This window comes from Fistularia commersonii, chromosome 25 (assembly GCF_037954325.1).
Source record: "Fistularia commersonii isolate RoL2024-O1a breed Wild chromosome 25, RoL_Fcom_v1.0, whole genome shotgun sequence".
Classification (NCBI taxonomy): domain Eukaryota; kingdom Metazoa; phylum Chordata; class Actinopteri; order Syngnathiformes; family Fistulariidae; genus Fistularia; species Fistularia commersonii.
The window spans coordinates 10,076,058-10,139,298 of record NC_141308.1 but is presented as its reverse complement, the minus strand read 5'-3'; the positions used below and the strand labels follow the sequence as shown (position 1 = coordinate 10,139,298).

The 63,241-nt window shown below is 43.4% G+C and overlaps 1 protein-coding gene across 5 annotated transcripts; it reads right to left on the bottom strand.

The window, feature by feature from the left end:
* Positions 1–8,805: 8,805 nt before the first annotated feature.
* Positions 8,806–61,139, bottom strand: tnk2b (tyrosine kinase, non-receptor, 2b). Of its 5 annotated transcripts, none has more exons than XM_086173023.1 (18): positions 61,039–61,139; positions 32,927–33,104; positions 31,867–31,937; positions 27,692–27,979; positions 26,562–26,714; positions 25,433–25,596; positions 24,522–24,641; positions 22,151–22,277; positions 21,843–21,989; positions 21,018–21,112; positions 20,648–20,842; positions 20,355–20,446; positions 19,315–19,359; positions 18,556–18,995; positions 17,228–18,400; positions 15,361–15,456; positions 11,973–12,103; positions 8,806–10,442 (listed from the first exon to the last, which is right to left on the bottom strand). In XM_086173023.1, the coding sequence occupies exons 2-18, from the start codon at positions 33,087–33,089 to the stop codon at positions 10,436–10,438; spliced, it is 3,507 nt and encodes a 1,168-aa protein (XP_086029149.1). In that variant the 5' UTR covers positions 33,090–33,104; positions 61,039–61,139; the 3' UTR covers positions 8,806–10,435. The 5 variants fall into 5 exon arrangements, with proteins under 5 accessions (XP_086029149.1, XP_086029146.1, XP_086029150.1 ...); XM_086173020.1 differs by lacking the exon at positions 61,039–61,139 and adding an exon at positions 45,652–46,285; XM_086173024.1 differs by lacking the exon at positions 61,039–61,139 and adding an exon at positions 45,652–46,277 and having other exon boundaries at positions 26,591–26,714.
* Between the last annotated feature and the right edge of the window lie 2,102 nt (positions 61,140–63,241).

The following is a 63,241-nucleotide window of genomic DNA, read 5'->3' as shown; positions in this document are numbered from 1 at the left end:
GTTTCTTTGTTGAACAGGGTTTCTTTCTTCCTGCTGTTGCATTTTGGAGGAATTCTCATTAATCTCTTGCTTATTTCGTGAAAAGAAATCATGCCATGTTCTTGCAAATATTATCATGGTTTCAACGAAAAAGAAAACAAACAAAAGCAATTCCAGTTTCTTAGTTTTGCCAGTCAATTGAAAATTAAGGGTGATTTAGTGATTATCAATTCTTTTTTATTGTTACTTACGGGCCCCTCTTCTACACATGTCATGAGAGCTCAATAATCCCTCTAGTGGTTTTTGTTGGAAGTTCATGTAGGCATCTGAACAATCTGCTGTTTTCACTGTATACTCTACATTGAAAAATAAGGAGTAATTCAAAGGGAAATACAGAATTCCATGACAAAAAGTACTTTTTAATATTGAGAAAATATCCCATATCCCAAAATTAACTACAACGTCTCCCAACAGATACTATTTATGTATGTGTTTTTTCAGGCTACTTTGGGTGTAATTTCTATCAAATATTGTTCATGGATTTTTTTTCTATTTTAATTGATTTCATTTTATTTAGTTTTATTTATATATTTGATTGTTGTTTTTTTTTTTTTTTTTTGCATAATTTTCTTGCAATGTCTTACCTTTCATAAGTAGGGTCATGTGAGTGTTTCACTGATGCATGAGAAATAATTCACCAGTAATTAGATAATAAAAGACAGAATGACATAACAAAGACATTCAATTAAGCAAAGTCATCTAAACTGTGTATTTATTTATTCATTTATTCATTTATTTATTTATTTATTATTTGTGTTGCTGTTATTTCTTGCCTGCAGAAATGAAAATGAATAAATGAATGAATCACAGTCCTGCATTTTCTTCAAGTGAGCATGTCAGTTTGTTCTTAAGGGCGATTTTGGGCAACGCATCACCAAAGTACAGAAAAAGAAACAGAGAATTTTGAAAATCACATTCGAACAGTGTCACGGCAGATCTGACCATTGTAACTGCCTCTGAATGTAATGTCCAATCAGGGTGCAGTTCAGCTATTTGGGGAACTGCCTCTTTTTGGGGAATTTTCAGTCAGGTTGAATTGACTAAATTGCACTCATCCTTGCACCTGCATTTTGTGAGTTGCAAACCAAGCTGCACCCAAATGTCTTATTGCACTGCCACTGGTCTATTGCACTGTTCATATTCATATCTATAATCATATTTACAGTAATGTTCACATCTTCCTACCAGCACATGTCCAAAAGCACTGCGGACAGCAAAGTAGGAATTTCACTGTACAGGGAAACATGTTTCTACACTGTACATGTGACAATAACCACTTTGAATCTTTATGCATGAAATGTTTCAATGGACCGGTTCAAGGTCATATCCTCCCGAAAGGCTCTCCGGCGACTTTTGTGTCTGGCTTATTTTTTTCAAGGGCTAGCTTGTGGTAGCTGATGTGTGAAATGGCGTGAAATGGTGTGAAATGGCGTTACAAAATAAGATCCCGAAGGAAACCATAATTTGTACCAAGAAAGATTTTCTTTGCCGAGCGGTACCAAATGATCAGCAGACCAGCACCGCTCCAAGGGTCAGGGGTTTGGGGGACCAGAAGTGTTTTGGGTGTGCGAGAAGACCTTTGCCCTAGACCAAATGTACATATTAGCAGATTCTTTGTCATTTTGACTTTGTCAAGTCACCATTGCAAGTGAGTCAACTTTTGAGGAGGAGTTGAAACTTTGCTGTAGTTCTTCTCAGAATGACTCGTCCCCCCACCAAACTGTGTCGGTTGTGATCTCGTCAGACGGCGGCGGCAGCCCGGGTTCCCCTCCACTTCAAAGCTTTCTATCCAAGCACCTTCCGAGAGTCTGGATGTGTTCCTGCTCCGCCTCTTCCACCCTGGACACCCCAGCTGGCGACCGGCGGACAGCGTGCAGAAGACGCTTCCCTCAAAGGCGTCCCGTCATTTTATTATGTATAAAGCAGCCTTTTATGTGCACCTTCCCTTCTACAGCCTCCACACCGGGGTCAGATTGTCAGCTCTTCGACATTCAACTCGGCTTCAGTTGAAAAATATCAATAATGTATTACTAATTTCAAATACAAAGGTACATTTATCAAATGTGCAATGAGGTTATTTTATTATTTTCTATTTATTTTTTTCAAATGAAATGTAATTAAATTAAATTTATCTATGTAGTTATTCCCCTCTTTTTGCTGCCGCCTTAATGTGGTGGAGGGGATTGCACATCCCAGTGATCCTAGGAGCTCTGTTGTCGGGGGCTTTATGCCCCTGGAAGGGTCACCCAAGGCAAACAGGTCCCAAGTGAAAAGTTCCTCATGAAGAGTGACAGAATTGAACCCAGTTTTCTCCTGCCTGGATACAGGTCACCGGAGCCAGGCCCGGGGGCAGGGCTCGATGGGAAGCGCCTGGCGGCCGGGCCTGCAACCATGGGGCTCGGACGGGCACGGCCCAAATGGATGGCATGGGTCCGTCTTCTCCCTTCTCTTCGGTGGGACCTTGGCGGTCCGAACCTCGGCTGCAGAAGCTGGCTCTTGGGACATGGAATGTCACCTCTCTTGCAGGGAAGGAGCCCGAGCTGAGAGATTCCAACTAGATCTGGTCGGACTCACTTTGACACAAAGCGCGGGGTCTGGAACCAAGCCTCAGGGGGGGCTGGATTCTTTTTCACTCTGGATTCGCTCCCAGTGAGCGGCACCGTAATGTATTATGTTATCTTACCAAACTGGGAATACGTTAATATGCTGCAACATAAAATCTGGATTATTACCCAAGCTGTTCTATGCATCGATCGACTGCTTAAAACAAAGCTGAAACAAAGTGTTCGCACAACCCAGTCGCTGCTCTTTGTGCATGAGAAACATTGGTATTTCTTTTGGAAAACACAAAGATTTGAACACCGCATGCATTCATGCATCCAGAAACCGGAGTTTTTTCTCGCACACCCAAAGCACTTCTGGATAATTAGCTCACTCAGAAATCAGTTCAAGTACAAGTGCAGTTTTACCACATACTTTTGAATACTTGTGTGTTGACAAGTGTATGTGATTGGTATTGCAATAAACTCAAAATGTTCAAAGCACTAGCTCAGGTATTTTCCATTCAGCACATCAATGTCAGACACTTAATAAACTGACATGACAGCAATATTAATAGCATTATCTTCTACAAATTTTATCCAATGGAGACCCTGAATTGCACAGATATGTGTTTGTTTATATGCCGTGAAAGTGAATGGCTCTAGGTCTCTCTGGACTGGAGTGACTGGCGACTGGTCCAGGGTGGACCCGGCCGTCACCCCATCCCCAGGACGTGCAGAACAGGCGGAATATATGAGGAATAAATAAATGAATAATAAATAAATAAATAGAAATATATTCTTTTTTTTACATTTATTTATCTAATTCTAACATAAAAATGTCAAAACAATAATTTATAAGAAAGCAAATGAGAAAAATGACAGGAAAAACATAGATGGATAGATATATAAATGCTGAAATTGAGTTTCAAAGGGAAATTTGCACATCAACCCGCACTCAAACTATTTCATTATTTTTAAATTGTGTGAGTGAAAAAAAAAAAACACAAAAATCCTGAATTAATATCAAAGAATAAACAAGAATAAGCCAAAATGAACACATTTTGAATTTTCTCGAAAAAAATTCAAAACATCAGCAGTGAATCAGCAGGCTGCGAATTGTGTGTGTAGCCATCAATACAGAGGCAGAGAGGGGAGATTAAATTAGATCCAGAAACAAAGCAGCGACACTTCCCTCGCTCGGTCCAGTCACCAATCTCACCCTGGAGACGTTCTCACTCCTCTCAAGCTTCTCAAATGTCTCCGGTCCTCAGGCGCACCCCCTAACACACACACACCCCTCACACACACCATCATCTTCCTCACCGAGTGGCACGTGTCTTTGCTTCGCCTCACACTCCCTGCTAACTTTTCCGCCCAGAACAACAAAGGAGACTGCCGGGCGGTCGGGGGGGGGGGGGGGGGGGGGGACACAGAAAGAATTCTGGAAAATAAAGTTATAAAAAGAAAAAAAAAAACAAAACACACACACACAGAGGAAATGCAGTGATATTCTATAAAACAAACTGTATAAATATATGCAAGAGAATTTCCTCTTCAGGTGGCAGAGGGTGCACTTATCTCCCTTACCTTCAGTTCTCCTCCTGCCTCCACCTCCTTTGCCGATTTCCAAGGTGCCGTTTGCTGAAAGCAATAATAATTTCTCGTGGGATTCCGATCGGCAAAACAACAAACATTAATAATTTGCCCCGGACCTGAGTAATGGTACCGTACACGCCAGCTTAAGCGTATCTCCAAGATGAATGGAGGGCTTCCCGGGCCTCTCATTAGGAAGCTGAACTTCCATAACTCCAGTGTAAAGATGGGTAGTGCAGTGTGTGTGTGTGTGTGTGTGTGTGTGTGTGTGCCTGTGCGCGTCAGGGTCAACTATTGCACGCCTTCTTCGACCCGGTCGTCAAATTTATATCGCAATAAAGTTTTACCAGCCAAGAGACATTTTTCATCACTTCGATCATCTTCGAACCGAACAGGTTCCCGATGTCCCGATGTAACCGTTTAGCGGCGAAACACCTCGAACGACACTGACGATTTTGATAATACGATATGAAGGTCGATTGACGCGCGGCGCGGGATTGATGCGGTTGACACGTGCAAAGGTTTATTCTCTCGGTGCATCAAGGTCTCGCATCGTCGGGTTGTCGATGATCACAAACACAAACACAGCCTAATTGATTCAGATTGATCGGTCACAAACACACACACATGCGTAAAACGAAAGCAGCTGGAAGGAGCTTTAAATTCTTTACGTTCTCCTGATATCTGCTACCGGCAAGGCCACCGTCTTCTTCTCCTAGAATAATCCACCGTGATCATCCGTGCAGATTAAGGAGCCCATAATCGACATTTACAGCCGACCGAGAGCTTAATAGCATCATTGTTCTCCTTAAGCACCGTCAACTGTATTGGATTCAACTAAACTATTCCGGTCGCTTGGTATAAAACAAATGTGGAAAATTTAAGCCTTCTCTCTCTCCAGGAATCCCCCAACCCAAATATTTTTATGGAGGTGCAGAACCTGCAATCGAGGTTTCCAGATCACATGATTAACTTGAGCTCTGGCCGGCGATTCAGTCTCACAGCAAGACAGTCTATTCTGAGTGTACGTCTCTATATGATGCGCGAATGAGAGAGTGAATGGTTGGGCCTCTCGCCCGATGACAGCTGGGAGAGGCTCCAGCCCCTCCCCTGCAATCCTGATTTGCAGAATAAGCAGTATAGATGGTGAATCAATGAACATGAGCCCTAAGGTTGAGCCCCCGAGAGGCACTTCCTGGTCCCGCTCTTCCAGAATTATGCAGACGGGCCAGGAGCGGGTCGAGCATGGCGGAGTGGAAATTATCTATATTTTACAGCCATTGTGAATCCTAGACTGTTGAAAGAGTAAAAAAAAAAAAAAAAAAAAAAAGGGAGGAAAGTGCTGCAGACCAGGATGGAGCTTTTCAGAGAAAAAAAAAAGATTTCACAAGTAGCTTGAAAAGGAATGAGAGACAAATATGCTGAGTTTGCGGAGGTGGACGTCAAGGCCCGAATAGGATTTTACACGAATGTAAACACAGAGAGAGAAGCGACTGTGGCTGAATGGCCCGCGTTTTTTTGGCACGGTTGAAATTCTGAAATGCTTAAAGAGCCTCAAGATTGAATAACTTTGCTGCCATTCACATAGCGGAGGGCTAAGCGTCGTATCCCAAGTGTTCTCGCCCCGCCGACCCTGCCACAAAGGCAGCCGTACCCTCATGTCAAGTGATTTTCGCCTCACGCCTCACTGAGCAGCTTATTTCAGACGTAAGCAGATTTCCATTCCGCGTCCCCTCGGCCCCTCCGCGGGCACAAAGTGTAAATAAAGGGCAAAATGGATTTTATACACAAGGAGGCTAAAACTTGCAAAGTCATGTAATCATTTATCTTCATTCCCTTCAATTAAACGTCCCATTTGCATACAAAGTGTTTTATTTGCTTTTATCCCTTGCGAAATTGATTACTGCAATAGACTTTTTACAAATGCTCCCGAACAGAAGACCATCAGGCAGCCAGTGATGTTCTTGCCGCTGTCCGCCGGCACGGCAGCTCGGTTTAGAAGCCACGACTGGTCGAAATCCATATTAGAGATCTCAAACGATCAAACCTGTATTATACTTTCAAACTGTACCCCCATGCACACTGATCACGTTTCCCTTTATCTACTTATATCTGCATTTTGGTTTTGATTATCTTCTTTAAACATTGTTTTGTCTCTTGGAAAAAATAAAAATAAAAATAAAAATTAAAATAAAAATAAATCTGTGAACGTGTGTGTTTACATATACAGTATAAACATATATATATATATATATATATATATATATATATATACTGCTCAAAAAAATAAAGGGAACACTTAAAAAACACATCCTTGATCTAAATGAATGAAATATTCTTGCATAAGCTTGCATGAAGAAAAGATGACCTGGACCAGTGGAGATTTAAGTAGAGGGATTAAAATGATGGAATGTAAATGAATAAATAACACCCCAACAATGATTTTCATGACAAAGCAGAGGCAAAACCAAAACTATAAATTCACTTGTGTTACTACACTGCTCAAAAAATGAAGGGAACACTTAAAAAACACATCCTAGATCTAAATGAATGAAATATTCTTATGAAATACTTTGCTCTTTACACAGTTGAATGTGCTGACAACAAAATCACACAAAAATGATCAATGGAAATCAATTGTATCAACCCATGGAGGTCTGATTAGGAATCACACTCAAAATTAAAGTGTAAAAACAAACTCCAGGCTGATCCAACTTTGATGTAATGTCCTTAAAACAAGTCAAAATGAATCTGTGTTGCTTCCTGAGTGGACACTATGATTTCACAGAAGTGTGATTGACTTGGAGTCACATTGTGTTGTTCAAGTGTTCCCTTTATTTCTTTGAGCAGTATATATAGCTATGTGTATCTACCATCGGTATCAAATGTGCTTGATATATAAAAGTGTTCCCTTCCTCTTCACCTTTTGTTTTAAGTATTCTCACTTTATTTGACATTGCTTTGCCGTAATGGCCCACCTGGAAAGTGATTGACGGCTCGGTTCCCGGCCCAGGAGTCAGAGGAGGGAGGTTCTGGTCCGGTGGCGCAGCAGATATCACACTGACACGGGCAGCGGGCGAATGTCAACGTGCATACTGGATGGACCTGCTGCTTGTCTTGACAAAACTTTTTCTTTGAAAGTCATGCAAAAGTGACAAATGGTCCAGGATATTAAAAGGTGCTAGCAACTGATTTACTGCAGTCTATTTAAAATTGAAAAAAACAAAATCTTGGCATGCCAGAGTGAGTGGTTGCGCGTCTTTTAACGTGGCCCTGTGATTGGTCAGTCGAAGCCCGCCTCTTGTCCAACGACAGCCGGGATAGGCTACTTCCCCTCCGCCACCGTGAGCGCAGGATAAGTGGTATTAATGAATGAATGAACTGATAGGTTCCTAACTTTGTCATTTCTGTTTGAAAAAGAGTGAAAGTTCATTATTTTCCAGCTCAGATCCCACTAAAAGAAAACTGATGAATCATGGAAATATTCTTGGCGGGCCTACAGGCAGAGTCCAGCAAATTAACTCACTTAATGCATTAGGTAAACACACATCGTCTCTGTTAATACGAAACGGGACAAATACACCATTGAGGCAATTAACAATTTGTAGAGCCTGATTAGTTCAGCTTTCTCTTTCTTTTTAGATAATTAACATTTACCACTGTCAGAGTGAAACTGATGTTTGCAAACAATACAGGGTCCTATCCTGGCCCTTTGAATTGGATTCGGAGAAGTAACCTGAAGGTGGTGAAAGTGGAGGAAAAACAAAAAAGATTCATGACCAAGAGGAGAGGTAAAAATAATTAATTCTTTAGTAAAAAATACATTTATAAATTCGGCAGCATGAATACTCGTTTAACATTTCCATCAAACCCAGGTGGAGGAACAGCCACTGTTCGATAGGCAGTCCCAAAAAGAAAAAGAAAAGAAAAGAAAAAAACATGGCGGGAAGCAAGAAACATAATGGGAGAAAGTGTTGAACTGGACTCAGACATAAGAAATAAAAATAAAAAGAATAACATTTAATTACTTAAAAATGGAGACAGTTGGAAACAAATTTGGCAAAAAAAAAAAAAAAACAAATGAACAGTTTTCTAATATCAGTTTCAACACCACAACAGAAGGTCGCTTTGGGTCGATCACAACGCCACGAGGTTCACGTCAGTCCTTCTAACATCTACAGCAGCTCGGTGTAAAGACGAACAACACATTAACAGCTCCGACATTCCACCTGTCCCGCTTTGAATCGAACAAAAAAAAAAAAAACAGCATCGCCACGGAAACTACTTGTGCCTGACGGGTGTGCGAGGGGCGGCGTCCGTCCAACTTTTAAGGGAGGGCACTTGATCACGCTGAGAACACCATGAGAGGAGGGGCTTACGGCTTCTGCAGCCTTATTGCACACAGGAGAAACCCTAAGCAACGTCCCCAATCATAAGTACATTTGTCAATTCTTTTATATGTGAAATGTTTCCTCCACACATTTTCAATCTCATTTGAGATGCTCCAGAAGTCTGTGTCCGCGAACAGCTTTGTGCCAGATGTGACAATATTTTTTTTTTTTTTATGGACACACAGAGAAGGAGCCGTTAGGAGTTCTATTTTCATGGATGGCAGTGACGATTTTTTTTTATTTATTTTTCTTTTTTTTTTTCTTTTTTTTTTTTAAAAAGCATTTCTTTTTTAAAAAAAAAAAAAAAAAAGAAAAAGAAAAGAGCACATGCTGCGGGGATGTTGTTGACCGCATAAAAGTTGATTTTAAAGCCGTGGTGTCTGGAATGTCTTTTTATTTCGCTTTCTCTTTGAACACGGAGCGTGCGGGCCTGAATTCTCTGTTGACTGCCTCTCACACACACACACACACACACACACACACACACACACACACACGCACATTGACACTGAAAGCTGTGCTGATGCAGAAACAGCCACGTCCGACTCCTTTACGGGGTGAAATTATCCCCCCCTACTAAAAGCTGCTGACCAATAAAATACAGCAGTGGCTCTAAGTGATTATGATGGGGGTCAGATTTATGCCTGGGGCTAAATTGCACTACATCGCTGTTACTGGCTACAAACTCAGTCGAAGCGGATGCAGCAGCTTGGCAGGAGTTTTTTCACCGGGGGGGCCGGGGAAGGGACGGCAACGCAAAGTGCTTAGAGGCGAGGAATTTGGGAGAGTCGTCTGAGGAAGCAGGAGGCTCTGGGTCAATGCCTCCAATCCCCCCCTTTTTATCTTTTAAGGAGATTGTAGAAACAATTAAATCCTAAAAAGTGAAGGAAAATTTGCCAAGCCGTGAGGACGCTGTTGATTTGCAGAATATTCTATAGTGACATAAATTCATATTGAGTGGCCAGCATGATTTATCAGCTGACATCAGCCTGTCACACATAGATGGAGATTTTCTTTTTACAATATGTTATTATTTCAGCTAGAAAAGGACATTCGGCCCAAACATCAGTTCGGCCTTTATGTGCTGATAACAGCTTTGGCAGACGTTATCTCAATCGTAAATTGAAACCAACAATTCAATGCGTTGACACGTCGTTCATGATAAGTCAGACGTTAACATCTTATTTTCTAGATTTCCAAATAATCATGTCTCAATACGAATCCTCAATGTTACCCATGAGCGGTGACAAGTCAATGTACCATAAAAGTATCGGCTTGACTCGAGCTCTTAATCATTTTTCTACTCCCGAATATTGGTATCCTATCACCGCACATCAAAATCTGACTCAACGAAATACATTGAATTTGAATTCAAATGCGTCGTCACTATCCGCAGAAAGGCGGGAGCAGATTTGGCGGGCCGCACATTCGGGTTTTTTCTCTCCTAGCTTTCATAAGCTTAAAACAGCAGAAGGATCACGGCGCGTTACAGCAGTTGGTCAACAGAGGAAAAAAAATTTGGCAGTGATAACAAGGAGTCCGACAGAGTTTTGTAGCATCAAGAATCTGCGATTTTATGTGTGTGGAGGTGGTGGGGAGGCTGAGAGTTCTCCGATGTCGTTTCGTGATGATTATCTTTTTGGAAATTGAAAACTTCACACCAAAGTCACAACACGACCGAGCCCGTCTGGTATTTTGTGCTAGCTCAGTGAAAACAATGTGCTTAATTCTTCCCAAGTCAAATAACAGTCTCGTGATTGGACGTGCGGCGGAGGCGTCGGATGGGAGGTTTCCGGGATACGAGCCACCTGCTCCCATGTTTTCTCGAGGATGAAGTTCCAATCAGAGCTCGGCAGCTTGAGATTTCTGTCACCGTCTGCAAATATGAGGAAGATTTGAATTAGATAGGGGGGAATTGTGAGATGAAATGCTAAATCCTGAATTAATTACGAGAATATTTATGATGTCATCGGGGCTGAAAAATGAACACACGGCCGTTTTAGCGACGCTGATAAATCCTGTTTGACCGTATCAGCTCGGGTATGAAACCAATGAAACTGATCTCCATCTCCCCTGAGTGTATTCCACTCATAATGGGAAATCTTGGAAGCTCTTTTTCTTTTGATTTAATAATTTCTCGCTATTTTTGAGGTAAATCGGTGCAGATTTTAGGTAAGTTTTAGCTTTTTTTGAAGGTGATTGAAAACAGATTTTAAAGTAAAATTTAAGGTAATTGATTGTTTGTTGATGTTGTTTTTACTGCAATGTAATTATTATTATTGCTGTCAGTTTTTTTAGGGCTTGCAGTTATAATTGTCTTTATGATTGTTATTGCTGTTGTTTTTCATGATATCATTATTATCATCGTCATTAATTATCATTATTATGATTATTGCTAATCATAATAATAATAATAATAATAATGTTATCATTATTATTATTATTATTGTTATTATCATTATTATGGTTGCTGTTATTATTGCTGAATTGTATGACCATTTTTTCAACATTTTTAAACTGAGCAGTTGCTAATTTTCCATGTCATTTACAAATAAACAATGAAAAAAATAGAAATAATTCAAAAAAAAAAACAAAGAAAAAAAAGGGACCGATCTGAAAGTTGGTAATTAAATCAGGTATGACAATTTTAATTTAAGATAATCCACCATACAGGCACTGGACTATTCTAAAAATATCCTGATATACTGAGCTTCTGCTTTTAAAGCTGGATGTGTCAGAAAGGACTGCGGTGTTAAAAGGTAATACATTAATAGCTTTAATTTTATTTCTCAAAATTCTGAGGAGCAGCCAGAGTGCGAGGGCTAAATTTCCGGCTGGGTTTCACCCAGGACTCAGAGAAACTGCGATATCTCATGTTATCAGACTCCTGTCCGTCTCCTCGCTGTGCGCCCGCTGATAACTTTTCCAGTTCGCTTGCAGCAATTTATATTTTAAGGAGGGTCACGGAGCAGATTTTAATGATAAAGATGGACGCGATAAAACCGGCCTCACGTCGGGGGAGGCAGACGGGGCCGGGTCGCAGGTGGCCGGGGCGGAATCCTGCCAAACAACGTCCCGACGAAAAGTGTGACGCCCGGTGGGATTATATGGTGATCACGCAACATTTTCCAGCAGGTAGGAAAGAAATACAGACCCGAGGTTCCCGCTTGACCTACTTTCAGATCGGAGCTACTTCAAATATAAAGTTATGGATCATGACATCATTCGGATAATATGCGGACAAAGGGGCTTTGCAAAGTTTGTGGGGTTTCATTACAGATTGTATCGTAGCAGCCGGACTTGCCTAATACGAGTCATAGAGGTTTTTTTTTTTTTAATTTCATCTTGATAAGAAATAATTTTGAAACAGATTACGTGAAGAGGAGCCGTGACGACGCGGTCGTACCTCTGCCTGGCCGAGGAGCCGTAGTTATCCAGCATCTGAGTGCCGGCCACCTCCAGATTCCAGTCACACATCTCCAGCAGCTTCAGACACTCAGACCTGCTACTCAGACCCAGACAGAACAGCTGCTCCACCTGCAGCCAAACGCACGACAGAGTCAAAAACAGTCCGTACGAAAGGCAAGGATAGGACAGGCTCCTAGGTTTAGTCATTGCATAACTGCCTTTGGAAAAATCTAATCATTTAAGACCGAATTCCAGATGGTTAAATTGCTTTTTTTCCCCCCCTTCACCTTCTGAACTGCAACTATTAAGAAGCACTAAAGTGTTCTCCGGTGCCCTGCGCTCCAGACGTGCGCTGCGTGGCAGCCAACGGCGGATCCAGGACACAGATGCGTCTGACTAGACTAGAATACTTCTACCGCCGAGGGGACCGGATTCCTCCCCGAAGGCTCTTCGACGGCATGAAAAAAAGAAAAGCAATACATTCAGCGGCTTTCAATTGCTACCCATTTAATGTTACTGTAAATAAAAAAAAAGGTTAATTACAGAGAAGCACTCTGGGGCTGAACAGGAAGCTGCTGAAGTGGATCTCGGAGGTACTTGATTTTTCAATTTAATCGAGGTTTTATTTTGACTGACTGCAACCAGAAAGCTGCGCTTGTGCTAAATCGCCGGCATCAGTAACCAACCCACACGGGGCTGATTTAGGAAGCTTTGAATGCAGCCGCCGTCGACGTTATCTGTGTTTGTAATAAATTTCGTAAGCAGAAACAAGTTGAGGGAATATAAACTTTTACAGTTATTAAAAAAAAAAAAAGCAGGCACTGTTAGCCTGTTAGCGCTTCCGCCTCACAGTTCGATTCCTTCACATATAGAGTTTCTACGTTCTCCCCGTGTCTGCGTGGGTTTCCTCCAGATTCTCCGGCATCCTCCCGCATCTCAAAACCACGCAGGAGGTTCTTGGAGACCCAAAATGTCCCGGACATGTGAACGGCCTTTGGTTCTACAGGACTGTCTCGGAAAAATAGAATATCGTGATAAAGTTCTTTATCTTCTGTAATGCAATTAAAAAAACAAAAATGACTTTTTCATGATATTCTAATATTTTGAGATAAGATTTTTTGAGTTTTCTTAAGGTGTAAGCCATAATCGGCAATATTAAAATGATAAAAGGCTTGCGATATTTTAATGGATTTGTAATGAATCCAGAATATATGACGTTTTTGTGTTTGTAATTGCATTACGGAAGATAAAGAACTTTATCACAATATTCTAATTTTCTGAGACAAATGCCACTTTTCTAAAAGAAAAGTGAATGAGTGAAAGGCTGTACGTCTCTAAATGACATGGAAATGAGAGAGTGCACGGTTGCATGTCTCTACATAACATGTGAATGTTTGTATGTCTACACGATATGTAAATGAACGAGTGAACGGTCGTAAATCATGTAAAAGAGTGGTCGACTAGGACAAGCAGTTTGGTTAATGGATGAACGAATGAATGAAGAATCATAGTTTTTGTGCATCTTAGTTACGACACGGATAAAAACATTTTCTCTCGGTGAAAAGCTGAGATGCGATTCGAGCAAAAATTGAAGCGGCGCTCCGTGAAAGGTCCGACCCCTCTCTTCCTCCTCTTTTTCCTCGTCTCTATCAAGCTGCGACCGTCCAGAAACCGACGTCGGGGTCATAAAGCGCGAGGAAACGCTGGAGACACGGCCGGACGACGATGAAACACAACCTCCGGTGCCTCCATTTGAAAACAAACAGCTGTGACTGGAACTGCGAAGGCCAGCAGCCTCGGCAGGCCTTCATTGATTTAGTGTAAAGTAAATGAATTGACAAGTTTTTGCTCGCTCCAAAAAGAAAAATTCAGTTTTAGGGGAAGCGCAGTTGTATGGGCAGGCGTCACGTTGGAGTTTCAATTCCCAGCTGGTCCTGTATGCTAATGAAGTGTCCTTGGGAGAGACACCGAAACCCAAGCTGCTCATGATGGACTGGTTAACGCCGTGTACGTGCATGTGTGTGAACGTTATTTCTATGCCCAGCACATAGACAGCACCTTGTGGCACATTAAACACTTACTTTTCTACTTGTTATTATTTACTATGATCTGACAGTGTACATGACAGCGGGGGGACCACAATGCTCTATGGTGTAGCACAGGGATGGACAAAGTTTTTGGCTCAGGGGCCGCATTGACTTTTAAAATTTGACAGACGGGCCGGGTCACCACAAGATACGATACATATAAAAAAAAAAAAAAATCGCATTTGTTAACAGTACATATCAGACTCGTCTGACATTTGCTTTGAAAATAAAACCAGCTTGGTTTCGAAGGCTCTGACGTTATCTTGCGTTTCATGCACGAACCAGTTTCTCTGGTTTGATTATTTCAAATAGGAAATAATCTCCAGTTTGAGCTCCCACATTCATTGATCCAATCACTCACATCAAGTATGAATTCTTTACCAATCTTTGGTGGGCCGGATTAAAAAGACTAATGGGCCAGATTTGGCCCGCGGGCCGTAGTTTGCCCACCCCTAATCTAGAAACAGTGACAATGACGAAAAGACGGGAGGCAGAGCTGGAGGTCACAGAGATGAAGATGTTGAGGTTCTCTTTGGGAGTGACGAGGATGGATAGGATCAGGAATGCGTCCATCAGAGGGACGGCTCATGTTAGAGAAGGTCAGAGAAGCCAGAATGAGATTGCTGGTTGATGTACAGAGGAGGGATGGTGAATATATTGGTAGACCGATGCTGGAATTGCAGGTCTAGAGGAAAACCAAAGAGAAAATTTATGGACGTAGCGAGAGACGATATGAAGCAGAGGAGGATACAGAGAAAAGGGTTTGATGGAAGGTTGTAGTGACCCCTGAAGGGAAAAGCCAAAAGGAAAAGAAGAAGGTCTGACTAAAGAAAAATATTATCACACGAAAGAAAGTCCCAAAATTCTTCACCCAACGTTTCAAAATTTTCTGTGTATGTGTGTGTGTGTGTGTGTGTATGTCTAAGTATCTGGACAGTGCTAGCACGCACTTTTATTGAAATAATTTGTGGAACCAAGCTACATGCAACCAGAAGCGTTACCACATCAGGCCTCATCATCAGTGATCATCTGTGTTTGAACTACAGATAAAGCAAACGTGGCTTTTAATATGTGCACGCTTTTGTGTGTCTGTGTATGTGTGTGCGTGTGTGTGTATGTCTAAGTATCTGGACAGTGCTAGCACGCACTTTTATTGAAATCAAAAATCAGAAGTGTTACCACATCAGGCCTTGTCATCAGTGGCCTGTGTTTGAACAACAGATAAAGCAAACATGGCTTTTAATATGTGCACGCTTGTGTGTGTGTGTGCGTGTGTTAAAACACCTGAATCGCGCTCACCTTCAGGTAATGCACAGCTTTCTGAACATTCCAGTTGTGATTCTGGAGGGCGGCCTGGCACTCCTCTATGGTCACGCCATGAACCGCCTCCTGCACCTGGAACACAAAAATGGCAACACAAAGTCAACACATATTCAGACTTTACGGAAAAGCGTTTTTACCCTTATAGGATTCCATCTTGTCACCAAACCTTTCTACTAATCGCACTACTTTTACCGAGTTATCAATTTTCTCCAAGGCAAACCCGATGAGACAATAATTATATCTGCGTAAAGGGACCTTCAGGGGGATCGCTGCGGGAATTCATTTGTCTCACAGTATTTATCTTTTATTTATATCAGGGGGTTTTGCAGAAGTAGGTGTGGCGTCCTGGGGGGAGGAGGGTTCTACTTTACCTGAAGGGGCCTCAGCATATGAAAGAAAATTACATTTAGATTAGTCCCGATAAGGGCATTATATAGATCTGTAAACAGGTTGTTGCGAGATTAAGAAGAGTTCTGTAGTTTAATAGTTGATAAGAAATATAATCTACTCCCTCTGCCCTTAGTACTACAATGAATGCTACTGCAGACAGTGTAAAATTCACATTATTCGGCTGATAACCAATATTGGGCTTTTTTTTTAAGATTTTTTTCCCCTAAATGGACAAAAAATAGGTTCAGAAATAGGTTCTATTTATAATTATAATCAATAATAATGAATATTTTATTAATTCCTTCGCTGCATTGAACCAATCATGGATGAACCATGAGCAGTGGGACAGACTAGGAGGAGCCAGGAAGCGCTGCACACACACACACACACACACACACACACACACACACACACACAAAAAAAAAAAAAAAACACGCTAACAGACAAGGAAAAGCCAGTCAAAGTGGTAACAGGTGGGTAACGGTTAGTGTTCGAAAAATTCCTCACATAGATGTAAACCGTCCTATTTTGAAATTTGGTCATTTTGATTGACAAGTCTTGTCCCAGTATTATACATGTTAAATTATTTACTTTGTTGGCAGTGCAACAACAAGACAAGAGGAGCAACATATTGCGGTATCAATATTCTGTCCTCTTAAAAATCTGGTCCGTCCACATCGGCGCCATCAGATTTTCACAAATGTAAAAAAAATAAGGAAAGTCAGACGAGAGAACTTAATACGTCCTTGTTTTGGGTTTTTTTTTTTCACCATAGGGAGGAGGTAGGAGAGTGCAGGCCAAGTTTGCACACGACCGATATTCCAAACTGACCTTTCTCTTTGGACAATTAATCCACATCAATTTGTTAACAGTATGAAAATCAAATTAAGCCGTGAGACATTAATCATGATTTGTTTCCGATTTATTCCGTTCAACGAAAACAATTTTTCTTTTTCCTCTCTCCCTCAACACGCTCACAGACACATGCGCGTAATTGTCTAAATGGCCAATTCATAAAAATTACCCTCTGTTGCCCTCTTGTGATAAATGTACAATCACTTCCCTGGCTTGTACTTGCCAATCTTTATTTCTTTTTATTTCTAAAGTTACATTTAAAAGACACATGGGAGTCTACTCCTCCAAAACAAATGGTTCGCCAACGGGGAAAGGCGTCGAATGAGCGCCAGACGCTATTACATCACATTTAAAGCATTCTCATTACCTCCCGGCCCGAACTGAAATAGGATACTGAAATATCTCGGGTCCTATATAACGACAGAAGCTCATTCAAGTCATATTTTGGGTAATTTACAAAAAAAAAAAGAAAATATGAGGGACACATTTTTTGAGGACGTTGTGAAACGATGGGTCAACGAAAAGGAAATATAACCACGAACAAAGCATTTAGTAATAAATCAGTCATCGCTTTTAATGAACATCAGCGTGACCTTACTGTTTTGACTCTTTCAGCGGAGGTCGCCTCTCCGTCCGGCCTGGTGCAAACAGCCGGACCCGCAGGTGCCGTCGGTCCGTCCGAGCAGACGCGGGGGAGACTGACCGACGTCTTCATCCCTGATCGTGTCCCGCCGAGACCGCTGTTGTTATTGGAGGAGGAATTAGCCTTCAGCTCTCCTTGCTGGACGAGCCCCTGGCCGTGACCGTGTCCCTGTAGCGCCTGGCTGCTGACAACCATGGGTCTGACGGTGGCGGTGTTCGCCTGCCGCACGTGCCTGTCCTCCGTCGGATTCTCCGCCTCCCTGAAGAAACGGTCGTAGCGATCCAGGTACGGCGGCCTCTCCGGCAGAAGGTAATAGTGGGTGTTGCTGACTTTGCGTCCGTCTCGGACGATGGGCAGGATGCAGGGGCCCTTGCTGCCCTGGTCCTTCCCCTGGGCCTGGATCACTTTGGGTGCGGCGTATTTGGGATCGGAGGCGAAGCTGTGCGTGGTGGGCATGAGTTTACCTGGCGAGGTGGAGAGGTAGGAGCCGTAGGTGTGTGAGGAGGGGCAGGACGTATGGGGAACCTGCATGGCAGGGGGGCTGACGGAGTAGATCCTCTGCTGGGGGGAGCCCACCGCCAGGCCCATCGGACTCGGAGTCCTGGAGCCCGGTTGGGAAAAAGGATCCCTCGGAGGGATCTGAGGGGGTCGGTCTTGGCCGGAAACGTCCTCGGTGGCGTCGGCCGGCGTGGGCGACAGAGAGAGGTCTCTCGACCAGCGCGTGGACGAGTAGTCGCCCCTTTTAATGGGTCGAGGGGGAATGGGAACACGGGGAGGGATCTGGGGTTTGTCCTCGTTTGAGGACGGGGATCCGTCTTGGGGCGTCTGAGCAGACGTGGCTGCGTTCTGCGGCGGGGAGTCGGAGCAAACGCCGCCCGCCGCGGGCACGTTGAGCCTCCTCATGCACTCTTTCTGCAGCTCTTGAAATATCTCCGCAGACTGCGAGAAAGAGGTAGCCGGACCCTGGCCGTGCCGGCAGGGGAGGAAGAGGTTGTCCTCCAGGCCCGGTTTTTCCGGACCCCCGGAGGACAAACCCCGGCCCTCCGCCCCGCGTCCGTCCCGGTCCGGAGTCGGTACATCTCTCTGCTCCTCGTCCTGCTGCTGCTCGGCGCTGTTAATGGAGCTCACCTTTTGTGGAGAGAGAAGATCGACATCTTATATCCGATTTGAAAACCCTACCGGTTCATATTTTCCGCTTTTGTTTCTATTTTATCGACTTATTTTGCCTCAGAGAACAAGGTTCTGATCATTTGAAACAAATTCTCTCGCCTCCTGCCATATACCTCCATGTCGTCTTCATCCTGAGCGACGTCGTCGTACGCCGGAGGCGGGGGCAACGGCCGAGCGTCCCAGTCCACTACGGGCGTGGGGTGAAGGGGGCGGGGCAGAGACCGAGACGGACTCTGGGGCGGCGTGCGGTCCAGGATGTTGTCGGCTTCCAAAATCAACTTCGCCAGCGACAGGACCGGAACCTCGACCACGGGGGAAGGCGTGGGCGTGGGAGTGGGCGGGGCGAACTCCTCCCCGAAGTCAATAAGGGACACCTCGCTGTTGGGGCAGTGGGCCGAGCCCAGGCTCCGGCTTCCCGCCTGTTTGGAAGCGGAGACCCGGGCGGCGGGTTTCAGTTTGAGGCCTTTGACCGAACCCGTTTTCCGAAGCGACAGTTTTCTCAGTCCCGAAGACGTCTGCTCCTCGTCTTCATTTACCGAGTCATAGGAAGGCTCTGGAACGAAGGGGGGAAAAAAAAAAAAAAGTAAGGGAGGGGATGACAAGATCAGATTTCAAACGCACTCCCAAATAGATTGTACGTCACAGCAAGGACACCGCAGGCCAATTAGAGGGACACGTGGTCGGAAAGATGAAGACACAAAGGGAATAGGAAATAAAAAAGCAAGAGGCCGACTCACTGCATAAGAAAAAAAAAAAAAACAAGCAAACAAGCAAGAACAATACGGGGGATGTACCTTTGAGGAGCGGAGCTAGGAGGGAACAGAGAGGGCAGGAGCAATGGGTGAGGAGCTGCTGAGAGAAACCAGACTTACTCTTGATTAACACCGCTGGCTGAGGAGGGCGGGGAGGAGGCTCCTCTGGAAAAATCAAATCAAATACAGCCGTCGCAGAGGAATAGAAGAAACAGAAAAGGAAAGAGAGAGAGAGAGAGAGAGAGAGAAAAGCATGACACCAAGCAAAGAAATAAAGATTATAAGAAAAAAAAAAAAAGGGGCGGTGGGAGGGAAGGTAAAGGTCAAACCCAAAGCTTTTCAAGTTAGTTTCAAGAAGAAAAACAAGAACATCAAGATGCCCGCTGGCATCGCAGCAGATATTCGTTTTCGGACGGAAATAGGAAGAGCAAAGCCAACAGGCACGTCGGCGTTAAAATGTCGTTTTAACTTATGTTGTCTCCGAAGAGCAGCAGGTTTTACACCCCCGGGTAGAAGCCGGCTTTTTCCGTCCCGTCCGGCGAACGCGCGTCTTCTACGTCTCCGGTCTGCATCGACCCCCCCGAGGGGGGAAATTAATCCGGCTTCTCGGCTGTCACCTACTGTCGCGGTTAGCGTTCTGTCAGGTTCTGAGGGGACGTGTTTTCTTGGTTTTCAGGAAAAGATACTGAAACTGTCGACCTAAAACCATGCGAAGCTGCAGATGGGCGATAAATATCGATTGCGAGTTTACCCTTATAGCGAATATCCTGGCTATTTTGGAGCATTATAAATGGACAGTCTAAAACTTTCTTTTAGAGAAGTGGCATTTGTAAATGATCAGAAAAGTACCGTCATTCTCGAAAGTAAAGCACTTTGCCGCGATCGGACGAATCGTTTTCGCAGTGATCGTACGATTTTAGCCACTTTTCTACTTTTCATTCTTTCATTCACTTACTCCCAAGGAGGTTGGAGCCTAAGAGTCGGGGATCGACCGTTCAGAAAAGCTCGAACCAAGAACCTTCTTTCTACGAGGCGGAAGCGCGAACCACCGCAACATCCTAGACTATTTTTTCATCCCTCGGCTCATCGACCCATATAAGAAGACGGCAACGGTTGAATTCCCGGCGAATCTCGGCATTCCCTTTCGATTCGTGACTCACTTTTAGCTCGTCCCGGGAGCTGAGTGGGCCGGGCGGCACTTAGGTCTAAACCAAGAACATCAGGAGGATCCATGGGATTCCCGAGGTAGAGACTGAAAGAGGGGGGGAGAGACATATTATGAGACGAAAGCTGGAAGTCTGCAGGCGAGAAACGTCAATAAATGAATTGCTACGCGCTACCGCCATCTACTGGTGAAGGTGTTTAACGAGGCGACGGCGATGCTTTTCGAGAACACTTGTCCACCGATGAGATATTTATTCTGAATTTGAAACTGAAACGTAAAAGTCTTTACTCATCAATCCTGTCGGGGAAACCCCAGCAGCGGTGGGGGTTGGAGTCGCCGTGCCCCGTGTGGATGAAGCTGTTCTTGAGCGGCCGGCTGATGTCGTGAGCCGACAGACCCGCCACCGCCGTCACCACGTTCCGGGGAAACTGCCCGACTTTGAGGGTTCGTTTGTTTTGGCCTCTCCACCAGTAGTTCTCGGCCCTGAGTGGAAACACACCAATTTTTTTTTTTTTTAGTACTTCCGGTTTTGAATGTATATTTCCATGAAGTCCACACGGGGAAGAGCTGTTATCGATAAAAATCGCTCTTTTACGACTCCTGTGTTGTAAATGAGGCCGAAATGATTTTTGAAACAAACAATTCTTTTAACACCCACCTGCCTTCTATGATGGTGATGACATCATTAACCTGAATTAAGAGTTTGTCGGGCTCGTCGAAGTCCTGCAGAGCGCACATGTCTGTTGGCATGGTCTGAAAAACACGGATTACAATTATCCCAGGGGTTCTCAGGTTAAAATTTCCTTAAAGATAAATTGTAATGGCAAGTGCAAAGACTGCTGCAGTTCATACTTGTTGCCACCGAGTGGCGCCAAACCCCAATTTGTGTAAAACGGAATTTGGAATTTAATGGATGGAATTTAAATGAATAAATAACACCCCAACAATGATTTTCATGACAAAGCAGAGGCAAAACCAAAACTATAAATTCACTTGTGTTACTACACTGCTCAAAAAAATAAAGGGAACACTTAAAACACACATCCTAGATCTAAATGAATGAAATATTCTTATGAAATACTTTGCTCTTTACACAGTTGAATGTGCTGACAACAAAATCACACAAAAATGATCAATGGTATCAACCCATGGAGGTCTGGATTAGGAATCACACTCAAAATTAAAGTGTGAAAACAAACTCCAGGCTGATCCAACTTTGATGTAATGTCCTTAAAACAAGCAAAATGAATCTGTGTTGCTTCCTGAGTGGACACTATGATTTCACAGAAGTGTGATTGACTTGGAGTCACATTGTGTTGTTCAAGTGTTCCCTTTATTTCTTTGAGCAGTATATATAATCTGAGAGCATGATAAGCGGATATTGCTTATGAGCTTGTATGTTACTGTTTTATATAAAGGGGTGGCCTTTCACCCTCCTAGGAAGCCAAGAGAAACCCCATGAGGACGGGCAGGTGTGCTGTACCTCCAGCAGGAACTCTTGCAGGGCGACAAACGTCGGCCTGTCGTCCGGTTTCTGAGCCCAGCACTGCAGCATGACGTTGTAGATATCCTGCGGACAGTCCTCCGGCTTCAGTAGACGCTCACCCTCTTTATCAATCTTATGCAGGATCTGGGATTTAAAAACAAAACAAGAAGAAAAAGTATATTTTTCCATGCCGTTAAAGTGTCTCCAAAGCAGATGTATGCATCCATGTATCCATGTATGTGTGTGTATGTGTATGTGTGTGTGTGTGTATGTGTGTGTGTGTGTGTGTGTGTGTGTGTACCCACCTGGCTCCCGTTGAGGCCCAACCAAGGCTCCTGGCCGTGTGTGAACATCTCCCACAGCGTGACTCCGAACATCCACGTGTCGGTGGCGTGAGAGAAGGTTCTGGTCTTCAGACTCTCGGGCGCACACCTGCGGCATCACGGACAAACATTCACGTATCTGAGCAGCATTTAACACTAAATAACATTATTTTGGAAAGGTGCGTAAATTAACACAATTTAATGACAAAGATCAAAATGGACTTTAACAGGCAATTTAATAAAAATAGGGGCATAAAAGGTCCAACAGGGTTGTTGAACAAACAGTTCTTCTGAGGCCTGCTAATGGGCTCAGAAAATTAGAATATTGTGATAACGTTCTTTATCCTATGGAATGCAATTAAAAAAACAAAAATGTCACACATTCTGGATTCATTACAAATCAACTGAAATATTGCAAGCTTTTTATTATTTTAAAATTGGTGATTATGGCTTACATCTTAAGAAAAAACTCAAAAATCCTATCTTAAAGTATTAGAATATCATGAAAAAGGGGCATAAAAGGTCCAACAGGGTTGTTGGACAAACGGTTCTTCTGAGGTCTGGTAATGGTCACAGAAAATTAGAATATTGTGATAAAGTTCTTTATCTTCTGTAATGCAGTTAAAAAAAGCAAAAATGACTTTTCATGATATTCTAAAATTTTGAGATAGGATTTTTGAATTTTCTTAAGATGTAAGCCATAATCGTCAATATTAAATAGTAAAAGCCTTGCAATATTTCAGTTGATTTGAAATGAATACAGAATGTATGACCTTTTTTTTTTTTTTTGATGATCGGCGTCCACAATGCACAATGTTGTATGTCGGACTCGTTTCCGGAGAGAGTTGTACTCCGCCACGGCTGCCCTCTGTCACCGATTCTGTTCGTAACTTTTATGGACAGAATTTCCAGTCGCAGCAAGTGCGTCGAGGGGATCCGGTTTGGTAGCCGCAGGATCGAGTCTGCTTTTTGCAAATGATGTAATTCTGTTGGCTTCATCGGGCCATGACCTCCAGCTGTCACTGGAGCAGAATGTCGGGATCAGCGCCTCTAAATCCGAGACCGCGGTGTTCAACCGGAAACGGTTGGAAAGCCCACTCCGGATCGGGGAAGAACTCCTTCCCCAAGTGGAGGAGTTCAAGTATCTCTGGGTCTGTGAGGGAGGGATGGAGCGGGAGCTGCGTCTGCAGTGATCCAGACTCGGTATCTCGGTATCGGTGTTTCGTGGCGAAGCTCTCGATTTAACGGTCGATCTTCGGTCCCACCCTCACCTATGGTCACGAGCTGAGTGTAGTGACCGAAAGAACGAGATCGCGGATACAAGCGGCCGAAATGAGCTTCCTCCGCAGGGTGACCGGACTCTATCCCTAAGAGATAGGGGGAGAAGTCGGGTTATCCGGCAGGAGCTCGGAGTACTGTAGAGCTTCTGCTCCTCTGCATAGAGGAGTCAGAGGAGGTGGCTCGGGCGTCTGGTCAGGATGCTTCCTGGACGTCTCCCGGGGGAAAGGTATGGACACGGTATGGAACCTGGACACGCTGGAGAAACTATGTCTCCAGGCTGGCCAGGGAACGCCTTGCGGTCCCCCCAGAGGAGCTGGACCATGTGGCGGGGGAGAGGGAGGTCTGGGCCCTATTCCGGATAAGCGGGAGGTGGATGGATCATTTTTATACTTATGGAAGTAAATAGAGGCGCAGCGATTAGCGCTTCAACCTCGCAGCACGAAGGACCCCGGTTCGATTCTGAAAAGGGGACCTTTCTGTGTGGAATTTGCGTGTTTTTCGCCCACGTCTGCATGGATTTCCTCCAGGTTCTCCGGTTCCCTCCCACATTCAAAAAGCATGTAGCAGGTTCATTGGAAAAAATTAGGAAAATTGCTCCGAACGAGTGAGCGAGCGAGTCCAGGGTGTACCCGGCCTCTCGCCCGATGACAGCAGGGATCGGCTCCAGCATCCTCCCGCGACCCTGAGCTCAGGATAAGCGTCAGAAGATGGATGGAAATAACTAGTAAATAAATAAAAAGGCACTTTGAATATTCGATCTGTCCGATGACTAAATAGTTCTAGATTTCGAAGAAGTGTTGAGCAACTACCAGTACCATGGTTACCAGATTTAGAAGTATAATACAATATACAACAGTGTCACATACAAATGTAATGTGATTACAGTTATATGTAACTAACAAAGTTATATGAAAGCGGTGTTGCTGCCCAGTTCTGCTTATGAGTCAAATAAAGAAATTAGATTTCGTCTGATTTTCTGCGCTGAAATTGATCGTATTCCCGCTCTTGGCCCGTCAGTGCGGCGTTCCCAGACTGACTCCTGTTACGTCGCTCCGCCCGCGGATCCACCCACCATGCGAAAGGGACCTTGCGGTGCTCCTGCATGACGTAGTGCTCGTGGTTGTTGGGCAGCGCCCTCATCAGGCCGAAGTCGCCGATCTTCACTCTGTGAGCCGAAGCCAGCAGGATGTTCCTGACGGGACAGAGTGACTCTTATAGGCATTTTGTTTTTGAAAAAACCTTATGCTCAGATTTTAAAGCATATTCACAAATGCTGATGATTCTACTTGTTGATGATGATGTCATTCAGTTATCTATTTTATCCTTGTTGTGTCTGTCACTTGTCTCTTCTATTTATAACTATATTCACATTTATTGATATTGTTATTGTTTCGCTGCTGTGACAAACGTATTTCCCCAATGGGAATCAATAAAGCATTATCTTATCTTATCTTATCTTATCTTATCTTATCTTATCTTATCTTATCTTATGATGCCGAGCCTGCTGAAGCAGAAATCTAATTTCTAATAGTCGCACGTCCAAATTTAAATTTAATTTTGTTGTTATTGTTTGTTTTTATTGCAAGGTATTGAAAAGACGGTCCGCATCGAAATTGCTTCCACACTGTACAAACTCAGTGAGGAAATGTTTCCGATAAAAAATAAATAAACTGGACGGGAAAAAGTGGAAGAAACATATTGCTACGGTTATTAAAATTGGTAAATCCACTCTTTAACAAGGAGAATAATAAAAAACGTTGGTTTTTAGAAGCATTTTGCGGCAGCCCTTATGTGAAAGTAATTCATTCGGGCAAGACCTTTAACCACCCGGCCAAAAACAGTGACTCATTGCGGGCCGAGTCTCCCGGCAAATGGCCTTTAAATGTCTGGGTGGAGGAGCAATAAGAATGAAAGGCATTACAAATAATTTGGAGCGCAAGCAAAACTTAAAAAAAAAAAAAAATGAATAAATAAAACAACCACCTCGCCGCCAGATCCCTGTGGATGAACCTCCGCTGTTCCAGATAAGCCATGCCGCAGGCCACTTGCACGGCATACTGACACAGAGTGTGGATCAGCACCGGGCCCTGAGGACGGACGCAGCGCAGACGCTCCAGCAGGGAACCCAGAGGAGCCAGTTCGGTCACCTGGAGAACGCAGAGAGACCCAGAGAGAGACAGACAGGGAGAGGATGTGGGTGAAAAGAGGATGGGGTGCACGTGATTAATATTTTTAGTAGTTTCATGCTAAATCACGAGCAAATTTTCAAAATAATTGCCGGACGAATCCAAGATGGCTCCTTGTTGATGTCACTGACTCGCTAAGGATTTCTCAATTATTATGACTTACAAAAATGCTAATTGACTCACTTTATTTTACTATGTATCTAAAAAGAATGGACTCAATTTAAATGTCCACAGTATTATGACTTACAAAATGCTAATTGACTCACTTTATTTGACCATGTATCTAAAAAGAATCGACTCAATTTTAATGTCCACAGTATTATGACTTGCAAAATGCTAATTGATTCACTTTATTTTACCATGTATCTAAAAAGAATGGACTCAATTTAAATGTCCACAATATTATGATTTACAAAATGCTAATTGACTCACTTTATTTTACCATGTATCTAAAAAGAATCGACTCAATTTAAATGTCCACAGTACAGCTGTAAGATGGTTTTATACATATACGGCAATAGACTTTCTCTCCTGAGTGTGAGGAAAACATGACAAAACAAAGAAGAAAGAATAACAAGAGATGCGGCAAAGAGTTTATCATGACGGAGCCTGTAAACTATGTTGGCAAGAGGGTTGAAAGCACAGGAGGGATGTCATCCTTTATTTTCATCCTGCGTTCACCCGCTCGCCGCCCTTCCTGTGTCTGCCCTTCCTCCATCCTCCTGTTCCTCTCTTTAGTTCTGACAAAAGCCTGGAGACTCCTGACCTGATTTCCCCACCGCCGTCTCTGGGTCCGTGAAAGGCCGCCGTGCATGCGTTTCACGCTACGCGTGCGTGTTTTTTTTGGTTTTTGGTTTTTATTACTCATGCACCCCCCCCCCCCCCCCCCTCCGATCTGGGCATGTGTTTCTGTGTGTGTGCGCTACCATCTTCATAGGGTGTGTGAGCACCACACCGTAGAGGCGAATGAGGTTCTGGTGGTCCAAGGAGTGCATGGCGTTGACCTCACAGATGAAGTCCTCCAGGGCATCGGGCTGACTGAGCACATCTGTCTTCAGACACTTCACGGCTACATTGAGCTGGAAACAAATGGGAAATATTTTGGGTTGAATAACAAGGTTGCATTGAGTCACACTCTGAAACGCCTATTTTTTTTTTTTAATGTCACAGAATCGGACCAATTGCATTTGTTGACACTCTGTCAGACACCTGCTTTCAATTACTGCTGGAACCCGATGTTTTCTGTGCGGTTTATTTGTCCCGCTGCAGAATGATGCAAAAACAGCCCGGTGGATTTTCTTGGCGAAGCGCAAAGAGCCGAAGGAAAAAAAAAGCGTTCATTTTAAGAGCGTTCGGATGGTTCTGGGATTTTCTTTCACAATGTGAAAGTGGAGTTTTCCCTTTTTTTTTTTTTTTTTTTTTTTTTGAATGAAATGCCTGAAGCTCAAGCGCGCAATCACACACTCCGGGCGACGCAAAGCAGTTTTATATATGATCTGGGTTGATGTCTTAAAGCAGATGATTAAAAATCACTCTGAAAATTTTTCATACTTTGAGAAGTAAAGATGGCATGTCTTGTTTTCATCCCTTTGACCAAGCATGCGGACAGCATTATTAATTTTTGCACAACATCCAGGTAAATAAGATAAGATAAGATAAGATAAGATAAGATAAGATAAGATAAGATAAGATAAGAACAACTTTATTAATCCCGAAGGAAATTGTTGTGCCAGAGTTACAGAAAATATAACAGTAATAAATAATAAAAAGAAAAAGGCAGAATTAGAAATAAAATAAACTATAAACTATAAAGTGTCTCAGTGAAACTATAAAGTGTCTTAGTAACAAGAGAGGTAAGGAGTGCACAATAGTATGATAAAGGAAAAATTGTCGTGTACTGTTATGAAATGAAATATTGCACAGTTCTGAATATTGCACAGTGAAATGAAATATTGCAGTTTTTGTTTTTTTAGGTTAAAGATAGGTTTTTATGGTTGCTTTTAGGTTAAAGATAGGTTTTTATGGTTGCTAAAATTAAGACAAAGGGTCTCCTTACCACCTTTCCCGCAGGTGTCAGCCACTCCCCCCTCTTCACCACGCCGAAGGATCCGTCGCCCAGCTTCTCCAGCAGCGTCAGGTCCTTCTCCTGGATGAGGCAGGTCAGCGCCTGCTGCTGCTGCTGCTGCTGCTGCTGGCCGTCGAAAGGAGCGCTCCCGCCGGGCTGCGAGGTGAGAACGCCGTCCCCGAGGCCGAGGGGAGGCGTCGGGGACAGCTTGCGGAAGGAGGACGCCGGCTGGCCCTGCTGTGGAAAGTCTCCCCCGTCGGGACGCTTAGCGCTGAACACCTAGAGAGGATGCGAAGGAGGAGGAAGATACTCAATGTGTACAAGGAGTATTATATACTGCTCAAAAAAATAAAGGGAACACTTAAAAAACACATCCTAGATCTAAATGAATGAAATATTCTTATGAAATACTTTGCTCTTTACACAGTTGAATGTGCTGACAACAAAATCACACAAAAATGATCAATGGAAATCAATTGTATCAACCCATGGAGGTCTGGATTAGGAATCACACTCAAAATTAAAGTGTAAAAACAAACTCCAGGCTGATCCAACTTTGATGTAATGTCCTTAAAACAAGTCAAAATGAATCTGTGTTGCTTCCTGAGTGGACACTATGATTTCACAGAAGTGTGATTGACTTGGAGTTACATTGTGTTGTTCAAGTGTTCCCTGTATTTTTTTGAGCTGTATACATTTTAGCGCTGATAATGTCTATAAAAGAAAATATACATTTACTTAAAGGACATATAAATAGGAGAATATCTAGAAAACCCGAATGTATAAACTAGGGGTCGGCAACCCGCGACTCCCTGTGGCTTTTGAAAATAATTTACAAGTATTTCATTAAAATGTATTTTATTTAAGTTTGCTTATTTTTAAAATGTAATTTCAAATTTGAAGATTGTGGTCATCTTGTATCACGTAAATATAAAGTGTCAAAATATTTTTGTTGCTCCTAATAAGCGACAAGACGCGCCAGTAAAAGGATGACAGCGCACACAGGACAGAGAGGACGGCACTTTGGTTTGCTGCCGGTGGATCATTTAAGTTCGGCTTTATTTTCATAAATACAAGAAGTCCTTTGATTAAAAGTAAGTTCAAAATGTTTTGTTGCATGCAGATATGTAATTTCATTTTCTCTGCAGTTGTTGATTGATTTAAAAAAATGCAACACATATTTCTTTATACATACCATAAAAGCAAAAAAAAAAAAAAAAAATTGCATTATATGCCATATTAATTCATTCTAAATTTCAAACAGTAGTGCAGCGCCCAGCGTTTTCTTTACTTTGGGGAAACGGGTCTAAATGGCTCTTTAAGTGGTAAAGCTTGCCGACCCCTGTTACAGACACACAGCATAAATAGTTTACCTGAGTCGATCACACCACATTCATATATTTTCCTTATATTCAGTATGTAATTTTTGGCTGGGCTCGGGGAAATCTTGTGCTGATTTGTACGGTTGGTTTTACTCTGTGGTTTCCGACGTTCGGGTAGAAAACATGCCAGAGGAAGAACTACTAAAATAACAAAGCGACATTTGCAAGATGAGGCTTTATGTCTCAGTGCAGGCGAACGTCACTTTTTTTTTTAAAATCCGTTCTTAATGTGTTTAATACAGACCGAACCGATGCTGCGAAATAATTTCTGCAGCATTTATGTACTGTTAGCTCTGGTGAGCCTCGGCTTTGGCCCGACCCTTTACATGCAGGCGCAGGGACAAAAGTGTACTATAAGAACTGAAACACCTTTAAGCGGGAGCTAAATATATCCTCCAAAACAAACAGAGAGCCTCCACAGTATCTGTTTCCTGTTTCGTCCTCCACACATTTGCAAGTGCCCGAGTGTGCGCACACACACACACACGCACACACACACACACACACACACACACACACAGCAAGCAGACCACTTTCACATGAGACACCATTCATGATCCCTCTTATCTGGGGCTTCAAGGAGCGGGTTCTTTACCCACTGCAGTTTCATTCACACACACACACACAAGTGCAAAAACACGCTTAATGGACACCTAAAACTATTCTCTGTGAACACGTGTTGTCGAATCTCTCGACGAAAACCGATGTCTCGGCGGTGGACGAATCACGCCCGCACCAAAACGTGCAGGAAAGCACACTCGTTCACTTATCAAGGGAATGCAAGAGAGAGTGGGAGGGAGAGAGAGAGGCTCTTGGCTGAGGTGCTGACAACACAGCAGGGATTACTTAGCTGTCAGGAAGTACTCATTGGGAAGCACTATTAGATTAAGCGACCAGAATGATTTTATGTGAGGAAGTGTGTTTTGTACAAAACCAGAAGACTTTTCCGTCCCCCGTACAATGCATGTGTTGTGCTCGGAAACTGTGGGTAACTTTTGGTTTAGACGCTCTAAATAAGCCTGTTCAGAATCTACGAAAAACTCTAAGCCGCTGTCGAACAATTGCGTAAAAAGCACGAAGATGCTTTTGCGGCGAACGCAACGAAACGCACACTCGATGAATTATTGCGTAACCGTACGCAGAAACGATGCCGTCAGTCAGAGAGAGGTGTCAGTGAATCCTTGAGGGCCAAATATATTTGACCGGCCAGATATAAACAGTAGCAGGCAGTTTGCGGTTTCACATTCACACTGGACCAGACATGACATAATGTGGCAGACCTTTTTTTAAAAACACATCTCTGCGGTCACTGTGCATGAATCTGAATGTCTGCTGCGTGTGTGTGTGTATGAATGTGTGTTTGTTTTCTAAGGGTGGCAAAGCAGCTCACCCCCCCCAACACACACACACACACACACACATATACACACAGGGGGCTGAGGAAGCAGATTACTCAGGCTGTATAGCTGGGAGTAATTATAGATGGCAGTCATCGTCCTCTAGGCACCACATCTTCTATCTATGAGTGTGTTGGCAGTCCTCAGCGCGCACACACACACACACACGGTACTGGTTACTGTGTCCAACAATTTGTGAAACAAAACCTGGTTGCCTTCAGAAAACACATTTCCTGCAATCTATACTTTGCCTCAGTGTGAATGGGAGCGCTGGAGTGGTTGATATTATGAAACACAGCAAGCGTGATCTACCTCCACCTAAAGGAAGATACTCCTGTTTTCTATTGACTGAGGATTTTATAAACTCTGCTTGAAATGTTTTTTCGGGCCTTCGCCTAACAGCGAGAAGATCCCTGGTTCGATTCCGACGGGTTTGCACGTTCTCGCCGCGTCTCCTTTGGTTTCCCCCGGGTTCTCGGGTTTCCTCGCCCAGACATGTGAATGAATGGTCGTATGTCTCTATGTGAATGAATGATTTTATGACATTGAAATTACTGTATGTCTCTTTATGACGTGCCGATGAGAGGGTGAATGGTTGCATGTCCCTATGTGTGGCCCTGCGATCGACCAATGGGTGGTCCAGGGTGAACCCCCGCTCACCGCTCAGCCAATGACAGCAGGGATAGACGCCCCCACGGCCGTGAGCGCAGGATAAGCTGTTTGGATACTAAACGAATTACTGATTTTTTAAAAAATTTTTGGGAGGGTGAGCCTATGGGTAAATGTGGCGTTGCATTAACCAGAACACCATACATTTACTAACACATATTGTAAACGGCTACAAAAATGCCATTATAATTGTGAGAATTCACATTTTTAGAATGCATCCTTCCCAGAAAAACAGAAGGCTACAACTAGGAGCTGCAGAGTCAGCACTAACCCGCTGCAGGCTCAATACATTTCACCTCACTATCACAAGAAATACTGATAACAGTTGCTTTAAATATGATGCTAGACCCAGAACTAGCTAACAGCTTAAAAACCCTTTTGTATATAAATTTTTCATGGTACGATAGGCTTTCTGTTTTGTAATGATTCTCAAAATCAACAAACACTATATAAAAAATTATTATATAAATAAATATGAAAAAATAATAATTTATAGTTAAATTAATGTAAATGTAATCTAAAATAAAGAATATTTTCATTTATATTAAATAAATAAAGCAAGTGGCCCTATGTGCAAGGGCAATTCCAATGCAAAAGTGAAGCCCCTTCTTCAGCATATATATATATATAGTATATATAGATATATATATATATACTGTGTGTGTGTGTGTGTGTGTGTGTGTGTGGAGTGTGCTCTAATATGTTCACCATGCCCCACCTTGCTCATCCAGGACTTGCGCTTGCACATGGCTTTCTTCCTCTTCACGGCCTCCCACAGTCGTCTCTGTCCTTTTAAACGACAGAACAACAGGCTAAATATCACGGCAGGAGCAAAAAGCAAAGACCTACTGCATCAGTTTTTCAGCAACCCGACTGCATTTTGATATAAAATCATTACCGAGTCCCTCTCTAAGGCACTCACGCCGCGGCGATTGGGGGCAGATGATGATATATGATGGAAAAGAGGAAACAGAGTGAATATATGAAGGAGGGGATGTGAGGGGATGTGAGGGAATGTAAGATTAGCGGAAGTGGGTGTAATTTGTCCTAAGTGGCTCTGTCCCTGCGGCACCGGGGGGGGGGGGCTTCCTGAGTGAATCTAGTTAATTCCTGGTACCGTCTCCTACACAACACACACACACACACACACACACACACACACACACACACACACACACACAGAGGAGAGAACTTCCCTTCCTACCATGCCAGTTGTAATGTAAATTACAGTTTGGACTATCATAGAAATACATGTAAGGTCAAACAAAATGTAAATTAAAAATTAGATGTATTTAGGTATGTCAATTTTTTTTGTGTGTGTAAGCAGCTGTGCTGCACACTTTATAATTGGTAGCTCTAACAATAGTTGATGTGAAATTGTTCACGACAAATAGTGTCATCTTAATTTCCTCTTTCTGTAGCGAGACATTTGCTGCTTTTGAGCGCCGCAAGAGATACGGGAGACATTTGTAATAGCGACCTCTGATGACATGCGATGAAAAAAACAAAACATCAACCATTTAACTATATTTTCATGTATCAAGTAGATGTTTGGGTGATAAGGCAAAATAAAGGATTATACTGTTCTTATTTCCATCAGTGCATGAAAAGGGAGATCTTTAGGAGGTATTGGTCGGATCAGGCCAGCAGGGGACACTAAACAGATGTTTCGTTAATGGGAAGCCATTCAAAGGGTGCAGGACCGGGGCTTTTACCGAGATTTGGAGATAAAACACCGCAACATTGACGCCACATTACGGAAATATTTTGCTCCTTACCGGGTCGACCCATGCCAATCTTCTCCAGATCTTCGTTCTTGACGTAGTCGAAATGCGACAGCCGCGTGACGTTGAGGTCGTCTCTGATGCGGAGGAAATACTGCTGCAGCTGCACCTCCATCAGCAGCTCCTGCAGCCATTCTGTGCCCTCCTCGGACTGCATGCTGCTTCCCAGTTTCTGAATCGCACACAAATAAGGGAAACTGTGCTGAAGCGGTCACTTCACGACTTCTTTTTAAAGGCGGAAAAGTATGTCGTAATTTTTTACTACCTGCGGTATGAATAAGGAAACTGTTTTCCTCTCCTTTTAGAGACATGACTTGATGCACATTCAAACAATTGTGGCGCAGTTTAAATGCCATACTCTAAACAGGAAGAACACACACACACCAGTGCACCGTTGACTGTTGCCCGAAATGACATCATCAAAAGGAAGGTTGACTGACGGACCAAGTATATCAGGACATGAGCCGCTCAAGACACGACTATTTTAGACGTCGCTTTCACAAGTCCTTTATTACTGTGGTGTTAAATACCACGTAATCAGCTATTTGCGATCGTCACGGTATTAAACTGCCGCCCCTGCAGCTGGGTTTCCCTTTAGAGACGGGTGGGGGAAGTCGGACTTTACAAGACGGTGCGCAAAAATACTCTCTGGGGAAAGCTGGCGAGAGGCTGTGCAGAAAACACCATCAGCGGAGTGAAGCGTCTTGGAAATAAAAACTTTTCGGTTAAAAACAAAGCGGATCAGACGCCGGCTGACGAGCGCTTTTTGTTTCCGCAGGGTTGAGAGGCTTGTCAGTGTTCGGTTTGCCGGACGGGCGCCGTCTGGCTTTAAACACGTGTTGGCGGGCGAAGTGAGTAAACTGCTAAAGTCTAACAGTAGATTGAGTTTTAGTGAGCTTGAAGTTGAGGCTCAAGGCTGTTGAAGAAAAAGGGAAAACACAAATTTCAAACACTGTCACCCGAGGACGTCCATGACATTTTTGAGTTAGAGCAGCGCCCCTTCAAGCCATTGTATGCTTGTGTACGCTAGTTTTCTATGATTTACAGAGCGCATTTTAAAAGGACAGAAAAAAAAAAAATCAGTCGTACTGGAAAGGAACTGAAGTGGCACGTTCATGACTCGAATTCAAAAATGACAAATGTCCTCAATCAGCCGCGGAGACTGACGGGCTGACCTTTGGGGTGGGAGCTCAGGGGCAGAAGGGTCATTCTACTTCGTAATAATTGGTCTTTGTGAATGAGAAACTTCCTGTGCTGGGCGAGGCGGGGTTGGAAGGTCTGCAGGAAAGAGTCGAAGGGGTCACGGCTTCCCCCTCTGTCATTTCTTAATGGTCTGGGTTTGGTGCTCACTTCCTATTGCTTAACCGCTCTGACCTGAGAAGTGAAAGGACACATCACTCTCACTCCCACACACTCCCCTGCAAATGCATACATACTGTTAGGCCATTAAAAAGAGAGACTTCGTGGCACCATATCAAAAACAAAGAAATCGGGGGGTTCTTTTTCAGCGGTTATGAGTTACTGCGACAGAACCTCAGTCGCCGACGGGCCTCAGCCCACACAGGTTATCTACAAAAGTTGTTTTTTTTGCAGAGACAGACTGCAATCTTGTTTGCAAACGGTTAAAAAAAAAAAAAAAGACTTCACCAAATATGACATTCTCTGATACCCCCGTTGGAGGAAAGACCTCCGACAGCTGCAGCCATTGTAGTCAGCCCCTCGTATTTTTATATTTTGCTGCATCATAGCTGACTCCGACCTCGGGAAAGATGATCCGGTGGCCGGTTTGGCTGGTTCAGGACGCGGCTCGGACGTGCCAACTTTTAGATGACGGGGGGGGGGGGTCTGCGGTTCGACACTGTGGAGAGTGTGAAGCCAAACGTTTTCCTGGATAATCTTTAAACAAGCCAAAGCTCCACGGTGCCCGGCCAACATCTCTAAAAAACATACCGATATTTGGGAGTGACAAAAAAAATATCCTTTATTTTCCGCGGGTACATGTTGGCGTACCAGGGGCTTCATACGAGAGTGACGTCGAATGATGACGACATAAAAAAACGCATTTGACAAAATATCTGGGTGTAAACGATAACAGACGCTGGCGTCTAGCTAAGAAAAAAAAAACGTTCAACGCACCGATTAGATCCTAAAAACAAAAAATATATATATCCCGCTTTCAAGTTTACATAATGACAAGAATATACTGCGACAGATATCAGCTGATGAAATATATACGAGGTGCGGGCTCTGGTGCAGAAGCCTATCAGGATACAAAATGGGAACTTTTACGCCTCCCCCTCCTACTCCAAGCTCCCCAAGCACTAAGTCTGATCTTCCTTGGAGTCGACACGGTGGTGTTACTTCACCGGACAGCGTTAAAGACGCAAGCCAACTTCCTCTCGGGCGTCTTTCCACGAGTGTCATATGTGAGCGAGCGCAGGTCAAACTCAAGGCGCTGCAACCCAATATTCTATTTATCCATCGCCCTGCTAAATGATTTCTGAAGCCTGCTGATCAGTATCACACACTTTTCTTTTTTAGGATGGGCGATGTAGGGTTCGGGATCTTCATCGGTTTAATCCCAAAGGTCGACATCGCGTGAATTGATACAGTTTTATTCTCTTATTATTGATGTGAGAGGAAATTAGCAGCAGGAAGACCTGCTGTGGGGAGCCTAATAGCTGCCGGATGAAAAGTAGAAATACTTTGGATATTTTCAGTTCTCAACTGCTCCCATTTTTTTTTTTTACCATCAATTTGTGTTTTTTGGACAGAATTCTCAACTACTGTAAATAAAGGAGTTTAGAGCCGCACTGTCTCGGCTTATTGATTTTGTGTTTCAGCCGTAAATGTTTGATTTTATGAGATGAAAATAACAGGAAAAGAGGGATGTGGAGATTCTGAGACAACATGATGTCCCTGGTGAGAAATGCCTCTGGCCAGCTCTCATTCCTCATGGTGGTGAAGAAATGCATGCAGTCACACTCTCTCTCCCTCAACACACACACACACACACACACACACACACACACACACACACACACGTCTGTTGGCCAGAGCCATGTCCTGAATCAGATCTGTTCTGCTCCAACATCCTGCTGCAATAACAACAACTCTCCCAGAGGACTGCTAAGTACAGCTGGACAGACACAAGTGCGCGCACATGCACACACACACACTCACACACACGCACACACACACACACACACACACACACACGACTGCTGACCTCCACCATACCATGTTCATGATACAAATGTAGTATTTTAATAGCTGAGTATATCACATGATCCCCGCTATAGTTTCCCCTTCGCAGAGACGCAACATCTGAGCGGCGTCCGCAGCAGTTTTACAACTTACTCGATATACGTGAAAGTGTGCCAGGAAGGGGAATGACTTTTTCAGCTTGTCGAAGCGACGCATCTTGAATTCCGTAGTCCAGATGAGCGTGATGATATGATAAAATGATCAGAGGCTGCCGCTCTTCTTCACCGAAGCCGCGGTCCGCCCGATCTGACATTCCCAGTGTCTGAAGGGAGAGGTAAACAAAATCCTCGGTTCCGGATCCGCAGCTTCCAACCCGAGCGAGGGAAGAAATACCTCCGACAATCCTGCGCGCAAATCTACAACATTCCATGACGGGGCAATCCTCCTGAAAGCCCCTTCTTTAGCTTCGGCTCTGTCGAGTAGGCAAAGGGGCATTCATGTAACACTTCGGCGTGCAAAGGAGCATTAAAACGGTCCCGCGGCGCACGAGAAAGTGCTGGCGAGGCTTCGGGAAGCCGCTCAGCCCCGCCGGTTGCCCCCGTCTGCCCGGCCATGTGTTCTCCTCCTCCAGAAATGAGCCACTGATCCAAACTTGCAGAACTTCACAAATAAATCACTCCTCCTTCTTCCTCCCTTCCTATAACTTTCCTACAGACGCCCCCCCTCCACACACACACACACACACACACCAACTCTCTCTCTTTCAGCTACTGTCTGTTTGCCTTTCCATCCTTCCATCCATCGTGGAGCTAAAAATAGGTGCGACTTCTCCCCCACCCCCCCATCCCCCCACCCCGATTCAATCGCTTTCCAGTCAGAAGACGTGACAGACGGTCCGAGCGGGGGTCCGGTTTCATTTTTCAGGGCGCAACGAGACGCGACGCATTTTCAGAGAGCTCAGACTTTCCTGTTTGCCCTGGTGTTGTATCTCCTTTCGTCCGTTTCTCTCTCTCTCTCTCTTTCTCTCTCTCTGCGCCTCTATCCTCCTCCTCCTCCTCCCTCCTCCTCTCGTGCAGTCTGTCAGACAGTCCGTGTAGTGCAGAGCTGTGCATGGTGCAGAGGACAGAGGCTTCATGGTATTCAGCCCGGAGGAGCATTTGATCCAGGGCCAAAGGGTCACATTCAACTGCAGGATGGAGAGCTTGTTTCCTGTGATGCAACCCCCCTCCCCTCCTTCCCCCAACAAACATACACAAACATGCACACACACACACACACACACACACACACAGCTCGACCACACTACTGCCCCTTTCCCTTTCCCTCGTTGACTCCTTACCCCTCCTCCCCAGCTCCTCCCCGTGTCCTGGAGTTCACCGCGGTGCGGCTGATTCATTCATTCTCGTCGGGGGGGGGGGGTTTGTCACCGAACCGCTGGCATAAATCAAATTTCGAATCCCCGCAACAATGGCGAAATCTTCGAGAAAACAGCCGAGGCCGAGATAAGTTGGCGGCGGGAGCGGCGTTGCTTTGTCGTGAGTGGAAAAGAACAGCTTTACAGAAAGAAAAAGTTATCTGTTCAATAATAATCTGATTGACTATAAAGATATGTTTCTACTTTGCACGTATAACAATCCAAGCTGAATTCACAGAAACTGGCAAAATACATGTTCAATGACAATGGCGTTGTTGCATTGAAAAGGAGTGCAATTTTTTTTTTTTCTGGGTGAATCTGCAGCAGAGAGATTTGTTTAACATTCATTAGCAACAACAGCTTGTTTTTGGGACTACGTCATGCAAAATTACAGTCTCTTCATTTGTTTTCCACCGCTTGCATTCCAGTTGAATTAAATCGCATTACGCTTTCCAGATATCCTGTTAGATAACAAATTCAAATTTACAACTTTATCCCCTTTGGGTACAATGAAGGGGGGAAAAAACAACACATTATTCTAATAAAATCTGTTAACTTTATATGGCCGACCTGTTGACTAATAAACACAGCACTTAATCAGCTTATAATCGGGTTACAATGCAATGCAAATGGTTGATCAGATGTAGAACTGTTACGCAATCGATACGTCAATATCAAAAATGAATGGGAGGCAGGCAAGGCTGTTATTGGTTCTGCTTGACTTCTTTCACCGAATTCTCTCGGTCGACAGAATAGGAAGTGGGGAGTTAGAGTTTAACACATGTGCGATACATCCAATGAAGCTTTCATTGCAATTTGGTGCACTAAGTATTAGATTTGTCTGTCGGCAGTTCGTCGATCACTTTTCACAAAAAAAAACCTGCTTGCTGCAGTCAAGGGGGAAAAAAAAAACAACCCAACAACCGAAACTGCGGGGGAAGTCATCGCCGACGTGTGGTTTTCATTCAAATATCCGTTTTAAACTTGCAAACTCTGAGAACGCGACCTGTATTTTCTCTTCAGTCTAACTTCACCACCTCTCCTCCCTCCGCTCCGTTATTAATCTCATATTTTTTCACCCGGCCGCCTCCCCCCGCTCTCCGTCCCCCCCACGCCCCCTCCCACTCCCCAGGCCCACCCATTGCATTTTCTTCTTTATTTGGTGCTGCCTTTTATTTCCTGCCTCTAATCCTCCAAAAATGTTATCTCTCTCCCGCTCCGACGACTATAAACAAACCCTCACCAGCTCCTTTTTAGACCCTTTACAGCAGCAACCCTCCTCCACAAACCGTGGACCGTGACAGAAGCACGTCTATACTTATCAGAGCTGAAAAGAACATGAACACGCTTTACTTCATTACAAATAATATTACTGAGATGAAGTTGTGCTGAAGTAAAAGGTAACAGAGTTATGAATAAATCTTTTAATAAAAGGTATTAAGATACACAATAAAATCTGAGTAAATGAGTAGTGAGACATCCTGTGTGCTTTAAAAAAAAAGATAGGACAATATAAAGATGGAACTAAACTTTTATTTCTAATACTAATACTACTTCTTGGAAGTAATCTCAATCATTTAGAGATAAATCATCACATGATATATTTTTAAACGACTCAAAGGCGAACAGACTAGGAGTGTGGGAAAGGTCTGATTTTTTTCACGTTTGTTTTTTATTTAGTTTAGTTTATTTTTAACAAAATAACAGATGTGACTTCAGTGCTGTGAATATGGCAAGAGCCGAACTGCTTACAGGACTGTCTCAGAAAATTTGAATATTGTGATAAAGTTCTTTATCTTCTGTAATGCAATTCAAAATAAACAAATGTCATACATTCTGGATTCATTACACTTCAACTGAAATATTGCAAGCCTTTTATTATTTTAATATTGCTGATTATGGCTTACATCTTAAGAAAACTCAAAAATCCTATCTCAAAATATTACAATATCATGAAAAAGTCATTTTTGTTTTTTTAATTGCATTACAGATGATAAAGAACTTTATCACTATATTCTAATTTTCTGAGACCATTACCAGGCCTCAGAAGAACTGTTTGTTCAACAACCTTGTTGGACCTTTTATGCCCCTTTTTCATGATATTCTAATATTTTGAGATAGGATTTTTGAGTTTTCTTAAGATGTAAGCCACAATCAGCAATTTTAAAATAATAAAAAGCTTGCAATATTTCAGTTGATTTGTAATGAATCCAGAATGTGTGACATTTTTGTTTTTTTTTTTAATTGCATTACAGAAGATAAAGAACTTTATCACAATACTCTAATTTTCGGAGACAGTCTTGTATTTAGAAAATATGCATTTTTGAAATAGGAGGACTGGAAAAAAAAAAAAAGGGGTGTGAGTTCTCGGCAATCAAAACCGATTATTCATTTTGTGAAGAAGCGGTGAGCAACCTGTTGGTTGTGTCAGCCCACCCTCTTTCCTCACTCCTTGCATATTTTACGTCTCGCTCACGTGTCTTATTCAGAGCCGCTGCTTCTAATTAGAAAGTCTGCTTCCTCGGGGAAGGATGGGAGGTGAGCAATCGGGTCGCCTTGGCGACAGAGGAATGAGAAAACAACAACGGAACAGGGGCCGCTGTCATAAAGTGTCTGACTTTAATTGAAGACAGGTCGGAAGATTTTTTTTTCTTTTTCTGAGGAGCATGCTTTGCTGTGTGCTGACATTTTGTGGGTAAGTCGGTGTGTTTGTAGGAGGTTTAGATGGTGGATTTTTTTTTTTTTTCATCTAATGAAGTCATTCATAACACTTCCGGTGTGTCCGTTTCACAAATAAAGTACAATATATGTTAAAGTGTAATATATAAAAAAAAAAGAGTACAAATAAGAGGAATTTAAAATGAAACGCTATTAGGGCTGAAACATTGTCCAGAATATAAATTATTGGGATTTTATTTGGGTACCCTCTGTATTGTATCAGCTGCCTAACTCACAGGGAGAGCTACTTTTCAAATAACCATGTGAAAATGATCTACCCCCGCTAAAAATGCTGAATATATATTTATTGATATAGCTACTGAGTATACTTAACACAATAAATATCTGTGAGTCTTGCATAACTGCATGAACCCTTATGGCACCCTACAACAGTGTGCTTTTTTGGTAAATACCTTATTCTGATGACTTGCAGCAATATAGTTGAAGTTAGCTGAGAGAAAAATGACTGCTATCCTGACGGCTGGGATTTTATTTTATTCACCTTTCTCCTTCTCAGCTCACTTTTCGGAAGTGCTGCGGTTTTTATGAACGGTCTGAAAATGCCGCTCCACATTTCCATTTTTCGGTAAAGCAACGGCAGATCGGCAGATGAGACGAACGCGCATTGAAAATGACATAGCAAAAAAAAAAAGTCCACCTCCCACTCCGTACTGAAATGACACGTTTTAGTCTTTTTACATGGTCCAGCTCCCCCACTCATTTTTATACCCATAAGATTAGAAGACATAAATTGGAGGCTAACTCGCTAGCTTGCTAGAACGCGCCATTCTGTGCACATGCGCTGTGACGCCCAGAAAAGGTCAGATTGGACAGACCGACTGTCACTCAAGTGACAAATTTTATAGCGAGGATGACAGGCTGACAACTACGTTTTAATGCCACGCCATCCACCCACGCTACCTTCGCGATCGACCGATAGATCGCGATCGATGTATTGGGCACACCTGAGCTAGATGATGGCCGAACCTTCTCCCGGGGCAGGAGCGGGTTATTTGCCGTGAGGAATGAGGAAATATACTCGGTTACGTCACCGTAAGCAGATAAAAATGAAATATCCCGCATTCCCTCGGATCAGGTGTTTGGACGCAGTGGTCGTAGCCAGTTCTTATAAACTACCACAAATGTCCGATCGGTATTGTTGCGCAGGGAGCTGATTCTCAAACACAAGCACAAAAACACTGATTTGTAACATTACAGTGTAAGGAATGCGTGACACTGCTGTCGGCTTCCCCGTCACTAAGCAGATTGAAGTGGAGCAGGATTAATGATCAGCGTGTCGACCCGCTGCTGATACCACAAGGTGGCGGCAAAACTCATGATGAGGATCGAGGCTCTGCAAACGCGCCCGAACCCAAGTTCAGTGTTGACGTTACACTTTAAAATGAGTCATAAATTAAGCAAGAGTGATGTAATATTACAAACTTGAACTCAAAAAAGATTTGGTAAGACAGGAAGATTTTGAGCAAGTCGCCGCTGGTTGGAAACAACCGACCTTTTGAGGCGCATCTGACAACCGTTTTGGAATTGGGTGATATCGTTTGTTAACGTTTACGAATTAAACAGTGGCGTGTTGGATATTGTTTTTACTTTATCTACAGTTAATACAATACGACAAAAAGGGAGGGTCTGAATTGTTTGATCACATTCCTTGGGAGAAATTCATTCTGGCACGAGCAATATGTAGTTTTTAAGGAGGAGTATTTTCTGTTATTATTCCAGATAGCTTCAGTATATGAACCGGGTCAGAAGTGGGCGATAATCAAACATTTAACGCATCAGTTAGAATTATATGAACCCAACAAACTCTATTAGCTTATTCATTTGTAATGGGAAATTAAATTAATGAAGAATACAAATAGAAATATTCAAACACTGAATAAAAATTGTGGGGTTCTGGTTTGTTTTTTCAAAATACGAGCAGACATTAATGGAAGTTTCGCATTTCCTGCAGCAATAGCCGATCGTATAATTGACCTATAAATCCATGAAAAGTACACACAAAAACGGAAAAGAGCCAACAGTCAATCATTAACCTCTAAAATAGGGTCAGTCTATCGAAAACACTCCAAGCAGCAGTGCCACTGCCTCATCCCTCACCAAACACAACTCTTTAATACAGGCCAAGACACGCCATAACTCAAATATAAGGATTGCAAACCTTTTTCGGTATAGTACTTTTTTTTTAAACAGCATGGCTGTTGAATGAATCATAAACAAATATCATAGATAATAGGCCATACACATAACCATTTGTTTTTCTAGCTTCATTTTTAATAGTATCATGGCTTTTTTTTTTCTCCTAATACTATTGAATGCCCTCCTGTCTTTTGCATCTCTATAAATAAAACCATTCATCTGCACAGTCTTGAGAGGTCCCTCACATCCTCACTACCAGTGGAAGCTTGTTTATAGGCTTTTTATTATCCCCTTTATTTTCATTTTAAACCATGCTAACTGAAAAAGTGTGAGACGCTAACTGTGCTACAGCATAAACCGCTCTAACAGGAATATATTCAATACTGTAAAAAGGCCAAAGGATAAAATTTGAGACTTTTTTTTTTACATAATTACTTGCATTTTTGAGACTCTAAATAACTTCTTAACAAATCTTATTAAATCATAAACCTAGTACATTGCTAATCAAGTACACATTGATGTCAGATCAAACATTTCAACATCCTTTGGTCTCTGCTAAATGCTAATCCTGCAAAAAAAAACTAAATTAAATGTCCGACCGCGTACATTGTATTATCATGAATCGACATCAAAGTGGAGGCTTGTTGGCTAATGAGATTACGAGAACTGAGTCGCTGTGTGAGGTCTGCAGTACATCCGTAAAGCAGACACACACACACACACACACACACACATTTAGCACCCCTCTGAAATATGACGCTCTCTGTATACACTCGCAGACGAGCGGAGGCATGCACCCGCCGGATTCACACCGACTTACAATGTCGGGTATTAAGTTAGCTTACTGGATTTGGGTGAAAACAACTCGGGCGCGTTTCTGAAATAAAATGTAACCTTTTTTTCCGGGAAATCGTCAATTTGTGTTCGGTTTCGAAGTCGGGTGCAGAAATCGAACGAGGGAAGAGAAGACGGCGAATAACTCTTTACACTGGAGATCCAGGGAAAATATCTCTACGCAAATGCACAGATGATGCTTCTGACAGATCCCCGGCTGCGCAGATGGACTGAAATGTGTCATCTCCGATCTCACGGATAGTAACACCCCCGCCTCCACCTCGCGTCAAGAGTCTGCCTCCTCTTCATCCATCGCACTTCATCGAGGAGACGGGAGACACGTTGCGGACGTGGGCGTCGGCGACTGACCGTCGGAATCGGGACAAACAGCCCCTGCTCGCTTATTGGTTTTCGTAGCCCGTCGATAGCATATTGACGGACTCGGAAAACAACCTCCCCTCCCACCCGCGCAAACATTTGGTCCACTGATGTCACACCTCGAAAACACACCAATCCTAAGCCGTGGCATCTTTGATCCCCTAAAGCCGTTTAAGGGGGAAAGGAGGGTGTTAAGGGGCGAATATCGGTCAGATGTCAACGCCGCCTTCATATAAACATGCCGACCCGGAGCGAACTTGCAGCAACGGATAAATATTTGATTTATCATTAGGAATACCAATTTCTTAAAATGTTCAGCTCAGTGTTATTTAGGCATAGCAATTAAACTGACTTGTAAGCTGCCCTTTGTTTTTTGTTTTTTTTAGTAAATCCTCCCAAATCTCGTTTAAATTCCTATCATCTCTTTTTTTTGTGTGTGTGTCTCAATACAGTCAGCGCTCGCCATCTATTGTTTTATCGGACGGGCGGTGCGTCGAAACGGCGCGTGTGTGTGTGTGTGCGTGCGTGCATGTGTTTAAAAACTAGAAAAAACTGTTGTATTCAGCACAAAGCTGCAGCTGTAGATAGAGACTCTGATCTGATTCAGCCCCAAGAGGCCGGAGGGCAGCTGCGGTGTCCACCAGCTTAACTCTGCCGAACTGGCACACTAAACACGCACACACACACACAGTCCACACTGATGTCATTAAAACTGTCGCACGGGTCTGCACGCTCATTCATTTATCCGATTTCTGTGCTCGATTATCCCAGCGCGGACGCTGGATGTCAGTTTACTCTGAGGAGTAAACCGAAGGAGTAAAAATCTGTCATCTATACCTTTCAAAGAAAAGTTTTATGCAGCCAAAAGATACAAATATATGACATTTAAAATAGATACATTTAGCTGAACCATGCAGTAGATATGTATATATTTCTATGTGTAGACAGACACATACAGACAATCTGCTAGCTGCAAACATATGTAAATGTATTCATCAGTTTTGATTAATTTCTGCTAAATGCATGTTCAGCATGCCAGAAGAGAGAAGCATCACGAGGTTTTGGAAATCCGGCCAAAGATTTCATGTGTGCGTCTAATATTTCGTGACTGCTCCGAAAAAAAAACAGCCCTTTTTTTTCCATCAAGGCGGTTGAGAAGGGAGCCGATATGCGTGTAGACAAATGAGCTCTTTCAGAGATCTATGATTAGTTTGGACTTGACAGAGCGGGAGAAGCGTGACTGTATCTGGAAACAATCGATCTGGTGTATTCGAACACCCCAGCAGTCCAAGGGGGATTGAACTGAGAAACAAACAAAAAAAAAAAAAAAAAACTACACCAATCACAATTGTATATTTGTCTTAGGATAGAAAACCAGCGCCCTTCCTGAACTTGCACTTTTCAAGTTCAGTTTCGGATACTGATATTTTGAAGAATATCTACTTGTCTTTCTACTTTTTACCGCATCAAAAAAAAAAAAAAAAATCCTATAAAATAAATATATTTATATATATCACAATATAATCAAAGCTAGAGCAGGGTAAAAAAAAATCAATGTGAAAATATGATCCGATGATATTTGTTGCCATTTTGGAACGCAAGCATTGATTAACATCCAAACCCACATGCTAAAACATTTCGGATGGACGCGCACGAAGCCCGTACGCTTTACAAACCATAAAGCACTAACAACTGAACGATCCCGCGAGGCAGTGCGTCCAAATATCCGTTTGATTCCGACGACAACTTGACTTTCAGGTCCGTCCAAATTCAAAAATCTCCCCAAAATGTATTTCTCATTAACTAGATATCAAAACTTTGCTGAATTGACATCCACCGCAGCTGGTTGGTTCATCAGCACGATGGCGTGAGATTAGCTCTTTTACGACAAAACACGGATAGATAACGTTTGGATTTTTAAACCGTACATCATCTTCAACCCTGTATTGATCACTTGTGCTTTCCCTGTTTGATTGACAAGCTACGATACGGTATTATTTACAACATCTACCTCGTCCTCATCACTCGGCATCCGCTGGTAGTCGCACTCCGGCGTCTCCTGCAGCCTCTGATATTCTGCTGTCTCCCCCATGGCGAGGGGAGGTTCCACACCTGGCTGGCACCTGCCTGTGGCTCCGGAAGACCGGAAATAGCTCCGATAAGCACGGCGGCACAACAGGCGAGCGCCGCGCTGTGTCAGTCGGTCGGTCGGTCAATCGGTCGGTTCCCGATTCAAAGTTTTTGCTCCATCAGGGAGACGAGGGCGGCGTTCTGCGCGTCAGGGTGGCGGCGTTTTGCATCATCGTCCTTCTAAGATGCCGTCTCAGTGCGGATGCGGGTCCGACTCCCCCGCGTTCATCGCGTTCCTCGCTCAGATCGAATCGGCTCTCCCTCGGAAAAGGCCGGACAAGGAGTTCCTCATTTCCACGGGGCCGCGTTCCACGCCCGACCAGGTGCTCATCTATACGCCGGCGGCCTCTTGTGATGATGCATTCCTCCGGCGAGCTGCGAAAAACAATTCCCGACCAGGAGCGAGCGTATTCCCTAATTTCATCCTCTGCGCAGGCAGGAATTCTTCCCCTCCGGAGAAACAATAGAAGACAATCCACAAAAAAAAAAAAAAAAAAAAAAAAAAAGGGAAAGCACAATGTGTCCTTTTTATATGTCTGGATCTTCAGAAGGCATCACAGAAATGATCCATACGTTGATCACGGTTGTCTCTGCAAACAATTAAAAAAAAATAAAATAAAAAAATAAATTCGCTGGTCCTCGCCGCCGCAGTGAGGATGGAGTGTCGGAATGATGCGGCCAAGGTGTGGCAAACAGGGGTGACAAATCTGACAGGCTCTATTTCTGTCTTCCCGTCTCACGCCGCACCGATGACCTCAACCCTCTCTCTCTCTCTCGCTCTGTCGCTTGCGCTCCACCTCGCTCATCTGTACTGTCACCGTCTCTATCTCTCTCTCAGACTCCTGTTTGCCCTGCCTTACTGCTGACGCATGATCTTCATATCCAGTGATGCCCCGCTCTCTCTCTCTCTCTCTCTCTCTCTCTCTCTCTTTCTCTCTCTCTCTCGCTCTTTTTCTATTCCTGTGCTCCCGGCCGGCTTACCTTCTCTCACTCATCGCTCGGTGTGAAATATCACAGCAGCGACGGCGTCTTCCAGGAGGTGTTATTCATTTGTCACCTGTTTAACTTCATCCATCCTTCCTTTTTTTTTTTTGTCTGGGACGGATTGCGAGCAGCTGTCCGTGGTGGTGGTGGTGGTGGTGGTAGGGGGGGGGGGGGGTTGTCGCAAATTCAATCTTGGGAGGATTTTTAATGCCGCTTTGACCCCAAAAAAGGACTTCCTGACTGCTCGTCTGATGGATAATCTCGCTGTTGTTGTTATTGTCCCCCCCCCCCCCGGTCTCCTCCTCTCAATCTACCCCTCCGCCCCTTTTCCACACCCATCCACTTCATTTTTTTCCCCGGCGAGTGGTCGCCTCCCCTATTACCGTGGCAACATCAACCCATCCCACTCCCCCCCCCGGCTCTCCCGTGTCCTGTCGTCACGGCGATCCAGTCAGCGGTGGTCCTGATAGAAGCAGCCAATGACGGCGAGGCAGGTCGACAGGGGAGGGAGGGGGAAGGAGAGATGAGGGCGAGGGGCGGGGGGGGGGGGGGGGGGGGGGGGGCCCTAATGAGGAGAGTTAATCTTCCATCTGAGAGGGATAAAAACACAGCCGTGCTGCTTTGTGTGTGTGTGTGTGTGTGTGTGTGTGTGTGTGTGTGTGTGTGTGTATCAAAAGCACCTCTCCACGAAAGGGAGGGTATCCAGGCCATCTGGATCCACACTGAGTGGACATCTGGATGGAGGGGTAAATAGAGTAAAAGAACAATGTGTGAGTCTGTGTATGTATCTGTGTGTGTGTGTGTGTGTGTCTTTGTGCAATCACGCGAGTACATGGTAGTACCTCCTGGTCTTTCCCAAACGGTCACGTGACCAACACGGCAGTCCGAGCGGTGATGCAACCGTGCGACGCTTTAAACAAATTTGCAGAATTTAAAAAAAATAATAAATCACACCCTTGACCCCTGACACCTCTTTCAAACACCCAACGCTCTCGTTCTTTTTCGGGCCGGTCGGATCCCGACACCCTCCATCCAGCCCCTCTCTCCTCCCCACCCGCCCCTAACCGCCCCTCTCCCTCTCCATTGCTGTCTCGCGTGTCCATTCCGGGCCTGTCGATGTCCTCGGGCTGGTTTTTCGCAGCCCACTGAGCAACATTCACTTTTTTCGCTCTTCCCCCTCCTCCTCCTCCTCACGAGGCCCGCTGTTGCACCAATGAGCGCAAGATTAAAAAAAATAAATAAATAAAAATCAGAAAGTTGCACGTGAATTGCTGTGACAGAGATAAAAGACTAAACTATCAGCAAGATCGAAATGTAGCTTCGATCACGACACCCAAAGCCTGACGGTGTTTTGTTTTCTGGTTTCCAAGGTTTGCTGCGGAAACCCTTAAATGCAAGATCCTCATTGGTCCAGCTTCCCGGCGTAGACGCCTATCAAAACTGAGCGTAAATCTCTAAAGACCTCCATTCTCACTTCGCCAGAATCCAAAACCACCTACAACACCCACACCTCTGATACTTTCAAATCCCCGCAGTCGGCGCGTTTATCGTTTCATCCGTCTCCACGCGGACGTTCTGTGGGAAACTGAGTGGAGGAACAGGCCGTTTCAGTCACGCCAGCTCTGCCTCTCCTTTCTCACGCATTTTTTTTTTTTTTTTACGACACAACAATCGGCTCTGTGATGATTAATAACCGGAGCCGCCGAGTCGCTCTTCAAGCGCGGGCTGTCATTTCACTCCCTCTAAAAGAAACAAGTCAACCAAAATAATTTTTACATGGATTGTAACCAAATGCTATTAAGTACACTGGAGAGCATAAGCACAATGTAATTCGTTATAATCAATCCCTGCGATGGTAATTGCTTTTTCTGAAACTTTTACGAGAGGAAGATGTTTCGCGTGAATTATGAGGCGCGTCAACGAGAAATTAGAATACCCGGTATCAATAGATCAGCTTTTTGTCATTTTTTTTCCCCCGGAAATCATAAAAAGTAGTAAAAAAAAAAAAAGTGTGTGATTTTGCCATTTTCGTCATTGTTGTACAAGATTGAGCCCAACTGAGATTAGACAATATCTCGGGGAAAGAAATCGAAGACGCATTTAATCGTAGAATTTGTGACGACGCATTACGATGGTGAATAATCTACAACAACAAGCTGCGCCGGCTCAAAACTTTAAAAAAGATTAACGTAAAATCAGACAGACGTTGGATTGATGTCAGATTTTAGTTGGATTTTAAAATTATGTTTAGTTTAACCCTCGTGCGATCTTGAAATTGTGTTTACTCCCCTTGTCCTACGAGTCAAAAATGACCCGTAAGACAATCTTTGTACCCTAGTGGTGTACAGCCCACATGGAAACATAAACAAAAAAGAAGTATCGCTTTTTCTAATTATGGGGTCTCTTTCGGAAAAGTCAAAATTTCAAGTTGGAAAAAAATAGGTTAAGGTGTTTTTTCTACAGCTAAACATGGTAGTGGGTCACTTTTGACCCGCAAGACAACACAAGGGTTAACAAAACAACATTTTTGTTCACGATTCAGAAAAATCAACACAACCTCAACGTCGGTTGTCGTCGGTATCCCAAAGAGATTAATTGCACTTATTGTGATGATTTTACCATCAAAACCTGTATTCAACCAACTATCAACAAAACAACAATGTTGACATTCAGCAGAGAATGCGGATAAACCGATCAGATATTAGAAATCTAAAACTCCGTGTCTGGCAGGAAAATAAATCATATCAATTTCTCTGGACACACGGTTCAAAACCGATCATAGCAATCCAACAACGTGATAACGCAGAAATATAGAAGGTAAGCGGTTTAAAAGCTCGGATGGGCAGGTGAGAAACGGAAAGGCCGGGACACGCCGGCCGATTGAGGCCGTGATAAATGGAGCAGAGGCCGAGCCGCGGTGTCACGAGGGGTTACGGCGACCCACCGCCTCCCCCTGATGACATTAACATGCTCCATTACAGACCGCCGCGCTGCTCGGCGACCAGCGGGGCGAAGCCGAAAACAAACGATTTGATGTTTATTTATCCTCCGCTGTTTCGGATCATAAAAGCAGAGGATATATTTTTGTACATTCCCGTTCATGGGAACGCCAAGCATTAAGAATTCAAGATATTTGGTGCTATCATCGCGCCGGCGTGTGTTATGTATCCGACGAGCACCCGACCGTAAGATGTCATGAGGTTAAAAAATGGTTTTGTAACAAAAACCGATGGTGCAAAGCTCTCCTCAGTCCTGTCGTCCACACATGCCCGTGTGTTAGGCTTCTGCCGCCACATTTGGACTGATCGCGTGTGAATATTCAGAATATTACTCTTCCCTTACCACCTCCATATTTTTTTTTTTCTCTTCCCATCACTCCAGAACAACTTAATCTGGGTTAAATCCGTCCAGAGGATCTTATTTCAGGAGCTTGGAGGCTTTGTGTCTAATCTGACTTTCCTGTTTGCCGCTGTTTTGCACATCTGTATTTATTTTCATAAAAGGATCTCTTGATTGCACTATTGACTTGTGTTTTTGCAGCAACAGGAAGTAATAAGCTCTGCAATCATCTTTTGTTGCTTTTGGTTGCTAAGAGCCTCCGTCGCCAAGTAACCGTCAGTTTTCTGACAGGTACATAATTGCTTTTTGTTTCCCCCTCCTCCGTTTGCGTTACCGTTCATCGGCTAACTTGCCTTTTCCGTCATTATTGACAAATACGGTGATTGTTTTTCCATCGATCGGGGAAAAAAAAAACCCGCATCCGAATTATGATGTCCTGACTGTATATAAATCCATCACAAAAGGGGCCCAGGGATATGGCGATTTCTTTATTTTCTACCACTTTGCCCATCCGCCCACCTCTTTTATTCTCTCTAAAATGCAACTTTCAGAAAAGTATCACTTACTCAGAGCAATAACCCCGACCTTTAACATCTCTACTTCTAATACGGGGGCGACATTTCCCCCCCAAACCTGGAAAAACCCTCGAATAACAAACTGATGGGGCCCTAACCTATGGACCCGACAGTTTCATTCGTCAGGCGTCCCGGGACGGAGGGGCGTGGGGGGGGTTAAAGCCGAGCCTGTTAAAACATGTGAACGCCTTCTCCTTCCTCGTGATGGAGAGCAAGGAGAAGACGGGCTGACAGGCTGTGGGTGTAATGAAACAGTTTTCCCAGCTCAACCATCATAGGTATTTAAACCCTCCCTTCAAGAGACCATTTAGAGTCCTTCAAGACTTGAAGGACCGCGACTCCGAGGTCCCTCCCGTCTCTTTACGAGTGTTTGTGGGTAGACGGGAGGGCTTCTAAGCTGTTGTCCAGGACCCGGATGAAATCCCCGGCGTCTACTACTAGCGAGGCGCTCGAAAGGTGGAAATACAATCAGGGATGTAACAGGACAGTGCAGCGATCGCGCTTGTGTGTGTGTGTGTGCGTGTTTTTATACTGGAATTTACTATGCATGTATGCGATAAGGGCTTTACGGTGAAGGGGAAAACAGCGCTTTTTTGGAAACGTGCCTATTTGCCGTGACCCCTGTAGTAAGATGAGCTAGGGTGCAGGATATACATACCTCAGTGTGATATATAAATCATGAAGATGTGTAAGTATATACTCCTGAGGTATCACCGGCCCGGGCTGCAGACCTGTTTCCAATCCTCCCGACAAAGCTATTTAGCTCTGCGAAACTAAAAAAGCTGTCCGTGAATAAAAAAAAAAAAATAAACCATAAAAAAAAAAAAAAAAAAATTTCGTCATGTAAGTTGAGGCAGAAACACCCAGCCGCAAGTTATTTTAAGAGATTAAACGGTGTTGACTTAGGCGATTACTTCACCTCACAGAGGGAAGAAATAAAACGTCTGACGCGCTACCAGATGATTCACCATCCCGGCACAACGTAAAGGGCATGTGGAAGTTTAGCCACGAATATACCGTCTCGCTGAGATCAGTGTTTCTGCAGAAGCTTTGGTCAGGGTGTGGACTGTGGCGAAACAGTATGCTAACACAGCTTATATTCACCTTCAACCCCTCCCCAACCCTGCTCTCCGCCGGCTAGACGGTGACTATTTATCCACCCATTTATCCCAGCTGTCACTATGAAGTAAAGATCTTCTTTCCACAAAGCATTCGCTGCCGGCTGGAGAATCCCCGACAAGATTTTTAAGGGAATGATCAGTGGAAAAAAATATCCTCGGTCTGACACGTTGTGCTTCGGAAGGATCGGGTCACACGTACGCACACGCTCGCACGCGTTTCTTGCTTTAATTTCTCTTTCTAAGTTGATTCAAAAATTGTTTTGTCCTAAACTTTTAATTCCCGTTTAAAAAAATATATTTCAGTACATTTTTTCGCCAATTAAAACAATGAATAACTCTTAACTGTTTAGTGATTTTAGGTCTGTTGACTCAAATGACACATTTAGCTTGTGCAGTTTACACTGCAAAAATATGTCACTTTTATCAAAATATTTGTCTAAGACAACTCATGAGGATTTTCCAAATGTACTTTAAAAAATATAACATAATATATAACTAGAATTATCCAAAATGTCTGAAAAAAAGGTTAAAATGTTTGACAGGGTAGAAATTATTTATAGAATCATTTACAGATTTTTTTTTTTTTCAATGCTTTAGATTATTTTTCAACCACTTTGACAATTCATGATTAGATTTAGGTTACTATAATATATAATAAAGGGTTATTTAAAGATTCTTATCTTAATATTTCACAAATATAAAGTGAACCCTAATGTTCAGCAATTTAAATATTGCAGTTAATTAATTTCGTCCATAAAGTCCACGTGCAAAGACAGACATCACTTCTAGTTTGTGGCAAAGGATAACTTTCATTCCTTTTTATTTCCTCGTCATTGTGTTTTTGAAACCTTCATTGCACATGATATTGATGACTTTGAGTTTACACAGCATCATGCAACCAAGTTAATTCTAACTTAACCAAAAAAAAAAACAACAAAAAACAACTGCTCATTCACTGCACCACAGTTCATAAACACCTGACAACCGAAACGTCAAATTACAGCATAGGACAAAAGTTTAGACGTCTGCAGTTCAACATACGACCGATTTGCTGTATCAGTATTTCACCAGTCGCCAGATCACAAATTTGCCGCTTTAATCCCTATCTCTGTATAGTTTGGCGGCGTGTTTGTGCAGCAGCAGCAACGTCTTCCGCACATCCAGACAAGCAGGTGGTTGCTTCAGACGGGGATACGGCAGTTTCCGAGCATCTCATTAAAGAAGTCGTGACAGCACTTTGACACACATTCAAACTGGTCTGCGTTTTTCTGCAAATGAGGAAATATGCTAGATTCCAGAAATCCAGAAAATGAATTATTCAGTTGCTTTATTTAAATCATTTGTCAGCACAACTGACTCGCTACTCCCGGGAGGGGAGTGAGAGTTTTGTTGCGTGTTAATAATATATCACAATTTGTTTTTTTTTGTTTTTTTCTTTCCCCACGGCAGTCACGTTTACTCTATAGACAAAAAGAGAGCCCATATATAGCTTTGAAACTGTAGACCCAGTGGAAAATTCATAGCTGAAGGATGGTCTGTGTCCGAGCAAGCAGGCCCTTCATGAATCAATTGGGGTTAGTCGGAGTCAAACCTGCTAATAACTTCCATCTATTGTGCAGCACAAGCTGTTTCATACTGACTCGTCGGGAGAAGTATTATTCTCTGCAAATCCTCTCTTATCACCCCTTTCCAAGAAAGATTTCCACTTTGGCTGGATCACAGCAGGACAGGCACCATGAACAAATCCACTGTGGACAGAGATGTGCCCGAGATAAAGTGCTGAGAGCGAGCAGACACACACACACACACACACACACAAGCGCACGTGTGAGAATGAGATGCATGCTTCTCGGCTCTCACGCTGTCTTTCTAGGAAGTATGAAGGGGAGGGTGTGAGTTTGCGAGGTGTTGGCTTTCCTCTGTCCCCTCAGGCTAAACAGGTGGGATTTAAGAGGGGAGCTAAAGCCTGCCGGGCGGTGTTGGGCTGTGCAGGGTGGCAGAGGGCAGGATTAGGGGGACAGGAGGACGCCGCGAGGGTCCTTGTGCTTCGGTAAATCTGCGTGCGCATTTGTGCCAAGGTCACAGGTGATGAGCTTTGCAAGTCATCAGGTGCTAAAGCTCTCAGTGTTTCACTGCCATCTGGATGTCTTGTCATACATCATAGCAGAGATTGTGTGTGTGTGTGTGTGGGGGGGGGGGGGGGGGGGGGGGGGGTGCGTGTGTGTGTGTGTTGTCTCTCCGGGATCACTTCTGTTATAAAACACCAACCTCATTCTCAGTCATGGAGAAATATTTCTAGTCGTAAAGCTGAACTTAGATCGGCTGAGGGTTTGCATTCTTGTGTCCACAATACAGGGAATAGCAAAGTGATAACCTTCTAAGTAAAGAATATCAACTCATTTACGTCGCGATTCTATCATGCCGTCCAGGATGCCAAGTCACACTTGGACAGATTAGATTTACACCCTGCAGGTAAAGCCGATCATCCTCATCAATCAATTACATCGTCTGATATTCCAGGTGAGATGATTCTAATTCACAAACTGTTGTCACAAAATGCATTTTAACATTATAAACCAACATTTTCAACAGGTATTACTTCTTTTAACCATTAACATTATGCGTTTATGGGGATTAAGTACGTACTGTTTACATTTATGACGCTTGCAAGGAGTTTACACTTGTAATTATCCTATTTGGCCACAAGGGGGCAGAGTCGAGCAACGTTACAAAAAAATTTTACAGAAGGAGGAACAAAAACTTTTCTCTGTTAGTATCACAAGCTGTAACTCACAACAGTTTGAGGAGGAAAATGATTTTAAGACTTTTATTTATTTTTAATTCACGTATCGTAAGTAGAAAAGAAAAGTATGCGGTGTTTGAATTCACCTACTAATACAGTTTTTACCCTTGTCGTTTGGCATGTTTTGGCATATAGGGATGAGGGAAAATTTTAAATCATATTGGGATAGTATGAAATGATTGCAGGTGGGAATAGTTGTTTAAGGTGCCACCTGAGTCAGCAGGGAAAAACAAAAAGCAGCTGCAAATTCACAGATCGGCACGGTCTGGGAGAAAGCAGACATTATTCAGCAGTTTTCTTTTTTTCCAGCATAGCAATACAACGGAAATATAACTTTCCCTGTACCCACGCACTGTCCATGCACTGAACAGAAAGCTTTATTGGAGACACACACACACATACACACACACATACACACACACACACACACACACAAGGTACGCTGGATTTTTGGACATGATGTTTTTGGGGATTAAAATAAATTCCATCATTTAATAGCCCGATAACTTTAAAAACATAAACAGTGTAATACTGGAGCTACTCACTGTTGAAGAAACCTCTCCATAACTCTTCAATATTACATTTAATTGAATGGTTACCATTCACATTTTATTATTCAATTTATTATCTAATTTAATTTATTTTGATTTATTTGTATTTCATTTACATAATGTGTTCAATTATTTCATTATTTATTTAATATATTTATGTATTATTTAATTTATTGAATTTAGCATTATTTAATTTATTTTTATTTTTACATTTATTTTATTATTTAATTATTTTATTTTATTTTAAATTATCACAGAAATGTTTGCTAAACATTAGACAATACTGACATCAGTTGTCAAATGACTGTCATTAGAGTTACACCCTCTATCATATCAACTATCAATCTTTATCAATCAATATCCAAACAGCATGAGCTGCTATGATAATTACTGCAGGAGAGTCCAATTACGCGGGTCATTCATTGCAACAGCAGTCACACTTTTACAGCTGTGTCCTATAATACTGCTGCTCCTCTTCCTCACCACCACCATAAAAAAAAGATTGACATTTAATCGCAATAAATCCTGTTATCTCAGACAAGATAATCTACAGCCTATGCAATAAATATTATTTATTCATCTTAAATGTAATCATTTCAAGGGCAAAGGTTTCCTGTTTTGATAGAAGATGCCTCAATTTGAATCCCGCAATATACAGTATGTGTGTGTACATGCATTTTTAATTATTATATCACGTAAATATTATCATTTATTCTCTTTGCTATATGAACCTACTCTTTCTGTTTTTTTTATCCTATCATCAAATGTTTCATAATGACTGCCAGAGGTAATATTCCCATCAAAGATGAGTTTTTATCTTAATAGTCCAATATGACCTCAAAAGACGCATTCAACCGCAAAGCAATAATTTACACAGGCTTCTGTGTTTCTAAGTGAAAGACTATGTGCTGGTTCAGACTGACCAAAGCCAGCAGTTTCAGATAAATAAGAAAAAAAAAAAAAGATTGTCTTTCTGTCTTTGTGGGAAAAGTTGAGATACAATAAGTTGGGACATGTAAGTGTGTGTTTGTGGGTTTACGCAGAGATGTGGGCCTTGTCATGGACGGTTGCATCATCACATTACAGTAAGGGCCTGTGTGTGTGTGTATGTGTGTGTGTGTGTGTGTGTGTGTGTGTGTGTGTGCGTCTGGTCAATATATAAGCTGCTTTTCCGGGCCCGGCTTTCCCGGAGCAAGTGACTGTGCAGAGTAACAATAGATACGAAAGACTACAAACACACGGCGCCCGGCGGCTGCGAGAGCATACTCGTCTGTGTGTGACTGTGTGTTTGTGCGTCTGTGTGTCAAGACAAAATCAACAAAGATAAACAATGACGATGAAGATTATAGTTTGCCAAGAATCTAGATTAAACATTTTGTACAGAAACTGATATAATGAGGGCAGCAGCGGCGGGGGGTATGGTGTGACAGCCGGATGTATGCTCAGGGTTAAAATAACACTGTGCTGCCTCTCTTTTGCTCTCTCTCTCTCACACACACACACACACACACGCATACACACACACATGTACATGCACACACACTTTGACTCCCAGAGGCTCCCTTTCCTCTTCTGTCTCCTCTGTCAGTCTGTGCCCCTGAGGCCCTCCAAGCATTCGGAGACACTCCACAAAAAGCTCGCTCTCTGGACGTTGATGCTATTCTAAGAGGTTCCCCTCCACTCTGCTACTCCCCTCGTCCCTCACTCCTCTTTTTTTCCTCCATCCTCCACACCGTCTCTGCGTCTGCGGTGGAAATCTTTCTGTGCAGTCAGCGCCGCGGTCTTTGTTGCCGCAAAAGCGCCCGTCAAAAGCCGAAACTTCGGGACGCTCTCGTAAACAGAGTATCGTATATCCTGATACCAGGGTGTGTTACAAGTGGCACGTAAAATAGCCGATCGTTTCACAGTTGTGTGAGGCATTGGGGGCAGGGAGGGGGGGGGAATGAGTGCAGACAAGGCTCAGTCTTTTATTTAAAAAGATGAGCTGCAGTCTATTGAGAGTTTATTGTCCTCTCTTTAATTCCCAAACAGCTAAAATAATGATGATTGTGATGCTCAGGCGGAGGAAAAATAACAAATCGTCAATGGTTTGAATCGATCGGTGCAGAATGGTGTTACAATGTAATGCAAGTTCTATTGTAAATCGCTTAGGATAGAAGCGTCTGCCAAATGCAATGTAATGTAATGTAAAAGTTCATTTGTCCAATTTTTTTTTCAAACTATATTTTAGTCCCGGAGACATACGTTTAACCCTCATATTATGTTAAGGGTCAACTTGACCCATTGGGTCAATGGGTGAAATGGGTCAAATTGACCCTTAACACAATATGAGGGTTAACAATGCGCAAATGTCATAAGTAAAAAAAATCAAAAAAATTTAAAAAAAAAAGATTAGCTGACGAAACAAGGAAAAAATAACACAATGTTGAAATAAATGATTGGAATTTAAATATCTAAGCCCCAACGTCCGAACCTATATGAAACTTCATGACAATACCGGCGCCAAGCTGGTGTCTCTGTCAGGCCTGCAGAGCAACTTCGCGTTCATATGGGTCATTGCAGATAAGCATCTTTTACGCAGCCGCCGCTGTTTCCCTCGACGCTGCGTTTACGGTGGCGTCATCCGCGGGCACTGAACGCTGACGGTCTGGCTCTGACAAATAAACATCCAGCCGGGCGGCGGCATTTGGCCAGCAGGGTGCCATTTCGTAAAACAAAAGCATATACAAAGTGTCAGCGAGTGCGCCCACGCACACACAAAGGCGTGTCGGAACAATTCCTGACATTCACGGGGCAAATACAGTGCGCATGGATCCGGTCGGCTCCTCTGGCTTTCACCTTCATCACAAATGCCTGCTTGGTAATCGTTTCTCTTTGTGCCAGCGGCTCACACACACACACACACCTGTACGGGAGTGTCCGTGGGCGCTTCCTGTGCGTGGGTTTGTTTATTCCTGCAGAACAGACGGCAACACGACTTCTCACTTCCTCCTCGTCCTGCCTCACCACTGAAGAATTGTTATTCTACCCTCAACTTTGGTGAAGTGGACAAAACAGATCACCAGACAGAACCACACACACACACACACACACACAAACACACACATGTGCCTTGTAAGAGGAAGTGTTTAGTTCAATTTTCAGGTGTGTGCGCCTAAAAGAAAAAAAGACATTTCATACCATCGCAATTATGGTGTAAAAGGGATTTCTTTAAAAGCTGATAAGCGTTATTTTTTCGGAACAGGTGAATTATGCAATGTACACGTTAAAAAATATACAGGAGGAGAAACTGGGTCTTCGTGGGATCCGATCCTGCTCTATTGCTTGGAATCAATTTTAAAATGGTGCAATGGCTTCATTATTCAAAAACTAGTTTGCACAAATTTTTTCCCCACTGTTTCCCCTTTATCTCATCAATGAGGGCTGAGAAAGTAATGGATGTGAGATTTTGTAACTTAATTTAAGGCTTAGTTAACTGAGCTCTCTAGCATATTGTATATGGACAGCTTAGTATGGCGCTGATCCTGTCCAGCAATAACATCCATGCCATCCGCCTCTATACTTATGAAATCAAGTATTAGTACTAGTAAGATGTTAAGATGCAGTGTAATTGCCCAGTGTAAGTATGTCCTTTTTATATTATTCATTATCCATCCATCCATCCGTCTTCTCTGAAAATGAGTTTTCGACCTCTTGTATCCGCGGTCTCGTTCTCAGGGTCATTACCAACAACTCATGACCTTAGGTGAGGGTGGGAACGTAGATCGACCAGTAAATTGAGAGCTGAGCCAAAAGGCGAAGCTCCGTCTTCTCCACAAAAGACTGCTACAGAGTCCGCATGGCTGCCGACGCCGCACAGATCCGCCCGTCGAGCTCCCGCTCCATCCTTCCCTCACTTGTAAACAAGACCCCGAGATACTGGAACTCCTCCACTTGGGGCAGGACCTCTTCCCCGACCCGGAGTGGGCGTCCCACCCGTTTCCGGTTGAGCACCGCGGTCACGGATTTGGAGGCGCTGCTCCTCATCCCGGCCGCTTCACACTCGGCTGCGAAACGCTCCAGTGAGCGCTGAAGATCATGGCCGGATGAAGCCGACAGAATTACATCATCTGCGAGAAGCAGAGAAGCAGCCCCACGGCCATCAAACCGGATCCCCTCCACGCCCCGGCTGCGACTAGAAATTCTGTCCATAAAAGTTATGAACAGAATCGGTGACGAAGGGCAGCCCTGGCGGAGTCCAACTCTCGCCGGAAACGGGTCTGACTTACAACCGGCAATGCGGACCGAGCTCCGACACAATCATCCGGGGACCGAACAGCCCGTATGACGGGGTTCGGTACCCCATATTCCCAGAGCCCCCCTTCACAGGATTGCCTGCATTCTCCAGATCCACAAAATACATGTTAACTGGTTGGGTAAACTCCCACGCCCCCTCGAGGACCCGGCCGAGGGTACAGAGCTGGTCCACTGATCCACAACCAGGATGAAAAACCACTCTGCTCCTCCTGGATTTGAGGTTCGACGACCCCGACGGACCCTCCAGCACTGCTGAATAGACCTTACCAAGGAGACTGAGGAGTGTGGTCCCCCTGTAATTGGAGCACAACCTCCGATCCCCCTCTATAAAAAGGGGGAACATCTCCCTGGTCTACCAGTCCAGCCGCACTTTCCCCAACATCCACACAATGTGGCAGAGGTATGTCAGCCAGGACAGCCCAACAGCATCCAGGGCCTATTTATTATTATTATTATTATTATTATTATTATCATTATTATTATTATTAAATAATAATAATAATAATACAGCATCCTACAGCATTCAGAGCCTATTTATTATTGTTATTCTGTTATCATTATTATTATTATAGTTATTTTTATTATTTAATAATAATAATAATAATAATAATAATAATAATAATATATACTATCATTATTGTTTATCAATAAATCAATATGCACTGAGGAGAGCAAAGTGGGAATTTCACTGCTGTAAATGTGACAATAAACGCTTTAAATCTTCTTGAATCTTTTTTTGTTTTTGGTCTTGGTTTTACTTTAGTTTATTTGTTTTTACTACAAGTCCTTTATATGTGATGTAATATTAACAATTCAAAAACAATATTGTTTTAAAAAAAACTGAAAACTGTGTTTCACTATTTTACACGTCTCAGGCAAATGAGCAGATAGGAATGAGTCTCCTTATCTATTCTACCATCCAATGGGAAACCGTGAAAATCAACTAGAAATTGCTCAAATATATAAAAAAAAAGAAATTAAAGTAACTGCAAGTAAGTGAAAATCAGCAATAAATGACCTGCAAATCAGTAAGAAATTAAACTGAATATCAGAAAAAAAAACATGTTAATACATGAATCTGCACAGCAGTCAAAAAAACAGTAACTATCAGGAACTTTGTGACCAAAAATGTAAAATCTGCTATCAGAATCCTTTAAAATTTTAAGGTGAAACCTTGCGACTCACTGCTTATATTTCTGCTGATTAAATTTGAGCCATGTGATTTTCCACATAAGAAACCGGTATATTTATTTACTGTAAATCAACAAACATATATCGAAACATCACTGAGTAAAAAATATTCCCCCGTTCTGCAACGGAAGTTCTTCAACCGTGCTGTTTGCTCTTCTGAATTTCAAAGGTGAATAATTCCCTTTCAGAGGTACGGGCAGCGCAACCGCAAAGCCACACATTCTGACAGAGCACAGTCATTGTTTGGCATGACCTCATGTCTGCACGGCTCATGTAAACACACACACACACACACACCGAGACGGGAAACAAGCAAAACAATTGTCTGCGTCGATATCATGCGCGCCGTGACAAAAATTGGTTCCTGCGATTATACAAAGACACTTTTATCAATAAAATGACTCTTACCCGTAGTATTTGAGCCAAAGAAACACAGCGGTCTTTCTTGAGTCCAGCGTCTGTTTTTTTCACAACACAGATGATGTCGCTCTCAGGTGGACGAGGGAAGGTCGGCCACGCGCAGACGAGGCCCCCAGTCCATATGTGCGGCTACAGGTCCGTGGCATCCTGAGGCTGACGTGCGCCTACATGATTTCATCTCCATTCATTGGTCAAAACAAACCCAGCAGTCTGTTTCCTGGAAAAAAAATAAAGAATAAAACAAAATAGAATGAGGCGTCGCCTTGCGGTCTTAATAACATTTCTGAGCCCTCAGGCGCATACGCTGTATCACGCTGGTACTTCCATTAAGCGTATTTATAATGCGTTGGACAATTTTGTCTCTTGATTGCAATGTCTTATTCTTACTCGACTATAGAACTTGAAGGGAAGCCAAGCTGTCAGCGGGTTTCCACCTACGCGCGACAGGTTTGCACGACCAAACATTACGTTGGATACCGCAGATATGATTTCCTGTAAAACCACCGCTTGACTAAGAAATGAAACCGCTGCAGTGAACGTGAGGGTTCACCTACAGGAAAATCATCGAGGTTCTTAAATTATTTCCTCGATTTGCATCCGGTGTACACGACGCGGCCTGCAGAATCGATACTATTGCACGCCACGGGCGGAAACAAAATTCAGTAAGGGATGTGAATTGACTGGACATTATTCCAGGCCAGGTCTGGAGGCTGGGGTAGAAATACCGGAGGGGCCCCCGTGCAGGAGAAGACAGTATGAATGAATCAATGCGATTCACACGGACACACAAGGGCACAGTCCACCCACCACCTAGTAAAGTAGCAGACTGGAGCCTTCAGTGTGGTTCGAGGAGACGCTCGCAAGAAGAAACACCAAGCTATTCTTCCTGCACAAATGGCTGCTTTGTGCGCGTGAAAACACACACACATACATACATACATCGGACTGTGTGTGGAGTCAGTTGTGCGACACGAGCGCGATTAGCGAGCGACGAACGATCAAATGCTGAGAACAGCATTATAAAACAATTCACATGGAAATGTGCGAGCGACAAATACCGAGCGGGACGTCATTTATTTACTGACATGCATCGCAGCCTGAGGTCCCGGAGTCAGCTGCGGTGGTTTTCCATTGACAGAAATCTGTAACCCATCAGCGGGTGACATCACTCGACCCCGGCAGATGTCACATTTTGCTGTTACGCCACTCAGTTGGACGGTATAGGGCGGAGAAGGTAGTTCGAGTTTCCGCCTCCCCACTCCGATACATAAATATACACAATTGCCACACAAGTCCCTTGAGAGTGCAAGAAAAAGGGCTAAAAATTATAACGCGGACACAATAGAGCACACAGGACGCGACGGAAATGTTGGTTTTCCGTTGTTGGAGCTGCTCTCTGCGTCCCCGGGCACAAGCCGGAAACAATCATGTAGTTCAGGAAAAAATGGGAGATCTCTTGATCTTAATGCATTTGAAAATTACATTTCTCCTGAAGTGGAGGGATATGGTATTTTAAACATTATTTTCCCCCAAAAAAATTAAGTTTGTGTATGAAAACCTGTAAGAACCATGATCGCATATGTAATTCGTGAAGTCCCACATCTAAATTCTGGGCTTTTTTTTTTTCAGTAGAAAACATGTTGAAACCTTGAATTTATTTTCCTGTTTCAGACAAATCACAAAATTCAATGTGAACCCAATGGAAAAAAAATGGGTGTTATACTTGCCTTCCATTCTTGAGCACCATGGAAGTGCCACGAACAATGTGTGTGTGTGAGTGTGTGTGTGTGTGTGTGTGTGTGTGTGTGTGTGTGTGAGAATGCAACAGAGTGTAAATCGCTTTGAAAACACAAGGTGTGAAAGCACTATACAAGTTGAGACCATTTGCCATTAAAGTGGTAATACAGATATTTTGGATCGCATGTAATCAGAACCAGAACCTGTTTTTGCGTCTGCTGATATTCCTTTGGACAAAAAAAAAAAATGTCTTGATTTCACTTTGGCATTAAAAGATGAACGGGCGGAGAGGACAAAGCAAAGCTGGGGATCAGCGGGTCATTCGATACAGCACACCAACACTTTCCCTCCCAGTCAGGAGAGACGAAGAGGTGAACATGATATTCTCTGCAGACAAGAGGCAGCGCTGCACGCAGGTTTTGCCCCGGTGAATCGAACAGGTGGTAAAGGAGAA

Coding starts and splice junctions, on each gene's coding strand:
- tnk2b (XM_086173020.1), bottom strand. CDS start 45,732: ATGGGGGAGACAGCAGAATATCAGAGGCTGCAGGAGACGCCGGAGTGC. Junction 22,278..24,521: donor CGCAAGGTCCCTTTCGCATG/GTGGGTGGATCC, acceptor GTGATGCCGCAG/GTGTGCGCCCGAGAGTCTGA. Junction 21,990..22,150: donor TGGGCCTCAACGGGAGCCAG/GTGGGTACACAC, acceptor TTTAAATCCCAG/ATCCTGCATAAGATTGATAA.